General features: G+C 32.9%; 1 protein-coding gene and 1 long non-coding RNA gene across 2 annotated transcripts; one reads left to right on the plus strand and one right to left on the minus strand.

Annotated features, from left to right (window-relative positions):
- Nucleotides 1-3,064: 3,064 nt before the first annotated feature.
- LOC123705491 (homeobox protein B-H1-like) lies at nucleotides 3,065-24,939 on the plus strand. The gene is made up of 4 exons (XM_045654276.1): nucleotides 3,065-3,514; nucleotides 14,003-14,231; nucleotides 22,994-23,218; nucleotides 23,884-24,939. Exons 1-4 carry the CDS (start codon nucleotides 3,376-3,378, stop codon nucleotides 24,128-24,130), a joined length of 840 nt encoding a protein of 279 aa, XP_045510232.1. The 5' UTR covers nucleotides 3,065-3,375; the 3' UTR covers nucleotides 24,131-24,939.
- Nucleotides 24,940-44,820: 19,881 nt separating this feature from the next.
- On the minus strand, nucleotides 44,821-45,464 carry LOC123703238. Its single transcript, XR_006752965.1, has 2 exons — nucleotides 45,012-45,464; nucleotides 44,821-44,924 (listed from the first exon to the last, which is right to left on the minus strand). It is a non-coding gene; the product is annotated as an uncharacterized LOC123703238 (long non-coding RNA).
- Nucleotides 45,465-64,313: the final 18,849 nt, after the last annotated feature.

Raw genomic sequence — 64,313 nt, forward strand, 5'->3', positions numbered from 1 at the left:
GTGATAAACTTTAAAGATGTAGGGGTCGAGAAACTAAATTAAATACTTCTATATTGAATTTATAAGGAAGTAATTTAGATACGTATACTTATACACTAGGTGTACATACAAACAAAGGAAAAATAGAAATTTCTAATCAATTAGGTAAGCGTAGTCTCTCTTTCACTACTTACCTAGATGATTTTTTTTTAATTGCATTAAAGGGGAATCATATATGTTTAAGGAATAAGGATGCCAACATTGTATTTATTTGCTTTTACCATTTATGTAATACGATATTAATGTAAAGTGAACCTTTGCAAAGCTTCTTTTTAATGTTTTCCTGTGACAACTGAAAATCGCGTATAATAGGTATGCTAGGTAGATATAGGAAGATATACTTATAAGTACCTATAGGTAACGTATTTCGATTTTAGGTAGGTATATTCAAGTTTTTTGTTTCCTTCTTTTCTTATTTCGTCAGTCTTTCGAAATTTCTTTCTTAATTCCTCACTTTATTCAAGATTACTTACTCTTAAATAGACTTAACTGAAACTATGGAAGATTATCTGAAATTCGGTTTAAAATAACAGCAAATCATTTGAAATGTTTACATATAATTAATATGTTTTATATATGAGGTAAGAATATTTATTTATTTATTATCTATTAAAAATAAGTCATATTTTCTTAAATTAAATAACCTTAGGTACCTATGACAATTGTCTCGTAATTAAACAAAGATATTTCTGAGACAGATTAATAACACTTAATAAATCTTTGAGCATCGCTAGTTTGCATCTTAGGTAACTGCACACGAGCGGCGTAGTACCTAATGTAGATTTTCATTGGAAATTTATTTTTAAATTTTCCAGTTCTAAGGTTAGTAACCTATACGTGAAGTTATTATTTATTACATTCTTAATTTTCTCTACTCAAGTGGTTATAAAAAAATACACTTTAATGCCTCCGATTAAGGAAATAATTCAATTTAGCACCTAGGTATTACTTAATAGACTTACCTACACATAAATTCACAAATAAAAACAAATAACCATGCCAACTTCGAAAATTTATAGTGAAAGAATTTATTACTTTGAGAAATACATTAATTTATTGATGAATTAACCAATAGGTCCTCTATATTCACTTAGTTTGTCAAAATGACATACCTACCTATCCATTACTCATAAGGAGCATTTATTCGTTGTTTATCTAAGTTCTCCAAAGAAAAATACAACTAAAGATATTTTAAAACAAACTTAATTAAATAGAACGCTTTAAAACTCTACATTTTTCAAATGAAGCATAACATTGTACAAATGATACCTTTTTGTGATTTTGTTCTTCTTTTCTGCTTTGTCCATTCATGTTTGTACAATGAAGTATAATTTAAATAAATAAAAAACATTTTGTATTTATAATAAACTGATACAATAATAAACTTATCTCGATATGTGAACAACTAAATAATTTATTTATCTAGGTTCTACCTTCTCTAAAAGTAAAGATGTGATATTTCTAAGATGCTCTACATGGGGAATTTTTCTAATTGGCGTTAATTTTTTTTCAAGATAATTTATTAGTAGGTACCTACTATACCTACTAGAATACAGTTTCTAATTTTTAAGTGTTGAGAGTAAATTGTAAGTAAATAAACATACATAACTAGGTATGTACAAAGAAGGTAGTTTATTCAAAGAATTGAAAAAAGAGAATTCAAAACTGTTTTAGAGAATAGGCATGACGAAAGATTTTGAAATCCTCTTCCATAATGTGTGTATACGTTTACTATACAAGAAAAACCCTATATTTCAGTAATATACTTAAATTTAACGAAGATAAAAGCCATTTTTCAAAAAATATTTATCAACTGTGCCAAAACAGCTCGGAGGTGTCATGGCGTAATCGTGACGTCACTCTTTAGTAAATACGTAATTATTTGTATGCATTGCGAAGAAAATTAAAGAAATATTTATTTAATATGTGTTATAGAAACGAATTTCAAAGTTTATAAGTGGTGTGCAGTATTGCAGTGTGAATCCACATTAAAATAATACTCAAAAATGTGTTAGTAATTATTTTAAGTGAGAAAATAATAAGAAATGATTGTATAAAGTTGGCGCGGAGAACCCCGAAACCACGTATTCGTGAATTCGCAATTATATTTCTGTTCTGAGTCGATAAAGCATACGTGAAACAATAGAAAATAAATAAAAATGCGTATTCTCAACATATTCATAACAACAAAATACATCCGACGTGAGTTGTTTACTTAAGCGTGACGTCACGCGTGTTTTAGTCAAAATGGCCAACTGCAGAATTTCAATGTTTTATTTTATTAATAATCTCATTAATCTTAGTGTTTTTAAGATTTTTAAGTCACTATATTGAATTTATTTATTATACATTTTCCCATAAAAACACTAATACGATCATTTATGGATACTGTCGTCATGCCTATTAGAGGAGATGTAGAATGTAGATGTAGATGTATACCTAGATGTAAGCTTTGCAAATATTATTTTAATAAGAAAAACCTACGGTCTGCCTTTTACGAATATACTATATTTTATTTATATGTAAGTATACCTACCTACCTACCCATATTTGCGTTAATTAAAAAAGTTTTCATATTTTTAATAACTGTTATTTATTAATAGAATCAATAATTAAACTCAAAATGAAAGTTTAAATAGACACATAAAAGATAATAGTTTCATATTATGATCAACAAAATATTATAAAACAGCGACACGCTAGCCTCAATTTGGCGGACGCAAACCAATTACGAATGTATAGTGTCGCCAAGTTTCAGTAAAATGCCATCGTAAAGCGCGATATCCCGCTGTGAGAACACTTTATTTCCTATAAAAGCGTTTTATCCACGTATAAAAGCTTAAATCCGCGCGGAGCTTTCTCTCAGCGGCGAGTGCAAAAAGAGCATTAGCGCGGCCCCGTTGGCAACATGGCAGCGGCACGCCCCGGGCGGCTCGCCGCGCCGTTGGTCGGCTCGCCCCGCGCCCATTGGCCGGCGCCGCCTCCTGCCGCGCCGCGCCACCTCGCTCAGTCGCTCGTCGTCTTTTGCGCTAGCTGAACGTGCGCTCATGCTCCGTGCTCACGCGCAACGTGATCGAAACCTCGCCGGACTTGTCGTGTTATCCTGTGAACTTAGTGTATCAAAGCTGCCGTACATAGAGAACTGACCCGGTGTTCAGGATTCTGTTGTGTGCGAAATCGATCAATTTGGATTTGGTTAGATCGTGATGTTCGCGCGGTGACGTGGAAGAGTCAAAGCTGGCTAGCGAGGTCGCGGTGCAGGGGTGGTGGCGGTCGCGTGCGCTGGATGCGGTAGGGGCTGAGGCAGGCGGAGGGCCCGCCGGCGCCGCCGTGGCGATGACGGTGCAGCGCGACGAGCGCGACGCGCGCGCGCCCCGGACGCGCTTCATGATCACGGACATCCTGGATGCCGCGCCGAGAGACCTCAGCGCGCACAGGGACTCCGACTCCGACAGATCCGCCACCGATTCCCCAGGTCAGCTCAACTTTGTAATTAACCGCTTCTCTACTTATGACTCTATCGGCTTGCGTGATCGTGAAATGCTATGCCATATAAATTTATTACGATTGTAAATTGTAGGTAATTCACGCTATCAGCGTGTTTTTTGTACAATAATGATTTAAATGCAGCGTTTATTATATTTGTTTATAATAATTATATGTTACCATTCGCGAATTTCTGGTATACCTAGTAACTAGCTGTTGCTTCGGTTCCTTCTTATTTACAAATTGTCAATTGCGGTCTTATACATTATTGTATTATGAGTAGGTAGTGAAGCTCTTTCTTCTCTCAAATGTTTGGAGATATATTATTGCCTATAGATGCCCTCATAGATATCTACGGAATAGAACTCGAATAATGTCCTCAAACAAATTATATCTAATTATCTTTCATTTGAAATTCATAAATAGAAAATTATGGAGTTTGAAGCTTTTACTCTACATACAAAACTTTTATCAATAACGGCCGGTTTGTGAATTGTAAGTACCTATTGGTTTAAGTTTTAAAAAACGTATGTCAGATACAAGATAATATTTAAGCAACATTTAAGTATGGTTTGAGACGCTAGAATCAAATAATTAATTCAGAAACCGGCGGATAGAGTACGACCTAAAGTTACCTGTACAAAAGACATCAACGTAGCAAACAAGAACGTGCACATGTTACAACATTATGTATTCTGAAATTAATTTTCATCCGATTATATATAACAGCTCTAGATAATCGCATAATTGTTTTACAACAATATCGGGTCATGCTTCGACATCTTGACAATACTGGGAACGGCGGAGTCACGCTATAATATTATAGTAGTTAATCTAAAGTAAGGTAGGTGTGTCAATTAACGCCCTCTGTTAAATAACGCCCGAACTTCAAAAAACCCACTTATATTCAATAGACCCGCACCGTACCTCACGCAAAAATGAATTGCACCAATAGGAACGCGCCTAGCGTGGTTGCGTAAGTCTGGAGTCGCCATCTTTGCCAGTAGCAGCTTTCGTTTCAAGAGCGTTAGACGTGCACTGGCTGTTATAAAAATTTCTTCTAACGAAACTATAAGTTTTCAGTTGTTTTTGAGTTATTTCTTGGATTATTTTATACTTTGGCTTACCACACTTCATATTCTGTAAATATTTTCAAAATGATTTACTTAATTACTTCAAAATTAAAAAAAAATGTCAATAACGCCCAGTCGCGTAATAACGCCCAGTAAACGGACCTTGGGGCGTTAAATTAGTTTTTTTTTGTTTAAAGTATGGTAGAAGATTACTAATATTAACGTTGATTAGTTAAACTAAAATAAAAAAGTATAAAATCGTTACAACTTGAAGAAACAAGTCACTTTATGTGAGTTACGAATTTTTATAGTTTTAATACTAAATTTTCTTTCGTGAGCTTCTTTTATTTTTAATAAAGAAATTTTATAACGTGCTTTTTATATTTTACTTAGCAGAAATTCTATAAGAACGTATTTTAGGCACACACAATTTTCTTTCATAAACGGGCGCTATTTAACACAGTATTTCTATAAACGCCCAAGAAAAGGTTTTTAAAAAGATGTCTTTATGTCATGAAACATAAATAGTTTCACGTTTTAATTGGTATTTTTCGGTTTAGAAAGAAATATCAAACCTACTCGTCGTCTGTTTATGTGCTTTAAAGTAGTTTTAATAAATAAAAAATTAGATTTTTGTTAGGCGGGCGTTAATTACCTCTTTTACCTTATACTGAGAAGCTTCTGAACAATAGGAAGCTGAGAATGTATAGTGTTATCCAATAAGCTGCCACAAATTACAACAGTTTTTCCCTAGAAGTCACGTTTTCAAACAGTGTTGCTGCATAAATTACCAATTTGTGATTCATTTCGCATTTACCATCAATTTATATAATAACTGATTATTATTTATTTTTAATTGTAACATAATTACGGATTTGTAACGGTAAAAGAGCATTTATTTCAATTATGTTTTATTTTCATAACACAGATTGGTATCGTGTTAACTATTACGGGTTCCGTTAACCCAGTATTGTTTTAATAATGACTGTTTTAAATTGCCTATTGCACAAAGTTTTCAAAATAGGGAATTTTCCTTGTAAACAAGCTTAACAAAACTAGATAACAGTAAACAGCTACTTACCTAGCTAGGTATAATTATTTTTTTTGCAATCAATTCAATATCAATGTTGACATAAATTTTTAGTTAAACATTTACAACATTAGAGCGTAAATAAATATAATAAAATTAACGTTATTGTTTCATACAAAGATATTGTAACAAGCGTTGGACACCGGATACTTTAGTTACGGTTACAAATCCGTATTTTGATTTGGTCTCGGCCGAAAGCCGTCCAAATAATATTTGAAGTGTGACCTTCCTGAGGTTAGAGCCAGGTGGATGCAACTCGATCCGAAATGTATCCCATGCCCTCACCGATCCGTCAGAATGCGATCAACTATATATAATATTGTGTGACTTGTCTTTAAATGTGAGTGGCAAATGATTTTTATCTAATTACACGGTATAGGACTCATTTGTTTCGTATGAGAAAATGTTATTGTGGGTTATTGATATTTTACGTAGGCGGTTAGGACAGGAAAGCGCGGTTAATTGGAATTATAACAAATATAAAAGCAAATATATAAGAATGCTTATTATTAGCTATTAAGTTATTAAGAATGCTTTATTTCAGTTATATATTTTATTTGGATCAAATATTATTAAATCTTAAATAAGCTTGTGATGCCTATAATTACATTCTTCATCTGCAAGTGAAAAATAATTTAATTCTGCCGAAATTAAAATACTTAATATTAAGTTAAGAATACCTACATTTGTCATACAGGTAGATACCTACATTTATTTATTTGCCTTATATTAATAATGTACACCTTTTCATAAAAATTAAATATACATATAATAAATACTATAACCTACCAGCTACCTATTTATACTCAAATATTTAAACATATACCATCTTCAGAATACATGCTTACAATGAATGATGCTTATAAAGAAAATATATTGCTAAAAAAAATTCCTTCGGGCGGATAGTTAATTACCTACTTTATACTAGGTACTTAGATATTTAGATAGTTTAACTACCACCATTTAAGCCACAAATTTACCTAATGATTAATTATATCATAGACAATGATATATGTTGTATTAAATGAACATGCTAATTTAACATTAAAATTCAGACGAATAAAAAATAAAAACATGCACATACCTTTAGGTTATAAATCCAAACACAATATTTATGTATAATTTTCAATCGCATTAATCCATCGTCGATTTAATAGACAAGTTGATAAGCTCGAAGCGTTAAATAAATTAAATAATAAAACGTATAATGGCTTCGATAAATATAACCAGTTTCTAACACTACGTCGAGATAAGTAGGCCCTTATAAAACGTACAAAATTAATCCTGGATGAAAGGGTCGTGGACAGAAAAAGTGACGTCATAATCAGCTTTTTGTCAAATGTCAAGCCAAGTTTGCCTTTTAAATTTTTAAATAGCTCAACGTTGATGTGTACCCGCGGACAGAATTACGCACAAATGTACAGTCATGCACGTAATTTGTTTGCAAAAAAATATAACAAAGTTGTCTTAATAAAGTGCATTTTATACCATTTGTTATTATTGTAACCGCAAAATATATGTCATGACGCTCATATTATATTAGTTAATAGTTATTAAACTATACACCTTATCTAACGAACTCGCCTCCCAATTACAGCCTTCAACATCCGTTTGCGGCAATTAAACTTCTACGCGCAACTGTAAAAACAAACCTTCTTGCATTGTAATTTTAAAAAACCCATTAACTAAGAATGTGAAAAATACAGCATTTATGGCAATTAGTGCTCATACAAATTCTACTGGCAATTTAACTAAGTAATTAACCTGGCGTTTAATAGTAGGGTCGTGGCCATAGAGTAAAATCGATTACATTGTAGGTTCTAGTTAGAAGTGGTTATGATAACTAAGTATTCCTATTAATATGTAAGACTGATGCACGCACGTTTCTAAACGTAACTAAGAATAATTATCATAAAACAATAGTAAAAGAAAACCATGCCTTAAAAATATATCACTTAAAAACGTGATACTACTTATTGATCTGTCCTATTAAATATACAGTTGCGTATTTTTAATTAATTATTTATTTACATTAAATACATAAATAATTTTGTGTCCATCTGTACTGTTACGAAGCCAGTGGTTCGTTACTTGAAACGTCAAACCTAACCTCAAATGCGCACCATTGCTTCGCTAAGCTGCTTAGCGTTCCTCGACTGGGTGCTTTGTCAATGCAAACGAAAATCAATCTTGTTGTGCATAACCAGAAAGCTCCTATTCAACCGCGCGGTTATTGTAACGTGACTTTTGGCATCATGATAAGGGCGAGAGGAAGGTGACAATTCTTTCGTCGCGCCAAGTAGATAAAATCAAAACTTTTTAGTATGACAATAAATAGATTACGATTTTATAATAGGCCCAGTTTGAATCCTGCCGTAATACAGCTCCCAATCGGGGCTTTACGTCGCATTTGACAGGCGTTGTGAGCTGTGAAATTGAGTTCGATTTATTTAATGTATCAGCCTTTATACCGTCTTAAGAATTAATACTTTTTGAAAAGATTACTTACAGTTTGTTTATTTGTATTGATGCTTTTTTATTTAAGTTTGAGTACAATTTTTGTAGGGGCATCATACAATTCAATTTTGTTTTGAAAAATAATTAAGTTTTCCGTTAAGTCATGAATGTAACAAAAATGAATTAGTTTTTTAATGTATGTAGGTTAAATCTTTTTCTTTCTTTAAGTCGTATAGGTATGGGTCATATTTGACTAGTTTCTATAAGATTTTTATTTGAGCAGAGATCGAATAGAATTTTCTATTTTTAAACAAGTCATCTTACAATGTATATTGTAATAATAATAGACAATAATTTACTCAATTATTTCAAGATAATGGATATACCTAAATACATATTTTAGTACCTAATCATACAACACATTACATTTTATGGTTTTAACGTAGAAATATTTGAATCTAACGGTTTAATATTCTATCCATAATATGTCACAAAGCAAGCCAAAGAGATGGACGGATGTAAGTGTAGAGACCGTGTAATGGGGTCTTTATACAAATATATCTACTCCGATACACTCACAAAACGATCTAGTGCTTTTCATAGCCATTTCATACTTACGTTTTGGTCTTTCTTATAGCAATATTATTTGTTGTGTAATAGCCTTTTATAAATATATAAATGATTTCATAAATTAATAAAGAGTTTTTTTTTTCATTCTTACAACCAACTCAACCAATTTTTTTTTTATTAAACTTATAGCTTTTCACGAGAAATAACTATGTTATTTAAAAATGATTTACAATCTTTCAAACTCTGTATTTCACATTAATGTGATTTAAATTAAGATGATACAAACCCATAAACGACAATGCAAAACGAAAAATGATACCTAGTTTCAACTTTCAACATAGAAATAATTATGTCATTTGCAAATACAAAATACATGAATTAAACTTAATGAGTGACTAATGTATAGAAATGTATGTTGTACATGCATTTCATAAGATGTTATTATATATGGATACGTACATAGTACGTGGATTATGGATACGTGATAGAGCGCGTTCGTTACCGCACCATTCACTTGAACATAATTTTGCTTCAATTAATTCCGCAAACCATTACTGTATTTAGCCGAATTGTAAACGGAATAAAACAATTACACTAACTCACTGCCGGTTCAGTTTTATGGCCATAAAGTGCAATTTATGATTTACCCGTTTAATTAAAGTGTTGAATATATAATACGCGTTTTTTACAAGAAATCTTAATTAACTAACAAAATCTAACAGATAACTATATTTAATTGGAATTATTCAAAAACACATTTAGTATCTAAGTATATTATATTCTTTTAACGTTATTTATTTACATTGCGCAATTAAAATATAATGGTGTTATGCACGTTTTGGCGTAAATTTACAGACAGATAAAAATTAACGATGTACATAGGTATGTGTGCCGTCAGCACATTACAGCTTACTTATTAGGGCATGCATCATATAACATTAATATGTATTGTGTCACTAATTGTACTTCAGTCTTAAATTGGCTCCAATATAAAGAGGTTGTCAATCCGTTGTTTTATTTCCCGCTATCCGAAACATATAAAGCCGCTACATATGTATATAGAAAAAATTCAAAGCGTGAACTTAGGTTTTAAAAACTTGGCTAATCATATAATTTGATGCATTTGTATTTTTGTAACTATATTATACCTATACAATGTAAGCAATTAATAAAATATACTTTATTGGTTATAAGGTACCGTGTTTGTAATTTACAATTAAGTACTTATATTATTCACTAGCTTCCGCCCGCGACTCAGTCCGCGCGGAAAAATTAAGAAAAATTACGATTTATTCTTTTTCTACGTATTTTTCCGGGATAAAAAGTATCCTATTTTATGCCCAGGATAATAAGGTATAATAATTATACCAAGTTTCATCGAAATCGAACCGTTAGTTTTCACGTGATGCCTGAACATACAGACAGACAGACAGACAGACAAACATTTTTTTAATCACATATTTGGGCTTAGTATCGATCCAGTAACACCCCCTGCTATTTATTTTTTCAATATTTTCAATGTACAGAATTGACCCTTCTACAGATTTATTATATGTATAGATAATATGTAATATCGTGTATATGGAGTCATATAGGTACGTAATTATCATTGCCTTTTGCAGATATCGCAATGAATCGGTAATAAATACGATATTATAACTTATAACGTGTTATAAAAATATTTAATACTTTCGTTGCCTTGTAGTCGGTTAATTGTATGCCAAGGTAAAAATCTCGCCTAATTACAATTATTATAATTAGATCTAAAAGGTAACGTGAAAGTCGTCTCGTAACTTATTAGGCCTCCGCGTTGCGCAATCAAGATACAAAATGGAAATTCACTGTAAAGAGACAAACGTGGAAGATATTTTTTTGTTGTTATAGGTACCTAATATGTAAGATGTGATCTACCTGTATGCCAAACATCATGGAAATTTGTTCAAGTTTTGGCTCATATAGAGACACACGTATTCAGTATATTCTCACTATATTTAAGGTATATATTTGCAGGTAAATTGTAATAAATAACATTATAGAGCCAAAATATGGGTACTTATTACATAAAGCTTATATGTAATAAGTACCTATGCATGTTGTAAGAGATTTCACCTAAGTAGTTAGTATTAACTACATTTCATTAATTTATACTAGGTAGGTACAATAGTCTACCAAATAAATCGTAGGTAGAGTGATTACAGACATTTAAAGTTAATTAAATTAATTAATAGTTTCATAATAATAAGAAAGCTGTTATTTACAAATAATTATTATTAGTTCTAATGAACAATTAATGAAAAATATACATACTTAGGTATATCAATATGTAATCATACTTCTTTGAGCAAAATACACAAATATTGTTAAAAACTGCTATAAAATCCACGACAGTAAATTAAACAGTTGGCAAATTGATAAACCAAAGAAATGTAGGCTTTAATGTAATGCGACGGCTACCGGTGATTTTATAGTATGCGGTAACACATTGCTCTGACCTTAATCGCTACAGATTAATTCTTGTTCATATTAAAGTGTTTATTGATCAATTAAATATTCTCAAAAGCAATCAAGCGCTCGTAAGTAACTTAATATTCAATTAACGGCTTAGCTTATCTATTAGATTCGTGGGATGGTTGCTATAGCGACCGACAAATAAAACCAAATGGCTCCCTCTATTATAATCGCATTTATGTATCCCCTTGATTGTTTGTGTGGTTTATGCAGATTTAATTAGAAATCGTATCAAATTCTGATTAGGTACATCTAATATGTAAATAAATCTAAATGTGTGGTTATATTTATTATACATGCTTTTACATTGTGTCTTTAAATAATTTAATTAGATTAAATCAGATCCTAAAAACTAACACCAAATAAACGGCAGAATATGAAAGTTTATTATTGTTGGTTTACTACGGTGAATAACAGTTTAATTTTTATTAAAAGTATTTATTTTTAAAAAGGTCTGAGGACAAACACCGTGAACTGTGGCCAAATATGGATATATTAATTAAATCAATTAAGAATCGTTTAAGGTGCCAACTGGCCTGTCCGTGCGCTTTCAGTTTTTACAAACTACCCCATGTTTCAAGGCCTGCCGATAAGGGTAATAGCGACTTGACGTTTGTTCACGTAGCCACATTATTGCCCACTAATGATAATAATTTTCACGGTCGAACAAACTCAGTCGGCAGTTGGGCCTTATTATAATAAATTAACGGCAGTGGACCCTAATGGGTCTCGTTCGCCTCATAATTACACACGGCATTACAAAGTAAAGGGTCGTTGAAAAATCGCCAGCGCTTGCTAGTAGAAGCGGTTACCTATATTGAAAAACAAATGCAAAAGAACGATACATTGAACTCAACAATAACATTGCATGATGCGAAAATACGTAAAAAATAAATCTTTCCCACGTATAGGGAGACGTATTTCGAAAAATTGTTTTTTTCATGCAGCGATACGAGGAAACAAACAAGCAATTAAATTGAAGTGGTAAATAGGTAGTATCTTCTGGGTTGTCAAAAGTAATTTAGATATAAGTGTAGGTGATAGATATGTTGAAGTTTTCTAATTAGATTAAATATAAGAATAACGATAACATAGATACACAATATTTTAATGAGAAGCATAAAATATATACGTCAATCACGCCAAATTATCGTCACGTTTTGGGGCGCGGCGATTTAATACATATAACCCGGTTTCTCTCGCTTGTATCTATATCTTATCTTACTTTTAATATTAAGTCCCTTAATTACAAACGCTAATGAAAAAAATATCCTTTTAGGGTTCAATTACCTGTATATGTATAAATGAATGCAATTAATGTATTCAGAAGTACCTACTTTTATCTACAATAAACATTGTAAATATCATTAATTATAACTTTTATTAATTTAAAAACAGCTTTGTAGATAAGAATAAAATAAAAACCCTTTATAAAGTTCAACTTTACGGTGATCATGTACCTAGACTAAGTAAACAGTATAACCGTCTATCTTTAATATTTGTACAGTTTATAATCTATTCGAAGTCTATAAACACTTATCTAATTAGTGAACGACGGACGCAAATGTAATGATATTCTCGTATGTCACCGTATTAATATGCAGTAGGTAGTGCCTGGGTGGCAAACCGCAACCTCTTCACATGGTTGCGCTAATTCCCCACGCGTTGTGCTCATAATCCTTTGTTACTTGTAACGATTTACTTCAAGTGACACTTTTTCTTTTTTATTTAATCTTTTATTACTTAAAGGTTTACGACTGTTTAACATGCGAAACGTCATAATTGCGTTATGCAATTGCGATATTTCAGTGTTTTATGATAACTGCTTTTTTATTATGATGTATCGGTTGTTAAGGCTTGTCAAATTTTCTTCGTTTTGTAGGTGTTGTTACATATACATTTCAATTAACAGCCAATCATTTATTATGAAGAAAATTAAAAATGGTGAATACTTCAATGTTAATCTAATTTTTACAACTTTAAACGAAACTTCGAAAATTGATCAATGCTTTATTGATAATTTAAAATGATTCGAAGGTATTTTTTAAACTTATATTTTTAATCTAGGTATAGTAACACCATTAAATATCACTGTAGAGCTCATCTAAATCTCAATTCAAACAAAAAACGCACCTCATATTCAATAACATAATCCGCTATCTAAGATTTATAATTGAATAAACTCCAAGTAAAAGTACAGCGAATACTTGCGAGACAAGCTTGTGGAAGGAAATGCGGGGGACCGCAAGAAGCCCCACAGGCGCGGCTTCGAGGCCTCCAACTAGTTACAGCTTGAGTTACAAAGCTTCGGCTTACACGTTTAACCATGCTTAAGAAGTCGCATTTCTTATTCTTAGTATTTTGTTTGCTAGATTATATTTTCATATGTAAATGGCTTTACTTTTGTATCGTGAAATCTTGTAATGGCGACTTAGCCTATTGATCGTTTCGGTCTCTGTGATTTATTTAATTATCTTATTCTTAAATACCAATTTGAACGTCAATATTCGCAACATTGAAGTTTAAGACAGTTTTATTCTCAACAAACTGCCTTATGAATCGAATAATTTTAAGAATTCAAATATAGGTAGGTATTTAAAAGATTCGCTTTTGATTCACGAGAAAAGTAAAATTGTTTTACATTGTATGGATGGTATATCTTAAAAAAAGACATGGACATAGAGACAGAACATGACTATAGGTACACATTTACTAGAGAATATGGATACCTACATACTTATTCAATCGTCCTAATTTATTTATGTTTCTCTTGTTGCAGGAGTGAAAGATGACTCAGACGATGTATCAAGCAAAAGTTGCGGAGGTGATTCTTCAGGATTAGCAAAGAAACAGAGAAAAGCAAGAACAGCATTCACAGATCACCAGTTACAAACGTTAGAGAAGTCATTTGAGAGACAGAAGTACCTAAGTGTTCAGGATCGGATGGAGTTGGCCGCGAAATTAGGGCTCACAGATACGCAAGTTAAGACTTGGTATCAAAATAGAAGGTAAGATTACAGTTATGCATAAATGTATTGTAAAATGAATATGAAACGTACTGTCGCTATACCCTATGTATTGATAATTTTTAGGCTAGGTGCGTATATGTAGGTAGTATCTGAATTTTGGAAGACAGTTTATGCATAGTAGATATTAAATAGAATAAAATAAGTAAGTATACGATAATTTAAAGATAGTTCGATAGACTTGCAATTTTATTGGCGAACATAGATTAAACCAAACCGATGTTATACTTTTTCTAAAACAAGCGAATTGGTCAGGAGCAAATAAATACTTTTGAAAATGTTGTAATAATATTGTTTTGGATTTTGAATCGAATAATGTGATACTCTGGAAAGTTAATTTGATTTTGTAGCAAATAAACCATCAGCTGTGTAGGTTTATACTCATCCACTTATTCTTTAAAATAAATTAAAAATGGACTCTTCTACGTGTCATGCGTCGATTTGGTAACGTAATAATTTTTTTAAAGTGAATTTAATTTCATTCTTAAAAACAGCTATATGAATTAAATAACCGTATTAATAATTTCCATGTACTTCATTAACATTACATTTTAACAATTCTACTTTGCATTGGAAAGATTTGTGGGACTAATAAAACGCTGAGTCAGTGGTAATGTCGAGTTTTTATTCGTTTTAATGAATTATTTTAAATCCACTTCTAATGTATAACTGTACAGTGATTTAACATGCTAATTATAAAGTGCAAAGTGCATAAAATCATTAATTAAAATATTATATATATAATGAATTATAAAAAACTAATTATTTTAATCAAAGAAATAAAAATGAAACTCATACAAAATGGTTTTATTTAAACGCAATAATTAACTACCATTAGGTAGGTACCTAATTAAAATACTCAAGTTAATAGTATGATTTTCATAAATTATTAAAATCATAATTTACGAGGATATATCGAAATACAGCCGAAGGCATTAGCCAATTTTTTGTATATAATTAATGATTATTAGACAAGTGAATAATTTTAAACAAGTTTCATTCCATTGTACCTGCAGCGGTGATTTCAAAAACAAACGTTAATAATTAGGGCTTTAACTGCCACCGACCGTGTTACCTTTGAAAATGTTCTACAAAAACTACAATCGCTTAAAAAAAACGACTACCTCACTACGTTTAGCTGCATGAGGAGTATTTTTTGTAACGGTGTATTAGTTTGATTAAAGACTTCGAGATAATTGTTTACTAATAATACTTTTAGCGTTGAAATGTAGTCTGATATTTTCAGAATAGTCGTCTAGAATACCTACCGACATTCTTTGGATATTGCACGCCTCATAAGCGAAGCGTTGAAGTGGGTACTACTGTCACTTCGCGCAAAACATCTGATTTTTCAAACTTAAAATGTCTTTATGTATCATACATTGCACTTGTAAGATAATACATACACACACATATTAAGAAAAAACACTATTTTTAACATTCATGATATTTTTGATGTCATTTTTGTTATTTAAACTAGTTAAAAAACCGGCCAAGTGCGAGTCGGGCTCGCGCACAAAGGGTTCCGTAGCAGCAAATATAATAAACTTATTATGTCAATTTATACACCTGGTGAATGGAGCCTAAACTCTCCCGATATTTTGCCTTGTACTTAACTTAACCAAAATTACAGTTAAATCAACCTATCTCAAAAACTATAAGAGATACTTTGATCAAACCAAAAATCGTTGAAAGAGTTAATTAGCATGCATCACCTCTATTTTTTTTAGAATTTTATACCCCGTAGTTATAAAAATAGAGGGGGGGGGACATACTTTTTACGACTTTGAGAGCTGATATCTCAAAAACCGTTCACTTTAAGAAAAATGTTTTTTAGAAAAATTTATATCATTTTAAAAGACCTTTCCATTGATACCCCACACGGGTATGTACATCGAAAAAAAAAATTTCATCCCTCAGTTACATGTATGGGGGGCCCCACCCCCAATTCTTTTTTTTACTATTTAGTGTCATATTTTTGTAGCGGTTCATACAACACATATTCCCATCAAATTTCATCACTGTAGTACTTATAGTTTCCGAGTAAATCGGCTGTGACAGACGGACAGACGGACAGACGGACAGACGGACATGACGAAACTATAAGGGTTCCGTTTTTGCCATTTTGGCTACGGAACCCTAAAAACAGTTTAAAAAAGTTCTGTCTTGGACGTCCGTGTGTCTGTATGTGCGGAGGATTTTCTTGTTAACACGATAGCGACCGAAATACTTTACTAATAGAGTCTTTTTTTTTCTCTTACGCTTGAGTATGCTCAGGAATAGAACCCTTTTATTTTTCAGGGTCTGATTCGATGTGGTTTAATTGTTATTAAATAAACAAAAATAATAATTAATAAATAATTATTAAAAAAAAATTATTTTATAAAATTGAACATGTAGAAAATAAAAAAACTTTCATGTGCAATTTTGAAAAAAAAAAAATCAATTTTATTGTAGAGGATGAGATTATGAGGCGTGCACTTTTGGATTTTCCAATTTATTTTAAAATGAAATTGTTCTTGCATCCAAATTAATCTTCCTTTAATACGAGTAGACAACATATTTTTATAAACTGAACAAGGTGAGTTTTGGTATATAGAAGTAAAAATGTAGATATTAATTTAAATGCAGTAAATCTATATTATAGTGTCGCTAAGACAGTGAGCTTTGTACAGGCGCCCGCGCCGCCGCACACATCGATTGTCGTCCGCCCAGTCTAGAGCTTTTTCAATCGTTTGACTTTTTGCGCCGGTTTTTGTTGGTTTTCTATAATTTCGGTTAAACTAATGTTTGGGCTTCGATTTTTCGGTTCGTGAAAGGGTGTGAAATCGGAGTTAATTGAAGGATGTAATAGCTTTTGTGTGCGGTCATTCTCTTCTGTTTAATAGAAAGTTTGTAGGTACTTAGTAAATAAATAATGAAGCAACGTATACGCCATACGTTGTAACTTTTATTATCATCAGTGCAAATGTTCATAACAACTATAAGATAATAAGAAGAAAGCTTAGGATTTAGGTCTACCTATAAAAAAGAAATAAAAACTACATTACTTTACCTATAGGGTAGGTACTTGCATTACCATTATATACTTTATAATATAAAGTAAGTAATCGATTATTTTATGTGTCTAGTTTCATTATAAATAATTTACAAGAAGTACTCATTAATTTTTATTTTGTTTAAATATTAATGGTAATAAATTGTAAATTAATTTAATTGCATTCAAATTTTTATGAACCGGGGTTGTCTTTACTTTAAACTACTCGAAAAACGATCTACGCGACAAAAAGGAAATAAATTCTAGATACATATTCATGCAAATTTCGACATATCAATGTTAACCCAAAGCAAGGCTAGGATTAGGATAAGCGGTTCGGGATGAATACTTGTGAACTGTGAATCAACGTCGGCATTTGACCACGTATAAGAAGCTTGCAAGTCACGGCCGCGCCGGCGCCGTCAGCCCATTTATTACTATGCTCCCATCTACTACTAAATTGATACTTTACAATACATTTTGTTTGCTTAATTGTTTCAAACTGTTCTGTATTATATGCATTTGTTTGGGAACTTTTTGCGGAACAGCCGTGTAATACGTTTTTGGACGTTACAAAAAATGGTAGGTAATGATGGATTGAAGATTTGTGTAAATGTTCGATTAAATAAAATATGTTTGCAATCGGAAATTTTTCGTCAAATTTATACATTTTCATTATTTTAGTAAATGTGTTATTTACATTTAATAGCTAGGTATACCTACATATTTTAAAAATATCCTCGTAAAATGAAAGCATAAACACTACCACTATAATCGCTTTAGACATAATGCAAATACTGCCAACATGTTTAGAATTACAAAGATACTTGAATAGTATAATACAGCGCTGATTCTAAGGCTTCGTTTATGATACTTAACGGGGACTTAAAGAAGGTGAACCTATTCATTAGGCTTATATAATGTCTGAAGAACCTGTGTGTATATCCATCTGATATCTCATGATTTTTCTTTTTATGTATTTGGCATAAATGTAGGCTTTTTGATTAGTAACCTCTATTTACCTACCTACTTCAAATCTTCCAATCTTACTACTTTAATTATTTCAAATAAAAGAGAATAAACATCAGGGTATCGGGATTCGGGGTCAGTCTTTATATTTTTATCTAAGTTTCATAAAGTCCTTGAAATATTTTTTGTAAGCTTTTTTTATCGGTTAAGCTCAGTATGAAATGAAGTATCCGATGGTAATGAAGTCTCCATTAAACTGAAATTATACTTCTAAATTAATATAAAGTCATCTTTGACGAACCACTCATTTCTGGAGCTCTACATTGCCCAAAATTGATAAGATTCGATTCATAAGGCGCGTAATTCGGTGTAAAATCTATTGGTTGCGACCGCTAAGCTCCGCGTCTGCATAATCAAGACCTAAATCATTTTACGAGTGACCACTGACCAGCCATAAATTTATAATAGGCCGGGGGCCGTCGACGTTATAGCGTTTATCGGCGTTTAGTCGACGTCGGTGTGTAATCCACGATCATTACTTAATGACGCATCTTGACACATCTGCATATTGTATATGACATGCATCCTTCCATGCAACCGATGATATTTGCTTTATTTTGGGTCCGCTTTTTATATTTGCTTTTAGGATGCCTAATTTGCCAACGTTACTTGGCGATATTTATAGCGATTAAGTTGTTACAACGTCTCGTTTTTGAATGATGGAAGTGTTCATTGTTAGCTCTAAAAGTGTGTAAGTATGCAAAACCAGGATGTCTGGACCTAGTGTCTACCGACCTTTTAATTACCTATCCGCCAAACTAGACACGTTTTTACACTAATTACGTCCATAACATGAAAAACTTAATTATATTCTTAATTAAATATGTTTTACAATAACACAAATTAAACATACCAGTTTTAACGGGTAAATCAATAAAAAATGTTTCCAAGAAAATTAAATATCTGTTTTAAGTCGTAACAACGATTACGGGGAACAATTACATTTTTTGTCAGACTTGACTATACAAGGACAACAGTCATTTGCTGGCTATTACGTCTTAGCACGATATGTAATAACGTAAATTAGTACTTTATTCATAACCATATGGAGAATAAACGATATTACCTGACCGAATCAAATGAGAACATTAAGCTTATTAAAGTCTTAATTTTAAACAAATATAATTTGTGTAGAGCATGATAAGGTTTGAAGATTAATTTTTTGCAATGCTCCTTTTATGGTAACTTAGTCGGAAATAATCTCTTCTCAATTTTTATATTGTGTAGTGGTTACCCTTGTAAATATTCTTATCTAAAGGCTGGTCGAAATTTGTCAATTTCTTATCCACTTCAACCTTTATATATGCTGATTTAATTTTGAAGTTTGATAACAAACCTAGAATGAAACAATCCTGTTAGTTTTTATTTTATATCCTTATCAGATATAATAACTAACAAATAGAGGAAAATTGTGAAAAAAATATCGAATTAAGCTTCAATTTTCTATGACTAATAATAGTTAGTCTTTCCATGACACCTGCACGAAAAAGGATATTGGTTCTATCTATAATAAGACAAATCTTGACCCGTAGGTAATTCGCAAATGAGGTCGAAGTATTTTACATATTACCTGCCTTCAAAATTCAGTAAAGAAATTGTTCGCACAATTACGGGTACTATACATAATACAATGTATGTGGTGAAAACGAGCTCTCGACAACAAAGTTAATATTTCTCCCATTCCCTTGTCAGTGCTTTGTAACGAGAAAATATTATTTTTATAATATAATTGTAAAACGGCATCCGTGTGACCACACGTTCCTAATGACATAATGTGTAGGCTCTGCGGGTAGCTACCAAGAATCGGACTAATCGTTTATAGCGAACCTTTCCAAATTACACCCGCCAGAGACACGGGAATCGAACAAGGACGCTGAGGTCGCTCAGCTTATCATTTAGAAGCTAATCATCATATTGCGAATGCCATTTTAGATTTGGCCGAATTTTAATAGCGGATTTCGATCCTTTCGTAGTTTGTAATTTGCCAGTTCTAAGTTTGGATTCTGATTCACATGTTTGGGAATGCTGAATTGAGTCCGACCTAACTATACGATCTCAATAGAGACCTTTTTTACAATATATTTTAGTAAAACTGTTTGTGAGACCGAATTCGAATATATACATATAAATGACAGTAACTATTCAGGCTCTTTAACTATACAATTCCCCAAAGAACACTCGTACTGTCTCTGAAACTTTCCAAGCAGCGTATAAATAACGTTCGAATAAAGCTCAAATTGGGCCCGACGCCCGAATACTAAAGGGGCTTAAGTGTAACGCAAACGTTTCAGATCGATGAATGTATTCCTTGTTTGTTTGGTGTATAAACCGAATTCGCATCACGTCGCGTCGTCGAAAAACTCAAATCGAGATAAACAACTCCCTCTTAAGAGGTCGTAAGCGAGAACGTTTTACCGGACGATTTTCGTCTTTAACATGAGTTGTTAAGGCGCGTTTTAGGGTGTGTTTCCACGGACAACAATTGAATCAGTTCACGCAGCATCAAATCACTAAACCACTGGGCGGAGCGTACTCAGACTCCGCCGGGGCCACGTGGAAGAGAGAAGGATAATCTTGCTTTCGCATCTCGTGTCTCAAGTGGGAAAGAGAGAAATATTGTCTGTTGAGATGTCTTGAGACGGCGCTGGGCGAATTAATGTACTCGAGAGCTTTTGTTCGTAACCCGCGGCGATATAAAAAGAATAGTGTCACTGAGCAGATTGCCTCTTATTCAACACTTGACAATTAAATAAGTGCTCTTGAGTGTTCGCTCTTCGGAATAACCCGTCATAACACATGATTAATGGGGTCCGAGACGCTTTCTATCGATCAAATGTCAGCTACTGATAATTATAATGAACGGTAATAAGTAAAAATAAAATAAATGTTTTATGTATCGAGTTCCTTAGCGGGTATTGCATGTTCCGTAGTAGGTACATTAATTGTTTGACAAAAAACACATTACACAGTTATTAAAATTAATTCAACATCAATTAATAAATGTAATCGTATACACTACATAATTATATTAGAAAAACAATTAATTATAAACATTTATGTGCGTAGAATGTAATCTTCTTTAAAAAACAAATTATGCTTCCCAACCCACGAGCGTTTGATTAATATTATTTGATGAAATTAATTTAAAATACATATTATACGTACAAGTGAATATGAACTCTCCCCATTTACATTTAATAAAATTAAATGATGCATTTAGAGATATTAATTAACGAGGTAACCAGTGAAGCGTCTTCTGACAACCGCAACCCCACAACTTATGACAATGGAATCATCCCTAATAATAATTCACGATAATAATGCGCACGGCAATGACTCCCTACGAATTAATAAAAACCTCACTCGATGACAATAACAAACCACTTCGGAACTAATCGACAACTGGAGGACAAAATTAAATTTCAGTGTACAGGGGAACTACGCTTTAATTTGTTTTCCGAATAATAGTAGTACAACAGCATAAAAAAGTTTTGCTAACCTTTCAAAGGCAAAATAGTTAATTAAAAACGTTTTTGTGATTAAATCTCCTCCCACAGACAGCAGTGATCAAATAAGATTTTTTTTGTTTGCCTATCAGCCTATTCAATGAAAATAACATCACAATATCATCAGAATAGCAGTAGAATAATCCTGTGAAACAAAACTATGAAAATTGTATTATGACCAAAAAATTACAAAATCAATGGTCTTATTTAAATCAGAATAATCAGAATAATTTTGCGAAGCAGAAATATCGAAGATAAATCGAGATAAAGTATTCTAATGCGTAGATAAATCCACGAATCATTGAGTTAAACGCTTCATTTGGTTTCTTAGTAATAAAACTTGATGAATCGTGTTTGCCTTTATCCATCTTCTGAACATTTAAACTTTCGCCGATATCGCCGCTTGAGAACATTAAAAATAACATTAAAAAATAAAAACCGCATCCCCAGCGGTAATATCGGGTAATTTATACGAATTCACCCTTTCCGAGCGAATCATATAAATCAAATTAAAGCACTCGACCACGCTTCGCCGATGATATGAGTGTTCAAGACGTTTTGTCAAATTTATTATTTTATTTATTTATTTTTTATTACTCGTCTCATTGTGGCGTCTTCTTTGTATTCTGGAGTGGCCTGTGACAAATTTGATGACGATTGGGGTCACGGATCTGTGTAGGGTTAGTAATTTATTGCTTTAAGGGTATATGAACGATGTTGAAATAATTTTAAACTCAATTTGAGTTTGCAGTGTGTGAATCCTTTCTGTTATTTCTTCTATTACGCATACTAATCTGTTCCTATTAGTTGGGTTCTTAAATGATCCGTACACGTTTTACACGGTTCGTTAAACTTGTGACTTTAATATATCCGGTACTCTACGTAATACAAATTGCGTTTGCAAAAAATTTATTTCATAATTTTTAAAACTTGAGGCAACTATCTTAGTTTGAAAAATGCTTGATGGCAATTATTAATTATGGATCAATTAAAATCGAACCTACAAGTACATATAACTTGATTTTGCGTTACAAAGTATTATCTAGGTCAAAAACATCATAGTTAGGTATGCGTGAAACAATTTGAAAGCCTTCAACTCTTACATTAATGATCAATTAAGTACGTCCGATGTTGCAAATGTTCGCTACAATTTTTAATTTCTTGTCAAACAGGACGAAATGGAAGAGGCAAACGGCAGTGGGGTTAGAGCTGCTGGCCGAGGCCGGCAACTACGCAGCGTTCCAGCGGTTGTACGGCGGCTACTGGGCGGGCGTGCCGGCGTACCCCGCGCAGCCCGCGCCAGCCGCTGCCGACCTGTACTATAGACAAGCTGCCGCTACTGCGGCGGCTGCGGCGTCGGCCTCCGCCAACACGCTGCAGAAACCTTTACCGTATAGGTAAGATAAACCATCATTTCAAGCTTTTCAATATTCGAGAATGTATTAGAAAATTGAAATAGAAATAGTAGGAACTTTGCACATCCCTATCCCTAGCTTATTAACAGTACAATCTATACATATAATAAATCTGTAGAAGGGTCAATTCTGTACATTGAAAATATTGAAAAAATAACTAGCAGGGGGTGTTACTGGATCGATACTAAACCCAAATATGTGATTAAAAAAATTTTTGTCTGTCTGTCTGTCTGTCTGTCTGTCTGTCTGTATGTGAAGACATCACGTGAAAACTACCGGTTCGATTTCGATGAAACTTGGTATAATTATACCTTATTATCCTGGGCGTAAAATAGGATACTTTTTATCCTGGAAAAATACGTAGAAAAAAAATTAATCTCAATTTTTCAGTTATCCATAGACGTTGTTCTGTAGTAGGTACCGCGAACACACGTTGCGTATTATTATAGACCTAGCCGTATTTGGGTCCAATAGATATCTATTTATAAGATGTCATTGTCCGAGTTACTCAAAATGGAGAAATAAACCATCCACGCAAAGACCGACATCCGCGCGGACGGAGTCGCGGGCGGAAGCTAGTAGTTAATAAGTATTTTAAAGAGAACAATCTTGTTAACATAAACTAATGAATTATTATTTATTAACAGGTTATACCCTGGTGCGCCACTAGGTGGCGTTCCTCCGCTGGGTCTTGGGCTCCCGGGCCCGTCAGCGCACCTCGGCTCGCTGGGGGCCCCGGGGCTCGGCGCTCTGGGCTACTACGCGCAAGCTCGCCGCACGCCCTCCCCAGACGTCGACCCGGGAAGCCCAGCTCCTCCCCTCAGGTCACCTCGAGAGCCGTCCTTAGAGCGACGCTCCGACGACGAAGACGACGATGAAACAATTCACGTGTAATGGACGTTTATTGCGCAAAAATGTGATTGAAAACTTTCAAGTGACTATCTCGCCAGTGAAGACGTATCAGTGCATCAAGTTTGAGGAACAAAATTCGATCGTTGCGTAGTGCCCCGGTTTTTATGAGACTTTTGCGGCACTTGTATTGATTTACAGTATTGCCTTTGTGAAGTCGGCGCGTGGGACGTTGCTTGTCCATAATGATTTTGTGATATTATAAGCTCAGTTTCAAATAGATTTAAGTGATATGTATTATATATTGATGTCGTTTATTAGATATTAAAACAGATAGAGATTAAACCACTTAGTTTACGATTGTATTAAACTGGAGATTCAAAATATAAATGAGAAATATTTCTCTATTTATTTTACTTATTTATGCTGCAATATTTTTCGCTTATTGGTTCACTGTAACACTTCTTCGTAACTTATTTTTTTTTGGCTCCAAGAGTATATTCATGCTGTACTTACTTGAGTTTCGTACCGATTTAAAAAACCTGGTTTAACAAAATTTAGTTTTACTGTTTCTTCTAAAAACTTATTTATTTAAAATATCTTTGTTTACTTTAATTGGCAATGATTCTTTAAGAACTTTAAACAAAAGAAGCTAACCCTTAAAATACAACAAATGTGTATAGTATATGTATAAATATGATAATGTATGTATTGTTAGTATTAAATACACAACTAAAACGTTTAATTTAGTTATGTTGTATCTAAAGCTATTATAGAAATATGGCAATGTACTTAAGCAATCCGAGATGTCCAATAGATTTGTGGTGTTTTGTAATTAAAATGTTGTCAATTAACTTTTTGTTTCTTTTATTTACCGACCAACTTTCTAAGCCAATGGAAAAACTTGATACCTTGTAGGTATACAATTCTAAAGTATAATGATATCTAGTTAATAAAAAAAACCTAAAAAATATCCATGTCATTTAGTTTTTACATCACTATGCTAATTTAGAGTAATATCCGATTAACTGAATTATTATTTAATAATTGAACCCACCCTGTGTTTCTGAAAAGCTAATAAATATGCAATCACGGAAACACAAGTAATGTATAAAATATTCCAATTATACCATAAAGAGATCGTTGTATGCTTTCAATCCATTTAGGCAGTTAGCAGTTGTAACAAATACCGAGGCTCGGTAATGTGCGCTGTAACTCCGAGCAGTCACGCCACCTCACACTAGGCTAATAGGTGCGTGTTCAATTGTGTGTAGTATCTCCATTCGCAATGCTTCCCCCGTCTGCTGTGACATACGTTTGTGAACGCATACGATGATTATAGTTGTTTGTTATAGAATCGCAAACGAGCGAACGCGCTATCGAATAGCGACCTAGCGAGCGATACAATCTGCAGTGCTAAAAGCATCCATATGCATTCACAACAAACAAAAATAACTTGGGTGTCTTTGGATTAACAAATAAAAAAACCGGCCAAGTGCGAGTCGGGCTCGCGCACAAAGGGTTCCGTAGCAGCAAATATAATAAATTACAGTTAAATCAACCTATCTCAAAAACTATAAGAGATACTTTGATCAAACCAAAAATCGTTGAAAGAGTTAATTAGCATGCATCACCTCTATTTTTTTTAGAATTTTATACCCCGTAGTTATAAAAATAGAGGGGGGGGGACATACTTTTTACGACTTTGAGAGCTGATATCTCAAAAACCGTTCACTTTAAGAAAAATGTTTTTTAGAAAACTTTATATCATTTTAAAAGACCTTTCCATTGATACCCCACACGGGTATGTACATCGAAAAAAAAAATTTCATCCCTCAGTTACATGTATGGGGGGCCCCACCCCCAATTCTTTTTTTTACTATTTAGTGTCATATTTTTGTAGCGGTTCATACAACACATATTCCCATCAAATTTCATCACTGTAGTACTTATAGTTTCCGAGTAAATCGGCTGTGACAGACGGACAGACGGACAGACGGACAGACGGACATGACGAAACTATAAGGGTTCCGTTTTTGCCATTTTGGCTACGGAACCCTAATAAATGAAATTTTACTCTCAGCGCGCCTAAATATTCACTTCATAATTAAACTATAATTTTCATTTGGATTAACTTATGCTCTAGCTCTATAAAAAGGGATGTTCAATTATCCGTTACAATCCTAGCAATATTATTTCTATGATACTATTTTAATTACCAGGAAATAGGTATACAAGAACATACAGAAGAACAAGGAGATTTTAGAGCGACAATTATCACAAAACAATTCCCTTCAATTTCTTACATAATTACTTAATTCATTAGTAGATCAGTAAAATGCAACATATTAAGTGATGTCATTTTAACACAACTTGAAACATAAAGTATCTATCTATTTATTCGCATAATAGGTACTAACAAAGGAGCGACTGGATGACATCCTGCAGCGTAGTTTCACCTCTACCCTTCTATACTACTACTCTTATATTTATTACTAGCGGTCCGCCCCGGCTTCGCCCGTGGTACATATTTCGCAATAAAAAGTAGCCTATGTTCTTTCTCAGGGTCTAAAGATTGTCTGTGCCAAATTTCATCAAAATCGGTCCAGTAGTATTACGTAAGAAAAGAAAATCTCATAAAAAATAACTGTTTCATCTCATAAAGACGTAGGTAATCAGTTAAATTGTTTAAAAGTTTATAATCGTATAGCAATCTATATGACGTGTATTTGCTACTATGTAACGAACAACATTGTTGCAAAAACGGCCATAATAACTGTGTCCGATAGCTCTAAGCGGGTAATCACTTAGAAATTATAAAGAAATTCAATGATGTAAGATTTTGGGATAATTAGCTGCATTCACGATTCGTTAATAAATGAGCGTATTATACAAATTTGAATGTTAAATGAATTTATGATGTACGTATTATGAATTTAGAGTCCAATTTTTACAGATAATTCTTATAACAATAAGCATGTAAAGTAAAAATGCTCCCCACAAATGTTTGCTGATGCTTATTTTGACTTAATGTTATTCCGTCACGGACCGGCAGTCATCAGGCGGGCGCTCATAAAAATTTTCCTAACCAACAATCGTATCGCACGAACTTCGAAGGGCTTTCTTTGATTTCCCTTGAAACATTTTTAGCGGGCATAAAACCTATTTAAAAAGCAATCAGTCAGCGACCGCTGATTACTTCGCGAGCACGCCACTGCCGTGTTCACAAAACGGAGCAATTAACAACCCCCCCGGGCCCGCTTCCTTCCCCTCTCATGCTGACCATGCTGATTTTATCGCAAAACGACCGTTTTCTGGAATCGCCTTTACAAACTATTGCGTGTCTTATCGATATAGGACTCCTACAGCAAGCTACCACGACAAAAACCGAATGAAATTTATTAACAAACAAAAAGTTACGCTTGAGTAATTCTTGATTTCTTGGCACCTTTAATTTCTGCTTCGTTCTGATTGCCTTTGAACTTTTAATCTATTGTGGGTTGCTTATACTCTTATGTAATATTTTTACTTGACATTATTTCAAATTATTTTAAAAAGATCAAGAAGATTACAAATCTTTAATTGAATAATTTGTAGATAGAGCTTTTAACCATATGGCGTGTTATTTTTCTCATTATATTCCCTATGTTGAAATAATATTATCTACATAAATAATTTATGATTTTTTTTAACTATTTCTCTCGTTGTTTTGGTTTTAAAATTCTGTAATAAGAATCTGGATATGAACCTACATAATCTGGTACATACTGGATTTGGAGATTAAATTATCTTATGCTGAGAGAATAATTAGTACTTATAAAACCTTGAGAGTTAAGACACAGGTATAGTTTAAATTTAATCTAACATTGTGTTCAGTCTGTGGCCGACATACCTCTCTGATACTCGGCTGAATAATGTATAAAAAGCGTAAGTTTAAACACGAGTATGTACTTAACTTTATCTTTCATCTTTTGCAAGTGTTTTGGGCGTCGGAATTATGAGTGTCCGAAGCTATTACTTCTCGAAGTGACTGTACTGGTTTATTACATTGATACTATAAACCTTAAGGACGCGTTTACGAATCTGACAAAAATAAGCAGTTTTTCGATGCATTTTGCGGCAAAATAATACAAAACCAAATTTGACTAATAATTACCATAGATAGATTACTCCTTAATCTTTAAATGGTAGGAATTATTTAATCGAAAATTTTGGTTTATACAGGGTGGTTCTAAATTACGTTGACAAATTTCAAAATAATAAATTTCAAAAAATGGGACATGCTGCGTTGCTTTTGTTTTTTAATTATTATTTTCACATGTTTTGGCGCCAACTTAACGTTATTTGTGAAGAGAATAAATTTAAAATTAGTCATTTTTTACTATGTCTGCTCAACGAGGTGCAATAATATCCTTATATGAGACTGGTAAGCGGCAGTGCGAGGTAGTACGACTTCTCGGTATCAGTCGGCAGTTAGTTTCTTCTGCTATTAAAAGCTTCGATGAGCTTGGCCATCTCGGTGACCGTCTGGGAAGAGGCAGAAAAATAACTGTGAGGACGCCTAGGATTCGACATATCGTCAAACAAAGATTGACCCGCAATTCACAAGCCGAGGTAAGAAAAATGGCTCGAGACTTAGTTGTAAGTCATTCAACATTACAACGAGTTGTTAAAAATGAGCTCAAGTTATGCATACATGCATGCATACAAGCTGCGAAAAGCACAGCGGTTGGATGATAAAGATAAAAAAAATACGCATTGAAAGATGTCGCTTACTGAAAGCGCGCTCCGCTGGTGAAGCGTGGAAAAATATTTTTTTCACAGATGAAATTTTTTTTCAAATTGAGCAATCTCATAACCGCCAAAACGATAGAGTTTACTATTCTAGTCACCCTGGAGCCACATCAATTATCCCCCAGCGGCAAAAACGGGATTCAGTCATAGTTTGGCGTGGCATTAGCTCAAAAGGCAAAAATCCTCTCGTTATCGTAAAAAAAGGTGTGAAAGTGAATCAAGAAATATACCGAAGCGATATTTTGGAGAATGTAGTTCTTCCTTGGAGCCAGCAGCACTTCGGTGACCAACCGTGGACTTTTCAACAGGACTCTGCTCCATCTCACAGGGCCTCAAATGTGCAATAGTGATGTATGGACCATTTCCCAGAGTTCATAAGTTCCAAGGAATGGCCTCCATTTTCACCAGATCTTAATCAAATGGATTTCAGCGTATGATCAATTTAGAGGCGAGGGCCTGTGCAACTTCACACAGAAGTGTAGACGCGATGAAGGCAACACTTACTTGTGAGTGGGACAAAATATCTGAAGAGGAGTTACGGAAAATCGTCGAAAACTTCACATAACGTATAAGCCTTTGTATTAAAGCAAAAGGTGGTTATTTTGAAAATAAATAGATATTTACATTAAAATAATACTGTATTTTTATTATTTAGTAGTCACCGTTATACTGTGTAAAAGAAAAATAAAATAAATCGTAAAATAAGTTGTCAACATATTTCAGAGCCACCCTGTAATATTGTAAAAAATAATTTCCGTTGCCTTTTCACACAAAATTGACAATATCGTGATGAATATAGAAGCATTTTTCTATTATTTAATAAAATAAATTTACTTATTTAAAAATATTTTAAGTAAGCAGACATGTCCAACTCAAAAAGGTAGGAACTAAAACTATCAAAATGTTACAAATAAGCTGAGAAAAAAATTAAAATCAAATCTTATTTTTTCACATATTTAACTGTAACGCGTGATACTTATTGCATGGAAATAAGGGTTATTTTATTTGACACTATCTTGATTTATTGTACAAAAATTTGTAATGAAATATTTTAGTAATTTAGTCGGCGCTCGGACGCCTTTGTGAGTAGACGCTGTGACGCTTGTAGGCAGCTCCTCGTTTACGAAAAGATCGCTGTACGAACACAAAATATTTGACCTAATAAACTTGATCATTGACGCATTCTGCACCGACAACCAAGGCACACCAAGGAAAGATTTTATTTATAGTTTTTCATACTTATGGGATTATTAATTTCATATTTAGTTTCTGACTTGATGGAGTGACCTGCATGTGTACTTCGAAGACTGCTACTGGAACTAATAGACGAGTAGAGCTAGGTGTGCCGAGTTTGGGCTCGTTTTGTTAGTTATGTTGAGACCTTACCTCCGGACTTGATGGAGTGACCTGCAGGTGTACTTCGAAGACTGCTACTGGAACTAAAAGACGAGTAGAGCTAGGTGTGCCGAGTTTGGGCTCGTTTTATTAGTTATGTTGAGACCTTACCTCCGGACTTGATGGAATGACCTGCAGGTGTACTTCGAAGACTGCTACTGGAACTAATAGACGAGTAGAGCTAGGTGTGCCGAGTTTGGGCTCGTTTTGTTAGTTATGTTGAGACCTTACCTCCGGACTTGATGGAGTGACCTGCAGGTGTACTTCGAAGACTGCTACTGGAACTAAAAGACGAGTAGAGCTAGGTGTGCCGAGTTTGGGCTCGTTTTATTAGTTATGTTGAGACCTTACCTCCGGACTTGATGGAATGACCTGCAGGTGTACTTCGAAGACTGCTACTGGAACTAAAAGATGGTTAGAGCTAGGTGTGCCGAGTTTGGGCTCATTTTGTTAGTTATGTTGAGACCTTACCTCCGGACTTGATGGAGTGACCTGCAGGTGCATTTACAAAATATGTTTTATTAATTAATGTAATAATATAGTGTCGACTTATAAAAATACTACAGGTTTGCCGGCAGCTTCGCCTGCATCATTTTTAAATTTAACCCAAATTCGGCGCCATTTTGAAATTCTTTGTTAATTGACCGATTTCGTTCAAAATCGATATCTGAGGATCCTTAGGATCACAAAACAGGAAACTGTTACCAAAATTGAAAAAAAGTCAACGCCATTTTGAAATTTTCTGTTATTGTACCGATTTCGTTCAAAATCGATATCTGAGGCTCCCTGGGATCGCAAAACAGGAAACTGGTACCAAAATTTTAAAAAGTCAGCGCCATTTTGAAATTCTTTGTTATTGTACCGATTTCGTTCAAAATCGATATCTGAGGCTCCCTGGGATCGCAAAACAGGAAACTGGTACCAAAATTTTAAAAAGTCAGCGCCATTTTGAAATTCTTTGTTATTGTACCGATTTCGTTCAAAATCGATATCTGAGGCTCCCTGGGATCGCAAAACAGGAAACTGGTACCAAAATTTTAAAAAGTCAGCGCCATTTTGAAATTCTTTGTTATTATACCGATTTCGTTCAAAATCGATATCTGAGGATCCTTAGGATCACAAAACAGGAAACTGTTACCAAAATTGAAAAAAAGTCAACGCCATTTTGAAATTTTCTGTTATTGTACCGATTTCGTTCAAAATCGATATCTGAGGCTCCCTGGGATCGCAAAACAGGAAACTGGTACCAAAATTTTTAAAAGTCAGCGCCATTTTGAAATTCTTTGTTATTGTACCGATTTCGTTCAAAATCAATATCTAAGGATCCCTAGGATCGCAAAACAGGTAACTGGTACCAATATTTAAAAAGCCAGCGCCATTTTGAAATTCGTTGTTATTGTACCGATTTCGCTCAAAATCGATATCTGAGACTCCCTGGGATCGCAAGAATTTTAAATTTCGGTACCATTTTCCTATTTTGTGATCCCAGGGAGTCTCAGATATCGATTTTGAACGAAATCGGTACAATAACAGAAAATTTCAAAATGACGTTGTCTTTTTTTCAATTTTGGTAACAGTTTCCTGTTTTGTGATCCTAAGGATCCTCAGATATCGATTTTGAACGAAATCGGTACAATAACAAAGAATTTCAAAATGGCGCTGACTTTTTAAAATTTTGGTACCAGTTTCCTGTTTTGCGATCCCAGGGAGCCTCAGATATCGATTTTGAACGAAATCGGTACAATAACAAAGAATTTCAAAATGGCGATGACTTTTAAAAATTTTGGTACCAGTTTCCTGTTTTGCGATCCCAGGGAGCCTCAGATATCGATTTTGAACGAAATCGGTACAATAACAAAGAATTTCAAAATGGCGCTGACTTTTAAAAATTTTGGTACCAGTTTCCTGTTTTGCGATCCCAGGGAGCCTCAGATATCGATTTTGAACGAAATCGGTACAATAACAGAAAATTTCAAAATGGCGTTGACTTTTTTTCAATTTTGGTAACAGTTTCCTGTTTTGTGATCCTAAGGATCCTCAGATATCGATTTTGAACGAAATCGGTACAATAACAAAGAATTTCAAAATGGCGCTGACTTTTTAAAATTTTGGTACCAGTTTCCTGTTTTGCGATCCCAGGGAGCCTCAGATATCGATTTTGAACGAAATCGGTACAATAACAGAAAATTTCAAAATGGCGTTGACTTTTTCAAATTTTTGTAACAGTTTCCTGTTTTGTGATCCTAAGGATCCTCAGATATCGATTTTGAACGAAATCGGTCAATTAACAAAGAATTTCAAAATGGCGCCGAATTTGGGTTAAATTTAAAAATGATGCAGGCGAAGCTGCCGACAAACCTGTAGTATTTTTATAAGTCGACACTATATTATTACATTAATTAATAAAACATATTTTGTAAATGCACCTGCAGGTCACTCCATCAAGTCCGGAGGTAAGGTCTCAACATAACTAACAAAATGAGCCCAAACTCGGCACACCTAGCTCTAACCATCTTTTAGTTCCAGTAGCAGTCTTCGAAGTACACCTGCAGGTCATTCCATCAAGTCCGGAGGTAAGGTCTCAACATAACTAATAAAACGAGCCCAAACTCGGCACACCTAGCTCTACTCGTCTTTTAGTTCCAGTAGCAGTCTTCGAAGTACACCTGCAGGTCACTCCATCAAGTCCGGAGGTAAGGTCTCAACATAACTAACAAAACGAGCCCAAACTCGGCACACCTAGCTCTACTCGTCTATTAGTTCCAGTAGCAGTCTTCGAAGTACACCTGCAGGTCATTCCATCAAGTCCGGAGGTAAGGTCTCAACATTACTAACAAAACGAGCCCAAACTCGGCACACCTAGCTCCACTCGTCTATGAGTTCCAGTACCAGTCTTCGAAGTACACTTCGGCAAGTACTTGTTTACCAAACAATCACTGTCCAATGAAATTAGATAAATGGTATCTACTTTTGTGACCATTCAACGTTACAAACTTTACAAATCAAAGTAAAGTTAAAAAAAACATAGCAATAAAAATAAGCTCAATTATCAAGTCGTGTCAGTTTACTCATAATTTCGCCGCTTCGCGCATTTCGATGTGTGTGTGAGCCGTGCACGTGTAGTAGTAAGACTCAATACCTAAAATTGATGCGCGTCAATTTGTAAATACGTCCTTAAACTTAAATTATGTAAAAAGAAATGCTGTACACATAATACACTTTCAACATACTTTCTTTACGATATACCTAATGATTATCTACTCACGATTTATTGAAATTTTAGAATATTTTCTATAACTGAGGCACTAAGGTCTTCTAATATCTTTTCTAGGTAAATACTTCAAAAAGTGCATCACTTATACATATTATGACTACACACTAGTGTACAAACATGTACACAATATGCTTATAAGTTATAGGTACACAGTAAAGATATAACTAGAGTAGCGCCTGGGTAGGTGGTAAGTAAACAAAATTCTTTGAAATTATTCAGTTCTCAATAAACGAAGAAATGCATAACAGTTAGGGCAATCAGATGCTATTAAAACAACAATTAAACCATCTTGTTCTACTTCTCTGTTAAATAGTTTTTTTTACGAGATAATTGAGTGAATTACTGCCATTGTTTTAAGAGTTTCGCACGCCTGCTATTGATTCTGTCTCGTTTCCGTGATTTTATGTAACCATTTAACATTACTATGAATGTCTTTGATCATCGGCACAGGTTTTTGATCTGAGAACATGTACTATTGTATAATGTGTCTCGTTGTTTAGTTTGTAATCGATATTCACATAGTTAGCTTCGTTGTTTTTTGATGTGATCATTAAAAATAGTGTTTGCTTGTTCACTTTTTACATTTAAATTGGAATCTTATGTGGTAGAATTCCTATTACACATGAATCTTTCGTAACAAACTAACTATGCATGTTTAATTGTTTCTTATAAGTATTATTAAATTACCTATAGAATAAGATAAAAATAGAACCGCATAATTATGTTGACAAAAATTGAATAATAATAGGTATTTGAAATGTACCGTACCGTACCGATAATGTACGGTGTCCTTTATTTGCCTAGATCATGGCAACTTTTTAAATTTCTTTGCGTGCAAAGCAATAATGAGGATACAACCACTTCTATTGGATAATTAATAGATAATGAATATTAATAATATTTCAAAAGAATCTCGGCTACGTTCTATTTTAAATGACTTTTAAATAATGTAGCTTATGATTGGAGTTTGTAGTAATTAGCGTACCTATTTATTATTCCAGGGTATTACTTTCCCAACCTAAATCAATTATCTTAACTTATAATATGAGTAAAATTCTCCATAGAAACGCTTTGTAGAAAATACAACAAAAGTAAATAGCTCACGTGATATTATTATCTATTAACTCAATTTAAACAGCGTTTTAGCAACTGTACAAAACAGAATTGCCCTCGACTCATGTCGATGTAGATGGTATCGCCTTCCGTCCGCGCCACCATGCGATTCATAATTACCTTAACAGCTAATAGTTTAAATTTTATTGTTTTAGTGCGTATATTATATGTTGAATTTACTTTGTATTAATCAAACAATGTACTACATAATAGCACTATTACAAATTGTGTACTATGTAAATACATACCTGCTATGTTTTATACACCATAAGCTAAAATGCCAGTAGATCTATACATGTATTCAATATGATTTTCTTTATTTCTTTCCCGTGTTTTTATTTTGGAAAAAATGCTTTACATTGTTTCCATGTTTATATTCTCTCTCACTTTTACATCTTGTTTTGTCCTTTTCTTTCTTGCTTTGTAACATAGGTAGTTCGATTAAGCTTATCATTTCATTTCAGTTATAACTTATAACATTGTAGTTATATTAATTTTACTTCACTTGCACCTACATATTAATAAGGTTACATTTAATTATTATAGTCTGCTCTAATAAACATTAGGTACGTTACCTGGAAAATTCTTATTTACAATGCGTTTGAATTATGAACGTGCGCGTGTCGATGACTTTGATCTGCCAAAGTTCAATAAAACGTATGGACAGCAACAAAAATAATTGCAGGAATACTTTATTATAATGTTTTTTTTTTTAAGTTCTATATATTTTCATGTATTTACGTATACATACATCATTTACTAAATAAAAAACAACAATAGTACGCAACAAACTCCGAATACAAGTATCGTAGTTAAGCTACGATTGCAAAGTTTCTTTACGAACAACTTTTAGCCTTTATTTCTTTGTTGTACCTAGTGGTAGTATTGTAAAAATCTAATTGCCATGCTTTGCAATGACACGTAATTAAGCAGCTCACATTTGAATAGCAAAGCGGAGCTATTTTTATGTAACACGAACGCGATGTTATCGTCAACATAATTAACTGAACCGTTTAGTTGCAACCGTAAACGATTTCAGCTCGATTCTGTGCACATACATACCTCGGGTTAAGTACGAATTTTACAAACCACTTGTTTTGTTTTCATTTTTCGGGAAGTACCTAAAATTATACGAATGACGTCACTAGGTACTTAGCCGCAGGCTGCCTTTTCAATTTGTGAATATTGTGTTGAGTTATTTTTTAAACAATCTAGGGCTCGATAATTCGATATAACATATAAATAAAAAATAATTTTAAAGAATAAAAGGACTGTTAGGAGTATTATTTACGGACGTATTACTTTTAATAAGAACCTGAATAAAAGTTAATAACTTTGGCGCCCAAATGGCTGTCAGCATAGGTACATTTACACGACCATTCACGACAAAATCTTTTATCTATTAAAACCACTATCAAACTACCTACAGTTATAAAATTCAAAATTGAAATAGCTGTAAATAAATATCCGCTTTGCCTTAAACATCCCATTGTAAATCAATCAAAATGCTCAATACAAACGTTAGACTCATATTTCTCATGCAAACGGAAAGTACATGTAATTTTGTTTTCCTATTTGTTGTAGTCAAACATTCAGTGGATTGTTATCTGTGGTCAGTGCATTAAAGCAAGCAATTTTCTATATTATGTATAGAGGTTTGAGTCAGTGCCGTAGCTACCGGTAGCAGGTGAACCGCGTTGTGGGGCCCCGACTTTAAAAATAAACGAATTAATGAATGTAAAGCTAATTGTTTTATTGTCCTCTACTACATATATACACTCTTTAAAACTCAACATGTAACAATCTCTTTTAATTCATTTAATTTAATTTAATTTATATGAAAGTAATAGTAGATGTCGAAAAATTTCCTAAAAAGTGTTACCACATTTTGTGACACTCTATATTTGCAAAACTTAATAAAATAATTTTATTAAATAATGTTCTAATGTTTTACTAGATAATGAGAAGTGGACGAGGAAATGTCACTCATCGTCACAAGAAAAAATCTTAATTATGAAAAAAAAATAGTTTTTTTTATATACCTATGTGTAAATATCAGATGTTTACACTTACTTACGCCGAATTACAGAAAATAATGTTTATCACTTGCGATTGATGTTTACGTTGTTTTTATGTAAGTACATCACGAAGAGTAAACAAGCGTATATTTAATTTATCATTTTATGAATTACTTTTTTGCTGGTACTTAGGGCGGCTACACATACCATCAACAAGTATGTGATCAGTAACAAACATCGTAATATAAATTAGAGACAACAAATTATTGATTACTCGAAAAAATATCGCATATCGTAATAGCGTTATCTTGAACAATGGAGTGAGTAATTGTATTATTATTATTCTAGTTTTGGTGGTCGTGCATACATAACTTTATTAATTTAATTTGAAAAATAACACCCGCTATCAATACGGTAAGGACTATAGGTACATTCCATTGATTTTTTTCAGTTCAAATGCGTAAGGATATCCATCCACATACTGATAAGTGATATAATTAGAAATTTGTCAAAAAGAGCCCTAATTATTGAAAGTTTAAAGTCGGCTGTATGGCGCTTCTAGTTATAAACTTAATATACCTATGTATCATTCAATTGAGAATTGACATACCGATATAAATGATTTGTTTCTCTTTAAACTATATAATTAATAATTATGTCAATTAGTCCAGCAGAAATGGTTCAGATACTGGTTTGAAATTATTAAAAAAGCTTTGCTCAGTAGTGTGAAATATTAATACATACCTACATGAATTTATATTTTTTGGTTTTATGGCATTCAAATGCTTTATAAATATAAATTTATAAAGAATAGAAAAAATTCGATCACGAGGCGGGACTCGAACCCGCATCCTTTCGCGCCATTCCGGGGCGGATATTAATACATTCATAGATTTTGTAATTAAATCGCATCAAATCGCATAGCTTTCAGTGTTTCTCAGTTATAACGGCTATGTGAGTTGAAGATCGTATCGCAACGGTCAGTAATTAGTCGTTTCATTTAAACGCGTCGCGATAACCGCCGCACGCTTTGTATGCACTTTTATAATTAATTCCTTTGTATCGATTAATTCGTTTTAAATTGCCACTGAATTTACCTACGAACTACCAATTATTTCTATGCTTTTATGGTGCCCGTACAATGTATGTAATTTAAAAATTCCATATTTCAATGAATACGAAGTTTACGTTATGATATTACCGAGAAATGTATTTTTTTATGGTTACCATCAGCTTTTAACTTTATAAAAAAATAAAACTGGCGTTCTCAATGGAACTTAATTTGACTAAGTAATTCTTAACCCACTTATATCGATAAATAATGTTTGTGAAATTTACGATTTCTAAATAAAATTAGCCAATTATACTGTTTTCCAAAAGTTCCACACAGGTGTTTTCAAGTACGCGATGGCAACATTTTGACAAGCAAATTGGATAATGCGCGGGAAATGCTATAGCGCATTGTTCTCTAATGTCATTCGAATGTCAACGCTCTTTTCGAATTTTAATCTACAATTTTATAAAATTATGGAAACGGAATAAACGTTTTGCGGTTAGATTACTCCGGTTGTGCGGTGCGTTTTATATTATTGTTTTGTATGATATGGGGAGCGATGTAATTGTTTTTGTACCATATTGTGTGAGTATTTCAAATAAACAACAGAAGCGAAGAAACTTTACAAAGCTGCGGGTCAACAAGTTTGTGGATTTCATTTTACACTATGTAGAATGATGTACTTACTTAATCAACATAAGAATTGTAATCACTTGTTTTCAGCGATTTTTAGAGCATCTTTAATCATTAAAGGTTAAAGGTAGGTTAACATGCAAGTTATAATTTATTCCAGATATATCAGTGTATAAATTATTAATAATTGTGACATGTCACCGAAAAGCCCCACGCTCATACGCTGTATACGTACGGGTATTTCATTTAATGACCAAGATTAAACAGGACAAAGGACTCACAACTTAATACTGCTAATATCAAAATGAAACTGAACAATTATAAAAAGGCGAGCATGGTAATGAGACCGCGATATCAGTCGTTTTGTAGCGCGTAATCGCGATGCTATCGCCCCTCGCCCCTCTATCGGACCGTGGCTACCGGTGGCTAACTCCTAAATTATAATGACGTGATGTTAAGCCAAATATTTCAAAAACCTAAATTAGAAAGGCCCAACAAGTGCGTAAAAGTATAGGAATGTTTGGATGACTTGTTGCTTGATTTCGAAGAGCTGAATGCATTAATGCACCATGTTATAATATGGGTGTGGAAAAGCTCGTATACTTAGGTGCTCTTGTATGTCACGTGGTAAGCTATGCACGAAAAAATGGTATTTATAGGCTGACTTCTTTAATTACCTCGTATTTTAAGGTAGGTACTTACTCATTAACACTATTGTAGTACTTACGTATTAGAAAAAAAAAGTAAAAATGCACAGATTATCGGAATAATGAAAATGGCACTTGTATACAATTAGGCATGTATCGACAAACATTACAATTAAATGGAAAAAACCTCGGTACATGATCATTTTCCGATTGACTGACGAAATAGAGCGAGTTATTAAAAGAGGCGTGCTATAACTTAGACTTACCTATTTGTAATTTGTAGGTAGGTATCTATGTCATTATTAATTACTTATTGCATAGCGTAATTCCTAGACGAAGGAACCCATTTTGATGCATTTAAACTTTCGTTATTGTTTAAAACCTTTTTAAAATGTCATTATCACACAGCATATTATTATAAAGATTATAATATGGTAATTTCCTTGAAATGATCCATTGCCTCATTTAACCTACACGAAGAAAATATTGCGAACAAAAGATATCTATATTTGTAGGTCTAGTAGAATATAATATTATTTATTCGTCATTTTATTTATCCTACCTACTCTTTTTTATAATTTTCTTTTTCATTACCTGGTGATGTTATCGTCATAAATATATTATAGGTAATTAGGTACATTTTCCTTTATGCCATTATGAAATAAACGATCACACTGAATTAAATAAAAAAAAATTCGGCATCTATCAAAATTTATATCTTGAGCCAGAATCATCGCTCGACCCCTACTAATTTTTAATTACTCTATTAACATTTAAACAGACTTCGTTGTTAATACTACATCAAACTTATAAATGAGATTGAATTTTAATCGCGTTAGATGTTGTCAATTAACAGAGTTTTAAAGATCTAGATAGTTAGGCAAATTATATTGTGAGGGCTTAAATTTTCAATTATCATATAGTTTCTGCTGTACCTACGTTATAAATTATAATGTAGTAATCCATACTAATATTATAAATGCAAAAGTAACTCTGTCTGTCTGTCTGTCACTCAATCACGCCTTAACTACTAAACCAATGTGCATGAAATTTGGTATAGAGATATTTTTATAGCCGAGAAAGGACATAGGCTACTTTTTACCCAGGGAAATAGGATAGGTTTTATACCTACCGGAAATCCCACGGGAACGGGAATTCGGGTTTTTCTTTAACTGCGCGGGCGAAGCTGCGGGTGGAAATCTAGTCTTATAATAATTTGGGAATTTATTTCAAATTAATTATTATAATTTAAATTTTTTACTTTATTATAAACACATTATAAATTATAAATATTGAAACCCCTGTATAGATTGTCCTGAAACCTTAAATTTGTCGTTAACCAGAAAGTAACTCTAGTAAAAATATTACCTACCTGTATTATATATCATCAAAGAAATAGTTATAAATAAGGTCTTTCAGTAACAGTGAAAGGCAAACAAGTAAGTTTTTTTATTTATTTAAAGTCTTCTTAAAAATCAAAGCTCTTATTAAAAACTTATAAAATTATTCAATCTGATATCAAAAGTATAAGTATTATCATAAAAAATCTACAATGTTTGTAACTACAAAACCCGCACTTATTACTAGATACGAAATCCTACAAAATCAAGTATACAGGCCTAACTATAATATGTATATGTCGTGGTCATATCGTAGATTTGATCATTTCATGATATGAGTGGCCATTTCACGAAATGGTCGCATATCGTGAAATGGCCAACATAGTTTGATCAGATCGTTAAATCGTCAACGTTTCACGATTTGGTCATCCACATTTGGCCAGATCGTATAAAATATAAAGAGTCCATAAAATATTAAAAAAATTCAGAATAACTATATTCTAAAAACTTGTTTAATGTCATTTAAGTTAGTGCAGCGGCAGCGGCCGGCGAATGCCAGAAGCGAATCGTTTTTGCAATAAAAACAATTAGGTTAGGTTAGGTTACACTTTGATAAACAACGCACGAGCCGAGCGAGCAAAGCGAGCGTGCCGCGGCAGCGGCCGGCGAGTGCCAGAAGCGGATCGCTTTTTAAAAAACAAACAATTATAATAATATAGTAGTAGTTTCTTAAATTATTTTATTTAAGTCGCATTTTTTCTTAAATACATATAAGATATCCACATTTTCCATAGTACTCGTACCTCTTCGTCGTAAATTATTTGCTATGACTTTCTTCATAATATTGTTATTAAACGAATTATGAAGTTTTTAACTGCGAATAATTTAATTTTCGCCAGCGGCCGCCATCTTATCACATAAACACAGAGCTTGCAGCGCCTCTACCAACGATTAATGTAACTATTTTACGATATGATCAAATAATTTTGGTCATTTCATGAAAAAACCGTGCGTTTATTGGCCATATCGTGAAACGATTTCTTATCATTGATCTGCCCAAACCACATCATGATGTGGCCAAACTAAATTGGCCATTTCACGATATGCGACCATTTCGTGAAATGGCCACTCATATCATGAAATGATCAAATCTACGATATGACCACGACATATACACACTGAAAAAACGTGACGGCTATAAATAAACAAGTTGCTGCTATTTACAACCGAGTAACTTGCTTCGGAGGGAGCCTGCAAAGTTTGTTGCTAAAATTATATAAGTCAACTTTGTTAACGTATGTTGGTAATATAAACCCACTAAGCTGGTCAAAAAATAAGTATTAAAGGTTTGTTGCTTTTAACCTATTCACTCAGTAAACATAACTTACCTACATTACTATAGTGAATCGCGTTACTCTGTTACCAATACCCAACGTGCTCTGTTGTTTTTAGCAAAGTAATTCAGTGAGTTCAAATATTTTGCTTCGTAAAACTAGCTAAGTAACATGATAATGTTAATCATATTTATTGGGTAGGGACAGCCAATCTACTTTGTTACTTCTACTCAATTGAAAATTTGTATACGTAGCCAAGTTACTGGGTACTGTCAATCGTGTTCATTGGTTAACTATAACTAAATATACTCTGTTATTTCTAGTCAATTAAGATTGGTATATTTAGCCAAGTTACTTTGTATTCTTAGGCGGGTTTATTAGGTAACCATAGCTAAAATACTTTGTTGCAAGTACTAATTCAAACGACACATATTAAGCTATATATTTTGAGTATAAGCTGACTTGTGAATGTTTGTAAAACCTATACAAGGTGTAACAGAAAGGGGATATACACATCCGAACAGGGCGTGATGCACTGATGAAACTGAACAACTTTTCCCAAGGAAAATGGGTCGAAAGATGAAAAAAAAATTATACATAGTATAATACTAAGAATAGCTGCAAAAATGAGGCGAAAAAAATTTTTCGATCGTAAAGCACTCTCTGATGCTTCGCATCGTCGTGCAAAACCTCTCCATTATTTTCATCTTTTGACCTTATGTTCTTTGGGAAAAATTGTTCAGTTTCATCAGTACATCACGCCCTGCTTATAGATGTGTAACCCCTTTCTGTTACACCCTGTATGCAATGTGAAGTCAGCTCATACTGAAAATATTTACCTAGTTCAATATGTTGTCATTATTAGTGCAGGGGGCAAAATTTTGGCATGTCGGAAAAAAAGCTAATGAAACGTTCATGTAGGAAATTAACACTCATTTTGCCGACACACCAAAAACTTATAAGAAACTGAAAGAAAATTATGCACATTAATGAAATTAGCTTTATTCAGTACACGATACAATCATTTCAAGTAACATACTACTTACACTTAGATACTACTACTTTTAAAAATAGTACACAATTCACAATGTCAAGAAACGATACTGATGTTTTGTGTTTTAATTTTCACAATAACAGGGTTAAATATAAATCATGAGTAAACTTTTAAGGAATGACTACGAACTTGAACAACTTTATTTAGGTATAGGGCCAAATCCAACATCGTAAAAGAAATATCAGCTATTTCATATACAAAAGTGGAATTATCTACTCTGCCAAAATCTACGGAACAGCTGATTTTATTTCGCGATGTTGGAGTTTGATCTCTAATGAAAGTGGTTTAGGTTTGTTTACATAAAAACAAACAAACATTATGGTAATGTAAGCAAGTTACTACGTCTAAATATTGTACTTATATGTATTTGATAAGTCAAAAGTTTAGGCAAAAAGTATAGAATAAGTTAGGAGAATAAGTAATCTTTTTGATCTAATAATAATTTTATAACAACCCAACAAGTAAAACCGTCATTTTAAACATTTGAATTTATTCTCATTGAAACATAATTCACATTCGTCGTCGGGAAAATGATCATAATGTAATTTATATATCGTACCTAATGTAATTTACTAAAGTAATAGGTATTTAATAAAGTAATAGGTATACAGGGTGTAATCGTTAAGTGTGCACAGGCGATTATTCCGTAACTATTACAGATATCAAAAAACTTTAAACTGATATCGAAAGTATTTAACCTAATGAGTAAAATGGCAATAATAAATTTTTAAAAATAAAACGAGAAATATCTAAAAAATTAACTTGAAACCCTCCCATACATTTAGTATGAGATACAAATATCCCATGTACATGGGTTGATCCAAAAGTAATGATAATCAATATTAAACAAGGTCATTACAGTTATAATAATTATGTAGTTCTCTAGATAGTCTTCTAACTAGAAAATATACTTCAATATTTTTTTTCCTAAACTTAAAAAAAAAAAACTTTGACTTCATCCACAAAAACCCCTCCACGCGGCCATCACTTCGCTGTCGTCTTAAAATAATTTATTGCTAAGAAAGTGTTCCTTGTGCCGAGGAAAGAGATATAAGTAAATAGGAGCTAGATCTAAAAAATAGGGTAGGTGTTCAAGCATTTGTAATGCCGATTTTTGAATGGCAGCCATCGCAACTGACGCTTTGTGATCTGGTGCGTTGTCTTGGTGAAACAGCGTTCAGGTCCGCAGTTTGCCATGTCTCTTTTCCTTACTGACCTACCGCAATCTTTTAATTTGGTCTGTTTAGTAAGAACCCAATAAAGTGGCTACCTTTTTAAAATATTCCACCTTAATTATTCCTTCAGCGTCCCAAAAAACTACCGCTTTAATCTAACCTACTGATTTTCACTATGAATTTCTTCATCGTCACTTTCGAAGCTCGCATCCAGGACATTGATTGTTTTTTGGTTTCAGCATAAACATGGTGAACTCGGGTAACGTCCATTATCACAAAACGTGACAAAAAATTATCCTGATATCATTAAAAATTTAGAAATTTACCCTCTACATGTCGAATCGTTGTTTCTTCTTTTCGTCGGGAAACATTCTGGCACGCACGGTTCACATTCAAATTAATGTAAATAATTGGAAACGTGGCCTGTTGATATGATTTTTTTGTGATTACTTAGTGAATACATGAGCAAGCAAAAAACATTTATTTTATATTTTTATGTGCACAGGAAATACCCAATTATCATTACTTTTGGATCAACTAGTACATTTAATATGAAAGATTTTAGCTTTTTCTTTCTTTTTTTGGTTTTCTGCTTTAATTACTTCGCAAATTTGAAGGGAAGTTCATTTAGAAACTGTAAATAGAGCTCCTCATTGTATTGCACAATTAGGACATCACTTCGAAAATCTGCTATGAATACAAAATGTATAGGAAATAAAATGTATGGGAGCGTTTAATGTAACATTTTTGGAGATTTCTCGTTTTATTTAAAAAAAAATATTATGGCCATTTTACTCATTAGGTTAAGTACTTTCGATATCAGTTTAAAGTTTTTTGATATCTGCAATAGTTACGGAATAATCGCCTGTGCACACTTAACGATTACACCCTGTATATGACAATATCTTGCTTGATCAGAAGTAACTTACTAATTCAAATATTTTTGGCTTGATTGTGGGGAAGCTTTCAGTGATATATTGTCCTTTGGTTTTCACAATCTTTTTCTAGCTGTAAAAAATAAAAAAAACCTATGTAAATATTATACAAAAGTAATTAAACTAAAGCAGTCAAAAAATTAAAAAAAACTGAACTCACCAGAAGATATCCTTTGGGTTTTTTAAGAGCCGCATATTCATTGTAGTGAGGTATTGGAGCTATAGTTAACTATTTTGCAGCAATTAGCTTCGTCTCTGTAGAGTCTTGCCACTTTAGTTCTACGGCTGTCCATGGCTGTTTTTGAGCCCTAATAGTTTGTCTTCTGCATCTTGCTCTTATATAATAGTTTGATTAAAATTCAAAATGATGATGAAAAGTTTTTAATGTAAATTTGAATCTGCCTTGTAGGTGCTGAGGCGGCGCTTCTACAGACACGTTCGTCACTCGACTTTGATTTGATAGAAATGGCTGACTTTGCGGGCTACGCAGCCAATTCCTTGTTTAATTTTTATCAAGTTACTCGGTCAAAAATAGTATTCGCTCCATTGTTAATTGCCGAGCTGTGCTTATCTCCCAATAGATAAGTTACTTGTTTGTTTTTAAGTAAGAAACACGGTTATATATGCATCATAGAAAGTTATTTAATTTTAGCCAAATAATATTATGTCTAAATTTAAATGATTTACTTATCATTCAATCATTATGTAAGCTTGTTTATTTTTAACCGAACTCTGTGTAAATAGTAGCCAACTATGGTTAAGTCTAAAATTAAATAACTTGCTTATCATTAAATAATAACGTAAGCTTGTCTATTTTCAACCTAATTCGGTAAAGGTAATAGTGACCGAGTCGGTAATTTTGAAATAAATAAGTACTTTTTTAATAATAGCCAAGAATATTTAGCAATACTTGCTTGTATAATACTAGCAAAGCTTTAATGCATATTTTAAATATGTCTTAATTGAATGTAGCAGAATAATTTTTAACCGAGCTAAATTGGTACTTTGCTAAAGAAAATTTTTCTCAGTGCAGGTGTTTTGATGTTTTTATTTTTCAAACGTTAAAAACGATGAAGAAATTCATATTTTACGAGTTTATTATTCCTTTAATTCGATATTTATTGATGTTTTACACTCATGATACCTCTGAAAAAACTTATAGAGGAAGCATGTTCATGTCTGAAGCTTATTTTAGCGCAAATGCATAAATTTTTATGGTTGTAGGGATACGAAGTCTTTGAGGTAGATAATTACTTTATTATGAAACAACATATCAATTATAAATACGATGAATTGGAATAAGTCAATTGGAAATTCATTAGTAATTAACATGATAATATTAGCAACATTGTAACTGACTACACTAAAATGACTAATGCGTGACTTGATGCTCTGTAACTAGAAAATTGTAATGGACGAGTTAGCATAATATTATGTTATACAATCAAATTTAAACAGTATCTTAATTGAGCTATTATAATATGATAATAAATATTTCAAACATTCGGGGGTAAGATCTGTTAGGATATCGTTTGTTACAACGAAACATGGAGATGATATTCAAATTCTTATTGGCATTTTCTTATTAGTACCTACTAATATATGGGTGAAAATTATACATTCAACCAATTTTATATTTTCCACGCATCAACCTACAAACACTCAAGAATCAAATCAGTTCTTTCTTGCTTATATATAATATAATATTCCATATAGTCTATATATTAAATTGCTTTATTTTTAATCTACACCTATATAGGTAATCTATAATATAAAAATGAATCCCAAAATGTGTTGGTAAGCGCATAACTTGAGAACGGCTTAATCGATTTCGTTAATTCTTTTTTTATAATATTCCTTGAAGTTCGAGGATGGTTCTTATGTAGAGAAAACGTGAATATGTACCACGGGCGAAGCCGGGGCGGACCGCTAGTTTCTTATAAAAGAAAGTCGGCATCCGAGTTTTTGTAACGGTTTTCATCGCCTCAAGATAGGTGCAATTTTCCGAAAGATATAGGTATACCTTATCGTAGAAACATACAACTTTGTGATTAAAATTTCGCATTGGTAGTTAAATCATAATAATTGTTAGGAACAGAGAGTCAGAAACTTTTTTTCATGATTTTAAGGTGGTTCTCAACATTGAAAAAAGATTAAATATTTAAATCGCTTTCTATTTAAAATTTAATTTAATTTAAACTTTTGGTGGCAAAAGCTTAACACGCGCAATTCTTTCCAGACTTCTATTGCAGAATGTATGATATACTTATTTATCATTATTTTTATTCTAGACTAGCTGTGCCGCGCGGTTTCGCTCTTGTTGGTCTTAGCGTGATATAGCCTATATTATTCGTGGATAATGTAGCTTTCGAATGGTGAAATAATTTTTAAAATCGGTCCAGTAGTTTATGAGCCTATTCATTACAATCAAACAAACAAACAAAGGTTTCCTCTTTGTAATAATAGTGTAGATATAAGTATAATAATATTTCATTGTTTAATTTATAACGAAAGATAAACTTAGATAGGTACTTTATGTACCTTAGAATATTAGGTTACAATGTAGAATAAAATTGTATGAGTGCGTAATACTTATATACCTTCATACACGCATTAATTTATCTAAAACACATGTCGTGCATAAATTCATCGAATCACTACAACAGAAATTAGTTTTCAAAATAAGATTTTCAACCGCAACAGCCTCCGCGTAAACCGTTAATGTATTTTCAAAGAGAGAATAGTTTAATTCAAAATAGAGTTAGTATTGATATAATTCAATGGCACAAATACCGTTGTACATGCGTCACTAATTGTTTCGTCCGCAGGAAGTGGCCGGTTCCGAGGTTGAAGTCAGGTGACACCGCTCACCTGTGCAAGCTCAAAGCGACGGGCGACCACGCTCTATTCATGTAGATACTAATGATTAAAAAATAATCATTAAAATCCTAATTGATATAATAATATCATGAATCATTGACATGATTATAGAATTGTACTTTAAATAAATAATAATAAATAAATACACTTTATTCGCACCATGCAAAATGAAAGAAAAAATGAAGAAACAGACAATATGTTATAAAGCTAAAAAAGCCTTCTCGCTACTAAGCGATTACTACCAGGCAACCTATGGGTAGGTTTTTTAATCAAAAAAATAAATAACCAAAAAACCGGCCAAGTGCGAGTCGGGCTCGCGCACAAAGGGTTCCGTAGCAGCAAATATAATAAATTACAGTTAAATCAACCTATCTCAAAAACTATAAGAGATACTTTGATCAAACCAAAAATCGTTGAAAGAGTTAATTAGCATGCATCACCTCTATTTTTTTTAGAATTTTATACCCCGTAGTTATAAAAATAGAGGGGGGGGGACATACTTTTTACGACTTTGAGAGCTGATATCTCAAAAACCGTTCACTTTAAGAAAAATGTTTTTTAGAAAACTTTATATCATTTTAAAAGACCTTTCCATTGATACCCCACACGGGTATGTACATCAAAAAAAAAATTTCATCCCTCAGTTACATGTATGGGGGGCCCCACCCCCAATTCTTTTTTTTACTATTTAGTGTCATATTTTTGTAGCGGTTCATACAACACATATTCCCATCAAATTTCATCACTGTAGTACTTATAGTTTCCGAGTAAATCGGCTGTGACAGACGGACAGACGGACAGACGGACAGACGGACATGACGAAACTATAAGGGTTCCGTTTTTGCCATTTTGGCTACGGAACCCTAAAAAAGGGTGAAAAATTAGGTGGTGCAGCAATGAAAATGAATAACACTATATTTATACTTTGTATAAGTCTTAGACTGAGAACGTATTGAACAGTTAATGTTGTGATTAAATTTTGTTGCATACATCAAAATGCATTGAGTAATTAAATGGTTCTAAAACTATGTTACACACATTTTTATGTTCAAGTAGAACGCATAAACTACCGTCTACCGGATTCTATTGCATATTCAAGGCTCGCATTGTCTAGTAATTTGGAAGCGTGTAATCAAGTGGATACCTACATTTTGTACATATTTAATTGATCTTCACTAGTTTCAATATATTATACTTAAATCAATTTTAATTTTAAGGAAAACTGAAATTATTGTTTAATGCATTGCATATTAATTGGAAGCTGTACTTGTATGAAAATGTATTGTAATGATCAATATAATTCATTTGAAAAAATGAATAAGTATTCTAACATTTAAATTTTATTTTTAGTTTGGCGTCGAATTCAGTCAGATTTTTGATGAAAATCGATTTTTTTACAAATCCCTCCGATGTCAAATGACATGGCTTGACTTGTATTTAATACATAGTTACATTCTGAATTAATGATGGCCACATTCAAAACAGAATGAGTTTTTTTTTTATAAAATTAATTTTTATTTATTATACCTGAATTCATTCATCATTACATTTGTGCTTATCTACAACTTCTCGCTAATTCCATTGGCTTATTAAACAACTTAATGGAGCTATTATTACCTATAATCCCGGTATTTTAAAACATTTGGTTCTAATTTATTTATAATTTTATAGGGGGAAAAACAAGCGTATTTAACAAGCATACCAAAGTTATCTTTCGAGTATACAATGAAAAACTCTATAAATTAAAACATGAGTTGTTATTCTCTTATACTTCGCTATGCAGCCCTATGTGGAAGCTCTTTCACAATGAACTTTTGCTGCCTGTATATTGAGGTTATTTTTGCAACTCAAAAGTAATTTGTTATTTGTTGCCACAGGATTCATTGGAGCCTGACACGTGAAGTAATTAGCAATTATTGTTTAAAACAAATTTCTGTCTAGCGCGAGCAGGTTTGGTCAACAACCGAAGCTTCGGAAATTTTGGGTAGATGCCAAAAAGGCAAAATATTATTAACTATATTTAATGAACAATAATCGATTATAAGAAAAACAATAATAGGCACATAGTAATTATAATGCATTTATTCATATTTGATATTATTGGTGGAATTATAATTTGCACATGATAATTAGATAGGGCTCAATTAGCTAATACAAAAGTCGATTACTTTAATTCAAGACAAAAGGAATCAGAAATTGCTCTGTTAACTGCACAGCTTTATTTACTTTCAGTGGTCGGCCCGTGTCTCAGCAGTGGGAACATGTTTGGGCTGATGATGATGAAGTTAACTTTTGTATGCACAGCCGCTATTCCATTGAGGTTACGGTCCGATGGGAAGAATATGGTTGTACACAAGTGTATGCGATCAGACGCAATACCGATAGCTTTAACTACTCTCTCTTAGAGCCTTAAGTCTGTGCTTTAAGGATGTGCTAATACCGCCTAAGTATGGGTTTCCAAAGACATTTTAAAAAACTCTGAACCAATTATCGTTGCGAATTTTGACATTGGATTTTTTGGAGAGTAGTAAAGTATACATATAACAAAGCAGTTGTCAAAAGCTTTTCCGCCCTAGGAACAGATATAGATTGTATAGATGCTATATGTGAATTATGTATTAACTATTAAGTAAACTGACAACTGTAAAGACTAGAGTCCACTTAAATTAAGAAACATTTTGCTTTCAAGTACAACTGATTCTTATCATACTTAATCAAGAAATGTAACTACAAATATAATGTGCTAAAGTCTATCATTTATTTTATCGCTAAGTAACACTTAGCAAGGAATCATTGGTAAAAAAACTTCAAATATTTCTTACACGTTGTCTTGGAGGGAAGTTTTTACGACCGCCTATAATTACGCAATTAGTGTCGATGAATTGAAAACGCATTTATATTAAGTCTCCCTTTGTCTGGGTTCATTGTGCGCCCGCGCCTTTTAATTTTTGCAACAGCTGTTTCTGTTCAACCATTTGCAATGTATGACAGTTGGCGCTCCCTGTCTTCGGTTGAAATTATTTTAGTATAAAACTATTATATTATTCATAATTATTGATTGATGGGGATTTTTATTGAGGATATTTAAAAAAGTACATGTTGTGATTTCATTATATCACTGTAGACTGAATAAAATATGAATTTAATATCAATTTTTATATAAAACACTAAAATATAAATGCTAACTAATCAATGGTGTATACCTAGCTAAGGGATATATTTTAATTTTTCTTTTCTGAAAAATAGCATACTCGATAGTCATAAAGTTGTTATGGATTTTGCACTTGCACGCAATATGGCCGGCCCCTATTAAATATTATTTTTGCCATATTTATGCGTATCGATGAAGTCGAAATATGATTTATGTGCAAATATGAATAGGCATTTCTTACCAAAACGCTCTAGTTAATATTAGATTTATAGCTGGACGTGAGATAATAATTCCTTTTCAATTAACACCCAATGTGGTCGCGTTGCGTAGAGCGGTTGTTCGATTCGATACGCAATATCGACGAACAACAACCGATACAACTATTCATCATTATTATAAATGTTCTACACTCACTTATTTACGGAAATCGATATTTTTTTCGGTATCGAGTGTGAATGCTCGATTTTGGAAGCGTCGATAAACGTGACGGTATTGTGTGGGATGACCCTTGCATTGTGCTCTCGCAACCCTGCTGAGCACCATTGACTTCCAAACTACATTGTATCGAAGTAGGAACATAATTAGTTCCGCGTTCTGTAATTATTGATTATAAGGTCACGGTGTTGTAATGTAATCCAACTAATAGAATTGTTTAATAGCATTTTTAGTTTTGTTCCGCCGAAACGTAATTTGTGAGAAACGTAGCCAGTTATCTAGTTATATCAGTTGCGGTGTAGGAAGTAACTAGGAGCATAAGTAGTGGAGAGCTGGGAATATCGATAAACGTCGGTGGGCAATCAGTGGCCAGGCAATTTGCGAGCGATTGTCCGTGGCGAGACGCGAGCACACGCAAATTGGACGGGAGCTATTCACCCACCTAACTGTTCCATTTCGACCTTACCACGAATATATCTAACTTGTTCCTGGTTCTACCTACGATAGTATGGATAGATATACTATCGATGTATGTGATGACAAACATGAAGTTTCACAAAATATATCAATAAACAAAGGTCACAAAATTCTCGAGGGATTCACACAACAAATGGAAAGTAGGTACGCAATATCATACGGGATAATAATATCGATATCGGCTTCACTCTCCTCAATATTCGTTCCACTCAAGCTCGCAATCACGAAAACAAATTTGCGTTCATTTCCTTTCCCGCGGAACAAACGTACTTACAGCGGATTCCAGGTCGTAATATTCTATACGGCGGTTCGTAATGGAAACCATTTCTCATCAATTTTCTAAATAAAGGCGCACAGAAGCCAAGGGATAAAACAAAGCGCGAGCGCTCACGACATAGATTGAACTGAATTATCGCTTTACCGCAGAATATAATCTGCTCCGGGGTGCCGTGTATCGGCTCTCACCCGAGGCAGAACCACGCGGTGCACTCCGCCGAAGAGATAACACGTGTGAATTATGTTAAATCCAGACAGTTTTTCTCTTTTATCAATTCACTTCACATCTGCAGCGTTTGGTACTGATTAAATTCAAATCGCTGGCTATTTTCTGTGCAGCGTTTAAAGCCCGAGATGCATATCGTAAGTACTTACCACTGCCACGACTCATGTACTCTGTTATCTTTTTCTAAGTATTTATTTTGCCTTCTGCTGTGGGCTTTATCGATAAATCCAACACCTCGTTAATTAGGGCACCGAGCGCGCATTTCATAGTATCTATACCTATTGTTGAACAAGATTAAATATATATTAAATGAAAAATAACTTTGTAATGTTAGCCACGATGTAATCAAAGCGTCACATAGTAAATTGCTACAAATTAGGTGAAAGTGTGACTCAAATAGGCTTGCATGACAAATGATGGTTACTCGTAACGTATCTTGTGTTTATAATTTGCTTCTCACAATAAGCGTAACTAAATCGTAATATGCATATTAGTTTTCATACTGGGTGAATAAAGAGTATAAATTTATTAAAATTTATAACTAATTTAATAGCGTAACTTACAATAATACGATAGTTATATCATACAATACCTACTTACTTCTCAATTGTAGTCACTAGTCAAATTATTAAAGTAATTAGGTTAGGTGTTATTGCAAATAAGTTGTATCTACCTACGTACAGTGTACACATAAAAAAAATATTTTTAACTAAATCGATGATTAACATAAGAAAAAATTTGTATATCTACTTGCTAATTTTATGAAAATTTTTCAAAATTATAAAAAATAATAACTTTAATTTCTTTTGAGAATTTGTAAATGATGTGTGCGTTATAATCTTAGTTATAACTAGCGGTCCGCCCCGGCTTCGCCCGTGGTACATATTTCGCAATAAAAGGTAGCCTATTTTCTTTCTCAGGGTCTAAAGATTGTCTGTGCCAAATTTCATCAAAATCGGTCTAGTAGTTTATGCGTGAAAACCATACACACATACAAACCTTTCCTCTTTATAATATTCGTATAGAAGTATAGATAAATAAATGGTTCTGCTGAGGTAGATTTAGAACTTTGTCCAAAAAGAGAGGCGTAACTAGTGGTAACATCTTATAAGATCTTCATGGGTCATTACATCATGCTAACATGTGTCTAACGCATATAAACGACTACGGTAGCTGGCATTATAATTTGTACACAAAAACTATTATAATTTCAGTCTGGCAGCTCTTGCCTTCGGCTATACAACATAATTATATATGACAACATTTTAACAAAAAATAAATTCGACTTCAAAGTGAACAAAATAGGAGAATACGTAGAAATAAGGTTATTTCAATAATGTATCACTATATGGTACCTATAGAGAAAATTCTGAAAATTCTGCACCAAAAATTTTTTCAATATTTCTGTCGATTTCTTCAAAGCTCTGAATAAAAAATAATAGGTACCTAATGTTTATTTTATGCCATTATAGTTAGTGACAATTGTTTCGCCGAAGCAGGGTAAATAAAGTAGTCGCGGAAGAATTCCAACCAATACCCGCGGCCCCATCATTAAAGCGGCTCGACGGAACACAGTGGGGCTTTAGTCGGTAAGAATCCGACATAACCCACGGCCCCTTCCCCGGGGGCCGGGGGTATCTTTGGAAGATTTCCCCACTATAAAAAAGGGTAAATAAAGTAGGTACCTAAAGCTCTACGCGCTAAGAAATCAATACGCTTGCGATCATTCAGAGCCAAAATTTATAATTTTATTGTTTTAGTAGGCCTTAAGAAACAGCATACACATACAATCTAAAACACCACACAAAATACTCAACATTAACACGTATAAAAACAAAACTAGACAATTTAGTTCTTATTGGAAACAGGGCCAACATAACGGTGCAGGAAAAACGGGAAACGGCCGGTGCGCTCCGATCAAAAGAAACATTTACATAATATGGACCATTTCCGTAATCACATTAGCCGGTCACTCCTAACCACCGTCTACTGTCACAGTAGCGTGTCGAACAGGACACCTGCGTCCGTAATGATCACTAATGTGCCTCTGTCTTACTCTAATACCATGACAGATTCGAGTTATTGCCGCCCTTGTATCTGCCGCTCAAAGCATGATAGACGCTCATGTTCCATCACTTGCGAACACGGTTTTGCTCGTGTCCATTGAGGAAAGCAGGTCTTCCAGCCGATCCATATAGAACGTTTCATACTTCTGTGTTCTTGTTCTAGCGAAATAATAAGCCTGTGATAATAAGCCTCTCCCGACTAATAAGGATGAAGAAGAAAATGTAAGAAGAACACTGAAAGAAATCGTTTTTGTCTCCCTCATTTAAACATACTTTTAGTTTTACTTTTGTTTAATATATTCCATATAAGATAAGAATGTCCTGTTAAGCTTAGGCCTAATTATAAACTTATTATCAGAGATATTAAAATCTGTAACATGTAAGTTTCTTTGATATAAAACTCTATTTATGGTTATGCAAATAGAAAGATAGTTAATTTAATATTTAATCTAATAAGAGTTTAATCGCATATAGGAATGAATAATTAAAGGAGTGTTAATAAAGATGTAACTTATTTTTCTAAATAACATGACTACATTTTTAAATATATAATCAAAATTATATTTTAAATTGATAATATGATTTGAAATAATAGAGCAGAAAAAAGATAGAAGAGAGACAGTTTTTTGAGGGCTCTTGTTAAGACATTTCAAAGGCGCTTCTTAAAAAGTCTGTTTGAGTTTGAGCTTTTACATTATACAACTGTATGTCTGATAAATTGTATGATTTTATATGAATATAAGAATATGTATCTATTATAATTTAACACTCACTCGAAATAATTAAACACATTAATTATTATGTATTAATGTATTTAAATATTTATAGACTTCTTATCTGCTTCTTGCTTTCCAAATCATTTTAAATGTTAAACATAAATTAATACTTTATCTATTACTCTTTGTACAGAAACATATCTCTACTGCAAGAATAAAATAAAGAAAGGTAACATTTAAAACAACTAATTACACTCTCAATTCATTACCACATAAAACACGATTTAAATTGTAATAAGTTTAAAATATACAGCTTACTGCGGTAACTGGTAATCAAGGAACACTCCATATCTAAGTACAACTTCATATGGCGGGTTATCAACGGCGTATAATGAGTTATGAGGTGATTTCATTGCTCGTTTTGTGTTCGTCACGAAGTATCGGAGGCGTCATCCATCATCCGTTGCGACTAATTGCCTGCTACCTTGCTTCGCCTTCTATCCTTTTAATTCGTCCTCCGGCGACCTCTGTGACGCGGGGTGAGCCATTTCGAGTAATTGCCTGCGAGATATTGCAAGCTTCATTGGTTGAATGAAAAAATGTGAGATAGGTAAATGTGTAATTATAAGTTAGGTATTTAAACCCTTTTTTAAGGCTTTGCGATTTATTTTTGGTTTGGAATGATAGGCACCTACTTATAAATTAGTTACGTTGTCATATTGTGATGTAGGATAAAATTTACTAGAGCTTATAAGTTATAAGCTTATTAAAATTGTAAGGCAGCTGTTTTCCAGGACAATGTGCGTTTTAACTTTGAACTGCATTAATAAGTAACGTATCAATCTTTCTCCACGTCTTATAAAATATCTAAAATATATATCCATATCCATATCTATCTGTATTGAAAATCAATTCATTCATTCATACATTCATCAATAGCTAAATCGTTGCACAATTTCCCGTGGGCATCATTCAAAAAATATCTGACTATTCAACTATTATAGATTAAACTAATCCACCAAAACCACTTACAACGATCTAAGACGCGATTGGCAAATAAAAACGATCGGACGACACAGCGCTCCATCAAAAGGGGTAAACTCGATTAAGTTCGGTTTTATTTCCCAGCGGGGGCAGGGGGGGACGTGTGAGCGGCGCCACATTAATCATTAACGCAGCCTGCCTAATGACACCGCCGAAACGGGCAACAGTGATGTAATGCATGATTATCGATGGTTCTATTGTAATCGCCGCCTAACCCTGTCATTTGACACTTACAGGTGAGAATCGTAATTGACTACCGTTCTACTCCATCCGCGCTCGTCGTTTTGGGTCGTGAGCTTCAATGACTGTGGAATAATGCAATATAGGTACTTTTGAATTGGGTTTTAATGTTTGAATATTGTTTTGAATATAAATTTGATGGTTTGAGTAATTTATATAAATACGTTCTTACGCAGTTTCAAATAGTATAATAACGGAATTATTAAAAAAAAAATACGGCCACATAGATTGATAAACGTAGGTACATTAAACACAAGTAAAGTATCGTCTCTGATTCTATAGTACGCTATTAGTATTTAAAATAATATTATATGACCATTAACACGTTATCGACTTTCTAATTGCACATCTCTAAACTCTATATTAGATGTCGCTATTAACTCCGCAAAACGTAATTAATCGAATAAGTTTATGATTGATATAACCAGTTTGTGGGGCGCTTAATTCACTTTCCCAATTTCCAAGGCTTAGATGCTTTTATAAAGTTATCCTTTAACGAAATTGATTGGACTATCGTAACTGATTTACTGATAGCGAGATTCGATTAAACCCGCCCAAGAATTAAGGAAGCGTAAATAATTGAGCCAAAAGCAAATTAGAGATATTGTTCTTACATGTGTACCGGGTAAATTGTACTGTAAATTATCGTATCAATTATCTTATAATTACCACTTTTTAAAAGATAACTTGCGTAAACCAAACAATGATGAGAAAGATTGCGTATAACGACTGTAATTCTTAACGAGAATATGCCAGACTGTTTAATTGTAGATACCGACCTGCAGACGTCATATCTTTTCAACATTAATTAGGAGGAACTCTTTAATTGCTTTTGTTTTCGTTTTATTTTCAAAAACAAAACTTTCGTTTTTGCCTTTAAACATAATATATGAATCTCGTTAAAAATAATTGAAAAAATAAAACCTCCGGCGTTACGTAAGGACGTTCAGCACTGAATTTACATATAGATACTATTCAATTATTTAATTAAACTTATCGTAAATAAGAACATCTCTACATTTTTCACTATAGGTAGATACTCTAACCAAAGATGAAATCAATACGTTTTTAATCATAGTATAACATAAGCAAATCTAAAGTGGTGTGGTGCGAAAAAGGTTAAGTCAAAAAGTGGGAGGGCTGGCAATAGACAGGGAGGGTGGAGACGCAATTTGTAATATTTCACGAGCCAGTACGCGCTTATTAACTAGGCGTGCAAAAAATTCGCTCTCAGATGTGCACAACCTTTGATATCGCAAGTAATGTATGGTTTTATATTCGAAACAAATAAAAATGTATAAATAATTTGTTTTGTACAAACGTTGAGTTAATACAAATGTTTATGTAGTCTGTTTCTCGTGTAAAATTAAGGTAGAGTTATGAGTCATAATGGTTAATTACATAAAGTTGTTAAAAATTAATGATATTTTATTTGAATCTGCACTTTAAATAGAAAATTCCTTTTTATAATATACAGAGGTAAAACGAATAATATTCCTACAAACTTATGCAGTCCTATTGTTGAAGAACGCATAACTTAAATAATAATTATTTCTTATTCAATATCCAGACGCAAAAAAATATATTATATTATACATTTTTATTACAATTTGAACCTTGTTATTTTTGTAACTATAAGTGTGGCACCCCTGACTATGCAAAAAGTTATATCTAGTCTGCTCAAAGCATTGCAGGGTGAAAAACAGGGCTGCACTTAGATAATAATCATACACATGCTCAAATACGGTTAAACACTTAAAATAGTTAAAGCATGTTATTACATCTCATAAAAACCTTTATTTTGAATATATTATTACTGTAGCTAATAATGTAACGAAGAGCTGTATTTAGGATAGATATAGAAAATAATCACACTCACACCCACACATTGTTTTTTAATTAGGGAAATTGATAGGTCCTTATTAAATTTTAGACTCGTTGAGAATTTATCTTGCTGATTTTTTCGTCATCCGATGATAACATAATTCAATTTTATTAAACGCAAATATGAACATAATATGTGTACCTACACACACTCAAAGTGAAATTATAAAAAATACTTATTATAAATAGATAGGTATATACTTAATGTTATAATATTTCTTTATATAAAAAAACTATGTACCTAAGTGTAATATTATTAGTATTGATAGCTAGATCTAACCACATACAAAACGAATTACTCACATGCAAAATGTGTTAGTCAATCATAGTGCAATTATTAACACTACACGCAAAATAAAGAACAACTACATCCCTGTAACGACTTATCGGGAGGTTATTAATCTTTTCCCTTGGGAAACCATCGACGCTTAGCCGCCACTGTCCATATCGCTACGTATTTTTATACAATACCTATAACTATAAATACATATAGTATAATGTATTTATACTCAATAGCTAATTATATTCGCCTTTACAATGTGTAAGTATCTATTAGTAAAAATATTATACGTAAGAATTTAGTTTTAATTGTTATACCTAATGTTAATTCAAAATAACAACATTCATACTTATAGTCTTATAGTTCATATTTTATGATATCTAAGTACATATCTATATATATCTTTTAGAGGTATAGGTATGTGGAAGTAGTATTAATACTACTACGATTATAGATTTAATTAGGTAATATGGTTAATATCGCCTATAATAAGATATTGAGATGTAATAATCTATACATATAATAAATCTGTAGAAGGGTCAATTCTGTACATTGAAAATATTGAAAAAATAAATAGCAGGGGGTGTTACTGGATCGATACCAAACCCAAATATGTGATTAAAAAAATTTTTGTCTGTCTGTCTGTCTGTCTGTCTGTCTGTCTGTCTGTCTGTCTGTCTGTATGTGAAGGCATCACGTGAAAACTAGCGGTTCGATTTCGATGAAACTTGGTATAATTATACCTTATTATCCTGGGCGTAAAATAGGATACTTTTTATCCTGGAAAAATACGTAGAAAAAAATTAATCTTAATTTTTCAGTTTTATCCATAGACGTTGTTCCGTAGAACCGCGAACACACGTTGCGTATTATTATACGCCTAGCCGTATTTGGGAATTGGGTCCAATAGATATTTATAAGATGTTATTGACAGAGGTACTCAAAATGGAGAAATAACCATCCACGCGAAGACCGACATCCGCGCGGACGGAGTCGCGGGCGGAAGCTAGTTTAAAATAAATGTACCTAGTTACTTTTCAATCTGATATTGTTAATAGACATGAAACAAATCTCAAAGCAGAATTTAAACAACGTCTACGCCTATTATAGGTACCTACCTTTCTTTCAACCAAACCGTATAAGATATACGTAGATAGACAATTTCTAATATGACGAAGTTCCAAAATACAAATAGTCAAAATAAACTCTAAAAGAAGGGTGTAAGAATCATTTTAGTAAGTTATATCCGACGCAATGTACTAAGGGCGGGCCGCCCAAACGTTTAGCACCGTTTAACTTGAGCCTAGAGGTGGTTGAGTGACACACCCACGAGGGAGAGCTTTACCTCTAATATTTCTAATACCTACTGAAAACTTTCAAGGAAAACGCCTTTCAAATTATCGTAGAACGAAAATGTATCATATGAATTTGACAGTATGTTTATTAAATTCAAAGGAAAATTCATGCAAACACTAGGCAAAATATTTTTCCTTTCCGGTTTTAATCTTTATGTCAGTTTTACGTTAGTCATATTGCAGGCATATGTGTTAAGATTTATGCGATACACAAAAGTTACTGACATTAAAATATGCTAAATGCAAATAAACTTAATATTAACGAAGCAATGTCGGTTTCAGACTTAGGTTTCAGATGAACATCTTGATATATACGAATTTTGAAAACATACAAATATAAACCCAGCAACAATTTATGCCGTTTCTGTCACGATACAATAATCTAATTTTAATATTTAAAAGTAGAAACATTCACCTACGCTAGCTCGTCTCCGTTTTCATGTTCTGAATACGAAATCAAAACGGGAAGCGAACGAGGCCATATTGCTCTTAGTAAGCACCCTTTAATGGAAGGAGAATAAAATATACCTCTCTGATTAAGTTTGAATGGAGTGATAATGAATCATGATGAAAAATTATTCAAAATCGGGAACGTAAAAGGAAAATTGTTTTAATATTACAATCTCGTTTGGATAGTCTGTAGGTATCGTGTGGGATCATTGAATCAAAATATTTTATGTTAACACTTAACACGGTAAAAAGGGCTTTATGATGTTCAAGTAGTAATAGTACCTAGTAGTTAAACGTTCATGAAAGTGCTTTTTCACAACTTGACATAATGAATGTTACATATAAAAGTACGTATAACTTATATAACTATATTATTATGTCCCGGACGTCCACAATAAGTAAATAGCAGAATAAAAGTTTGAGTTTCGCTCTACATTTTAATTTAGGTATGTTCTGCAATAACTTATGCCTGCCTATACACGTTCTACATTAAAATGATGTGCCTGCTCGAACAAATTCTGTATTATTTGACTTCCATTGCTCGTTAGGTTTTCTCTCTTTCTGTTTGAAGGGGTGGAAGGTGTTCTTATAATATCGACTTATTGCCCCATTGTACGCCGACGGAAGTGAAAATATCAGCGGAACTACCTAAATCCTTATAAAAACAACATAGTTAATATACAAATCGTATAAATAAAAACCACAGTAAAAATCACAGAAAAATAGTCATCATTAGTTCCGTTACATTTAATATTTATATACCTACTTATATTTTATACACATTTCGCCGTCTTTCGCTTAATAGGTTTCTTCAAAGCAAAGCAGTGAGTTCGTGTTACAAATCCTCAATTAGCAGCATACAGTTCAGTTTATGCCAGCGTTTAAATTCGTTAGGAGTGGGGTAATGTTGTATTCGTTCGCGGCTTGATCATAGAATAACTTGAGAATTAAACAGATGCGCAATTATTGGCAGTTTAGCTAATTAATCAGAATATTCGTAACTTGGGCTATAATTTTGCTAAAAATTTTCTTTGTTTTGTCACTTACAAGGCTAAGCTATTAAAATAGTAATAAAATATTCCAATAAATTGAAATAAATAAGTACAATTTCCGACTTTGTTGTACAAACACACAACTGAAATTTCATGTTTACGTATTTTTAATAATTAATTATAATTATTATTAATTATACACAAACATTTTAAACTGATCTGGTATAGGTACATACCCAATGTTTATTATAAATTATTAGACCAAAAATATTTAAATAACTAAAGCCATTTCCTAATTTTTTTGCCATTTAAAAGTACCGTTACACAAACTCGTTTAAAGTAACACGTCTGCCGTTCATTTATTCTGTGTGCCTAACATCAATTGCGTATGTGAGTTGCGTAGCGCGCTAAGTGGATCTCCATTTTAACTCCTGAAACAAGCCGGTCGGAGCTTTCAGTGGATCTCGACATTTGCATGATTGCCATTACACTGATTACCTCGACACTTCGACCCCCTGCTACAAAAAGCGTTATAAATGTATGTAAATTATCCTTTTACTTTGAGTACTGATGATTTTATCAATTATACGAATAGTTATGTAATACCTTAATGTTAATGTTTTTGTATGTAATGGTGTTGTATTTTTTTTTTAGTCTAGATAGAGTAAATGCAAAGCTTCAAATAAAAAATGGTATTAAAATAATAAAAGCCCTACAAGAACACGGATACAAATTTTAACATATTATTAATATCAATACATAATATGATCTAAAAAGAGTTACAAATAAACAGAATATTACTGGAAATAATACTTCTATTAATTATTAATATATACATAGTAGCTTCGGTAAGTAAAATAATAAAAAGACATTCATTCAAGAGGATTAGGAAAAATTTCCGTAAACAAACTTCACATCGCAAAGTAAGTTCACAGATTTTAATAGTCCACCCTGTCCCCCCTCCTTCCCCCACCGAAAAGTGCTTCAGAAGTGTCGTTTATGTACTCAAAGCATATGCAAATGGATGTTTTAAAATTTTAGGGAGCGAATGCCGCGTTAGTCCCTCTAGCACTTGCGAAAATCAAAATGTAAATGTACCCTTTTATGTTTACAAATCATGTAAATAAAGCGTTCGTTTTATTGACTTTACCCTGCCCTAAAGGCAATTCAAATTACTGAAGTGGAGACACATTTATTTTGACACCAGACTCCAGAGCGCAAAGAGGAAATAAAAACAGCTCTTTGAGGTTGAATTTGATATCTATAGCATTATTACTCATTATCTTTTGATGCGTTTATAATTAATTATGTTTCATTGGAAGTAAATCAAGTTGCATTTAAATAAATACAAGTTTTTTCCTTCTAAATACAAAATATAAAATAGGTAATACGTTGATTTATAAAATAGATTTATTTTACATTCATTCGTTAAACAATCACACTACGGTTGTATTTGCCATTGTAATATTGATTTTCAAAAGCTACATATTGTGACACAGGTTCCTATGAATATAATATGTACCTACCGAAGACGACTAATTTTATTTTATTTATTGTTAATTATTTTATATATAAATATCTGTTCACCTTATTATACAAACACAAATTAAACTACAGCCAAGCACGATAGAGACGTTAAAAATGACGAAACTAAGTAAGTACCTATAACTAATAACGTTGTTATTTAGTACATAATTGTCTATATTATGCGTTACAGTGTCGATTGCAACACTCTTAAATAGTGGATAACCTATCATTATGTTTGAGTGTAATTAAGTGTAACACCTAATACATAATACAGCTGACTAGAATAGCGACAACGTGGTGAATAACTTAACACTTAACTGTATTGCAGTTTAACTGTTGCACTCTACTTAAGTCAGGTATGAAGTAATACTCAATTTATTGCTATTGAAAGCATAAAAGTATAATAATACTGAGGAGTACACGATGTAATAAGATAATGCAAATTAATTTTTATCAAGATTCGCTGCGATTGTGGTATTAAGCCTGCTCTCGGTATAAAAAGGTAGGTACGTAATATAGAGTCACATAGTGAACAACAATTTAAGACACATGAAAGGATCAATAAAACGATTTCGTATTTGAATAAATGTAGTTTAGTAATTATTTATTATGGATTCCTTAAAAATGTAAAGTCTTATGTTTCTTCTGAATGAACAGAAATAGAAACAAATGCTCTATCTCCATCATTATTTATCTATGCTAAATCACTATTCATAAGAACAACTCGAATATAAACTATTTTCGTATCCAACCCAACCAGGTTATATGAATGTGCAAACCAGTGGAGCAAAGCGGCTATGTGACAATTATAATGGTGCTCTAAGTCCACGGAAGGTGCCGCTTCGTTGCCCGTGCGCCGATCGCGCGACGCTCTCAGGAGATTAAGTTACGCACAGCTATGCGGAGATCTTTGGCTAATGTTGTGAGATAATAGGAATTTTAATATTTAATTTTTAGAATACATTTAAATTAATACAAAATACTTATAAGACAATGTCAGTAGAAATACGGATCTATTTTTCGCTTATTTTACTTGGTAACTGTCTGTGTGATTTGCATAATTTTTAGATGTGTTTAAAGTAATATTTGTGTTCATAGCAAATTATTTTTACATAATTATTAAATTTTATTCTGTAGCAAAATATGAACGGTGTTATTTTTATTCAAATTAGATATTTACACGTAGGTACGGGACGTGGCGTTCCCCTTCGTTACACGCTTGAAATCACGTGATATTTGTTAAAATTTTAAACAATTAAAGTAATTAATTGTAAATTGTTGCTTTTATTTTTAGCCTCATATTTTTCACAGACTTTCTTTATTACAAAGCAGATTTAGTTATATTTGAGATACCGTTAGGATATCAAAAATTGTTATAGAGTTATTCTTTTGCAAGATACATCTCAGTCATCTAGTTTCGTGCTCTTTATATTTGTTTCAAAATTTTACACCATCTATTTGCT

This window comes from Colias croceus, chromosome 2 (assembly GCF_905220415.1).
Source record: "Colias croceus chromosome 2, ilColCroc2.1".
Taxonomy (NCBI): Eukaryota; Metazoa; Arthropoda; class Insecta; order Lepidoptera; family Pieridae; genus Colias; species Colias croceus.

Bases quoted from the DNA above. Each gene is read 5' to 3' on its own strand.
- LOC123705491 (XM_045654276.1), top strand. From the start codon at position 3,376: ATGACGGTGCAGCGCGACGAGCGCGACGCGCGCGCGCCCCGGACGCGC. The intron at 3,515-14,002 runs GTCAGCTCAACT...CTCTTGTTGCAG, and splicing joins ATCCGCCACCGATTCCCCAG to GAGTGAAAGATGACTCAGAC. The intron at 14,232-22,993 runs GTAAGATTACAG...CTTGTCAAACAG, and splicing joins ACTTGGTATCAAAATAGAAG to GACGAAATGGAAGAGGCAAA.